The sequence below is a fragment of the Megalops cyprinoides genome, chromosome 24, assembly GCF_013368585.1.
Source record: "Megalops cyprinoides isolate fMegCyp1 chromosome 24, fMegCyp1.pri, whole genome shotgun sequence".
Classification (NCBI taxonomy): Eukaryota; Metazoa; Chordata; class Actinopteri; order Elopiformes; family Megalopidae; genus Megalops; species Megalops cyprinoides.
Genome location: NC_050606.1, coordinates 8,594,338 through 8,665,585, shown reverse-complemented (window position 1 = coordinate 8,665,585; position 71,248 = coordinate 8,594,338). Strand labels below are relative to the sequence as shown.

The window sequence follows — 71,248 nt, the reverse complement described above, 5'->3', positions numbered from 1 at the left end:
CCAGAGGGAACAGTGCCCTCTTCTGGCCAATGACCCCTGTTTTTCCAGCATCAAGATGATTTTCCCAGGAGGTCTACCATCCTAGGATTAACCAAGACCTGCCTCATTTAGTTTCAGACAGACAGGAGAAAGTTACAGGGTGGTGTAGCAGCTGGCAGCCTAGCAATCTTGTGTTGTATAAAGCTGCTTGTTAATATAGTATTGATGTTTTTGGGTTGCTTACAGTGGGTAACAAAGTTTTATACCAGCATCTGTACACTAGAGGGCAGTATGCATCGACAAACCATGTGTCAGTGAGTTGGAGATCTGAGCTGAGCACCAGGTTGTGCAATAACATCTATGTTGTGAGTCCAGCTCTGTTCTTCTGTGCCCACCAGCTGACCAACTGAGAGAATATCTCTCTGATTTATTTCCTGTCTGACTTTGGTCCCCCTCCAGATTTAACGGGTGGGATATTATGCTCCGTTTCAATGGGCAGGGCTCTCTCACAGACCCTCTTTGACTGAGGCCTGATTCTCTTTTCCAGGCCCTCTTTTGTAGCTCAGGCAGCTGTGTACATTTTCCCCTCTCTTTAATTCACTATCACAGTACACTTGTAAGAGAAAGTGCTGGGCTGGTTTATGCCACCTGCACAGAAGTTGCATTCAGATAACACTGTGTGTGTGTGTGTGTGTGTGCGTGTGCGTGTTTGTGTGTGTGTGTGTGTGCGCGTGCGTGTTTGTGTGTGTGTTTGTGTGTGTGCGTGTGTGTGTGCGTGTGTGTGTGTGTTTGCCTGTGCGTTTTGGGAAGGGAAATTGCTTTTGGAATTATGGTTGCTGCTATAACATTCTCACAATTGTACTGTAAAACTGTGTTCGACATTCCCTCCACAGTGCTGGTGCATTAGCTTACTGGGTGTATTATTGAAGAAGTAGAGTCGCTGCAGGGGCCAAGCAGAACTTCGTTTGCAAAAAAGCATCGCATAAAAAAGGAAACGCCATGCATTGCTGTGCCGTGGGCTGTCAATAATACCAAATAACTTATTGTACATAAAAAACAGCTCATGATCATCTGTTGAGGTTATCCCTCCAAAACATTTTTCATGAAGGAACAAAGCACCAGTTTCACCAGTGAAATTCATCCCAAATTCATTTTAACGATGTGTTTCCAGTGAAAAACTCTTCCACATTAAATACATAGGAGATAATTCTCTTGCGCTCTGCCCAATTCTCAGAATCCACACAGCATTCCAATATTATATTATTATTCATACTAATGTAAGTGCACATTCTGTTTCTCCCATTGCTGTTGTCTCCCCTGCTGTCACAGAAAGGGTACAGCACTTTATATGCATTGTTTAAGTGCATGTAATATAGCGTAATGTAATGTAATGCAGAAGCTGCTGTATTGTGGAAATGCATGGCACTTCCTTGTGTCCGATCAGTACCGCGTTTCTCTCCCCTCCCGCTGCCGGACATATGCGGGCAGCAGGAAAAGCCTGTGCGTGACCGCGTGACGTCAGGGGCACGAGCGAAACCGGCCCGGCCCCACTTCCCCCCCAAACCCCCCCCCCCCCCCCCCCCCTTTCTTTTATGTTGGCCGAAGCATTTGTTTTGACCCTGCTGCCTATAAATATTTACCCCGAACGTGAGGGCGCCCTAGCCTCCACACGTGAAATCGCACCCTGGGCGAACAGCACTATATTTGATATATGTCGTATGTGCCCCGTATATTTATATCAGTGATTGAATGCTGCTATTCTTACCCATCGTTCGTAAATGAGTGTGGAAGACATGTTTGTTGTTTTATGAACTCTTATTTTATTATTTATATAACATTGTGTTATTGGCATTTAGCAGAAGCTCTTATCCAGAGCAACTTACAGAGGGTACAGTTTTTACATGTTACCCATTTATACAGCTGGATACTGACTGAGGCAATTCTGGGTTAAGTACCTTGTGAAAGGATGCAACAGCAGTGCCCTAGTGGGGAATCACACCGGTAGCAAGTCCTACTCCTTACCACTATGCTACGCTGCCACACCATTTAACTTTTGTTTGGCTTCTCTGAAAAAAATGTAGAGTTTATTGAACTAGCATGATCCCTCCTTTTGACAAAACTGGAGGATTGTGCTTAGAATTATTGTCTGTTTTTGTCTTTGAGTTTGCGTGCCGCACGCATCTGAAGCGACCTCCGCACCCTGCAGTAACTGGCAGAGTCCTGAGGAAAAGTGGCCCCTGGCAGATTGTTGTTCTCACAGCTGATTCGATCCCTCCCGAGTTTCACGAGCTATTTATGGCAGGTTTGTTGCCACGAAGGCTCCCCTCTTCGGCCCATACATGGCTGCCGCTCTGAGAGGCTGCCGTGCAGCGTTTGGCCTGCCCTGCCGTTCTCCACAAGCGCGAGGGAGCCTCTAGCGAGAGCCGTCAGAGTCGCCCTGAAGGATGGGGCGTTAGGAGTTTTGAGGGGCGTGCAGTTGTGCGGTCGTTGGACTGTTTGATTTTCCACGAGAGCTGATCCGTACAACTTGACAGAAAAAGTAGTTTGAAGGACACCTGGACTACAGCTTTTACTTCCCCCCTACTTTGAGTCTCTCTCTCTCTCTCTCTCTCTGTCTCTCTCTCTCTCTCTCTCCCTCTCTTTCTCTCTCTCTCTCTCTCTCGCTCCCTCTCTCTTTCTCTTCTCTCTCACCTCTTGATTTATCTTACTCACGGGTAACGGGTGGGAAAGCACCGTTCTATATTTGTAAGGTCCTGAATCATCGCGATTGCGAGGTCTGGCTGCCACACGTCGCTCCCTGAGAGAGACAGACCTGGTGGCAGTGTGGTGTCACTCGTGTCCTTTTCGCCTCCTCAGAGGTGACCCCCCCCCCCCCCCCCTCCGAAAAGGCCAAGAGAAGTACGGAACTCCGCCTTTATCGACTCAAATTCAGGCTCACGTTCCACGGCCAGTCATCCCTCGACAGGTGGACTCCCTGACGCTGCGGCAGGCACAGCCTTTCAGACAGTTTAATGTAGCCGCCAGAAAGGGAACCAACCGCAAAGTAAGTGCTCCTTTTATCCTGTTGGGCTGGTAAAAGTCTCGCATGCATTAATAATACGTTGCAGTAATATATCTCTCATAGCCTCGCCTGATGTTGTCAGGAGGGAATTGTGTGGTATGAGATTGTTTTGCTCTTTGAAATAGAGATGCAGAAGTATCCCATCTTGAATGACCCAAACTTGACCTGGGTGCTTTTTTTTTGTGTGTGCTTTCATGAATTTTTGCTTTTTGTATTTTGGTGTATCCTTTGAATTTGTGGTAGAAGAATGAAGGTTACTTTGGAAACAGAAGGTGCTCTGTTGAGGCTGAAAGTTCAGAGACAGTGATTAGTTCTGAGTGTTGGACTTGAAGGTGTGTGTAATGCAAAGACGAGAATACAAAAAAAATGATGCACTAATTAGACTTTGGCAGGCAGGTTGCATGCATGATTTCAGTAGCAGTGCATTTTCGCTTAATCTGTGCTCCGGGTTGCTCAAGGCGCAAACATCTGTTAAAGCCAGACAGGTGATCGGATTGCACCATTTGGTTTCATAAAGAAAGACTTCTTTTCCATGCTGCATTTTTTAAATCCTGCCACAAGCTGATTGCTGTCAAGCTGGACGACCACAGTGAAAATGTTATTTACGCAGCGTCCAGTTGGTCTGGAGCTGTCGTAATTCTAATTTGTCATTGTTGGAGATGGATGTTGCAGACCTCCAGAATTCTGTTGCAGAAGGCTGCAGAATATTCCTCTCTCTTCCTGTGAATGTTAGAACAGAGCAAGTTTGTGGACAGTCTGTAGACTGGTAATTAAGTGAACCTATACCATGGGCCATGCTGCAAAGACTGATATCTGATTGCTAATGAGGTGCTAAAGGGATGAGTTACCAGCGGGTCAAGAACCTCACTGTTTAACCCTGTCTTTCACTCTCTCATTCTCTCTCTCTGTTTCACTCTCTTTTTATCTCTCTCTTCCATCCTGTGTGCATCATTTAACTGAAGTCGTGCTTAAGTGTCTACTTTTAAGCTTTCTTCATAAATACTCCCCAGTTAAGCGTGCCTTAACAGGGTGGTGTTGCTCTAGTCATTGGCTTGGTTGGAAATGGGCAGAAGTGTTTTCCTCATGTACAGTATATGTGTGCTACACAACAGTCCAACACTATGACCTGTGCTGCTCCAAAGAAAACAGGACCCTAAAGGAGGTAAAAATGCCAATACAGTGTTACTGCCCTTTTTCAAAACAATTTGGCACTGATTAGCAGCTCAGCTCATAAGCCATGAGCAAAAAGACTGTGTTCAAATAATTCTTTGACTGTCAGAATTAAATGGAGGGAAAGAAGGGGAGTGTGTGAAGTGACGTCACAGTGAACTCTCTGGCATTAAGTGTGTGCTTTATGATGTCACAAACACTTGGCAGACTCAAAGACACAGGCCACAGTAAAGGCGTGGCATGGTATTTGCAGGGGTCAAATTTCATGTCAACATTACAGGACAGTAGCCTATTACAAGGCATTTCTCTCCCCTTTAACTGAGAAGTAGATCAGGAATCCCATTCCAAACTCACTGCAACAATTGCAAAAATAAAACCACATAGGCTATTTGGTCTTGAAGCATCAGCTATTTGGAATCAAATCTACTCCCAGCTGATATGGGCAGATTTAATTCGCAATGTCCAGATTGCTCCTTTTTATTCTTTGCTTATTGATTTCCTTCACAGGGGAGAGACTGTGTGTGTGTGAAGAGGGTGGACTTTTGGACATTATCTCGAGTCATTTTCTGGTGTAAAAAGACTATGTTGACTCCGGTCGGGCAAGCATCATTACATTACATTTTTTCTCTGCTGCTGAAGTACCTGCTGACTGTTAAAAAGGCACCAAGCTGATGGGGAGAACTGAAGCAATAAGTAGAGCAGCTGCACTGAGCCGGGTGCAGTCATTCTAATGAGGGAGAGCCGCAGACAGGGAGGCGGGCTCTGTGGGTCTGGAGTAAGCATTTTCACCAGTGCAGCTGATGTCTTTCCAGGAAGATTTATGCGACCTTTGCTGCTTACTGGACATCAGTGTCAGCGCATTGGGTAAACTAAGTGTGGTGTGTCAAAGCCAATTTCTTGACTTGTGAAAAACTGGAGAAATTCACCGGTTTCACAAAACTCCCTTGCTACGGTCTGACTTCAGCAGCCTGCAGACTTTCTTGCTTTGCTGTTCTCCGTTTAGATTTGGGAGCGTTTTGGACCACTGCCTCTGGCTGCTGCTGTGTACTTTTCTGTTAGGGTGTTTAAAAGGTAAAAAATACCTGGCTGGTTTATAATGCTTGAGAGCCAGTTTTTAATCTGGCTAGTCGGAAAGGGGCAGTTTGAGGAGGTCAAAGTGTCGGGAAGTGTGGCGAGGACTCCGTCTGGCGACCTCAGCGGGTTCTGCTCAGGGCTGCTTTCGACCCCACGGTCAGGAGTCCGGGCCTCGCCTTGGAGAACGCCCAGCGTGCGCCCACCGGTCAGGTGACTTCGCCCCCCCCCCACCTCCGCACCTGCAACCTGATCCGCACCACGTGAAAGGTGTGTGCTCGGGGGGTGCTGCTTCACCGAGCCAACGTCGGGAGATCAGAGCCCCTGCTGTGAGGAGTGCCAGTCAGATGGACTTGACGCTGCACTTTCAGAGTGCTCAGTTCAAGCACTGGTCATTAGCAGGGAACAAGTCGCAGGTCATGCCAGGTTCTGAGAGTTCTGGCCCTGCCAGTCTGTTGAGCCTCTCTCAGTTTAATCCCATCACTTTTTGGACTCATAGTCCCAAAGGGCCTGTAAGAAGAAGCTAACAGGCCGATTTTAGTTTCTGGGAGAAAGTCTGGTATTGTCAGTTAGTTATAGCCCCTTGGGAAGATAAAGAGGCAGAGACTATCCCTTAAAAGTAATTGATTTAAATGTATTGAGCGAATTAGTGTTTGATTCCTCTCCTGGATTCACCAATTTGGCACTTCAAGAAAGTGCCATCCAGCTCATCTGTTTTATGCTTAATTGTTGCTTAATTTTGTGCCATTACAGTACGTTTATTCATTTCAGATTAAATACACTTACTTAGAACAAAGGGGTTGCTTTGCATTAAATTGTTTTTTTTTTTTTTCATAATGGAGTGATTGGTTTTAACTTCAGACTAACTCTCCCCTATTCATAAGTCATCATCAGCTGTCACTATAGTAATTTATGGATGGAATTTTGTTTCCAGTTCTGCAGTGAAATGTGAGTAGTGAGGTTACAGACTGGACAAAGCCCTGGCTTTCATTGTTCCTGAAACAGGAATATTAGTTAGGTGCCAGGGGTGAACTGATTTGTGTCCAGCAGTTTTAAAAGTTTAGTGTTCTGTCTGCGGTGTGTAACAGTTCCCCGCGCTGTATTTTGACCTGGGTTGTGTGAGCTCGTATGATTTTGGTGCATGTGTTTGCATACTGCAGGCATGCCCGCTCGCACGTTGTGGAGAACAATTTTGCGAACGGCAGTATTTGCATTGCACCCGTAATTTATGAAGTGGCCTCCCCATCTGTGGCTCAGACATGCTGAGAAAAAAGGTATTCCTGCCTGATTTATGCCGTACTTGCGCCAAAATGGAGGGCACAGCTCAGCTTCCGTGGCTTTTGTTTACACTGGAGAATATGCTCTAGAATGTGCCTTTCCCCTTGGTGGGAAAAGGTAGCGTTCATGATGTCCATATACCGGACCCTCCTCTGAAGCTGTTCAGAGAGATGGAGTAATACCCACATAACCCTGGGCACATAACCCCTTGCCTTGTGTATCATCTGGAACTGTTCCTCCTAAACAGGGCAGGGGTTCCTGGGTGCCCCCCATGCCTGTAAGTGCTTCACCAAATGCATACTGTAAAATGAACTGCCGGTCACTCTGCTCACAGTACATGCAAGGTGAAGTCCTCTGACCAGGGATCTGCCTCTCTGCAATTGCAGATTCTCTCTATTTGTCAACAATTCCTCTAGAGTTACAGGACAATGCCTGAAAGACAGTCTCCCTAAAAGTGGTGTCGGTTAATAATGGGTATGTTTGTTACAGAAGAGTTTCAGTAAAGCATACATAAAAGTACTAAATTCATTTGAAAAAAGTAAGTGTAAATAAATGAAAGCTATTTTTCCACAGTGTATAGGGAGGAGGTCTAACTATTGAAAATGGTAGTTTTGGATCTCCCTGACAAAAAGTGAAAATTTAAAAATATGACATTACCCTGTGTAACCCTGGTTATTTACACATTCACCTTATTGCAACACAATTTAGTGGGAGGGGATACATATCTGTGGAAGCTAGTTAAGGCTCTTAGGCTCTTGGACTTCTTAGAATATCATTCTCGCACTTTGCAGTTGATATTTGATATTCATTTCCTGTCTGGAGCTTGAAATTAATTTGAAATTTTTTGAGGAAAAAAAATCACAATTTGAAAATGAACCCTATTACTTGGGCCAGTAGCACTGTGCTAAGTGCACCAAGTCTGCCAAGGTCAATTTAGACATGCTGGGTATGTATACACCTTCCCTGAGATGGTATAACTTTCAGGTGGACTTTTAAAATGAGAGTGTTGCTATATCTCTGCCACCTGATTGAGTTTACCCTCAGTCACCTGTCCTGCCTTTTCACTGACACATCCGACCAAGTCCCCGTGACCTAAGATTCCTCCAGTTCTCCTCAGATGTCTCTGGCTGGGAGGATAATGTAAGCAAAGGCCAGCTTTGCTCCAGACTGTGGAGTTTTTCTCCTAATAAAGCCAGGTCTCGGGCTCTACGAGAGAGGTCTGCTCAACCTCCAGCTGTCTCTGCCTCTGAGCCCAATCTCAGGAGGCGGTGTCCGCTGCCGGCAGCCTCCCGAAAACTCATCGGAGGGGAGATGTACACATCCTCCCTGGCAGGGTTTCCTGACAGTTTATATTAGTCCTCCTGCATGTGGAGGGTTGCGTAATGAAGAAATGTTGACACGGATCATGAGACTGGCGTAGTGTCGTCTTACGGCTTTAATATGACAATAAAAGATCAGCTGCTCTCAATGAGAGATGATATGAAATGGAAAGGTTTGGCTGCTTCTGCTCTAATACAAATAAATAAAGTCCATTTGCATGGAATTATTTGCACTGGTAGATGGACAGTGTCTCTGTCTCTGGCGTTCTTCCTTTTTGGGAGGGTGGTTTTTTTCAAACTCTTCTAATTCCCTCAGTTTGAAGACCAGCTACAAAAAGTAGTTTTGCTGGTGCCTTTATGCAAGGACTACCTCAGCCTTGATTTGGCAAGATCTGATGGGACGTCTTGGTGCTTTGATTTATTTCTGTGTACGATAAATGACTGGATACGGAACAATAATGTTTTAATTGTGATTATATCCCTTTAAGGGATATATTATAAGCTTTAATACAACTGAGGCATGTACATTAGTCAAGGTCATGTAGTTTTAGTATAGCATAGCATAAGAACGCCTAGCACTTACATATTACTCGCTGTAAGAACATCTTGAGCTTGGCATCTGAAGCTTCAGTGAACTGTCCGCTGAAATCTAGCGTGACCTGTTGGGCAATCAGTGGCGTCGCAAAGCTGAAGAGTCACGCTTTTAAATATGGCAGCAGTGTGAGTGAGGAGGGCCTTGCTGTGGGGGTGCTGTCAGGGGGCTCTGTGCACCGCAGGCTGAAGGCCTTGTCCTTGGCGGGTTTCATTGTCATTCTCCGCACTTCCTGTTCACTGCTTCACCTGCCCAGGTGTGGCGGAATGCGACAGGAAGGGAAGTGAGCGTGCGAGGGCACTGACTGTCTGTGACAGTCTCTCTTTGGCTTTGGTGACAAACCTGCTGCCGAAACAGCAATATAATCAATGGCTCCGATTTCAGCCACAGTCTGGCTGTGATTTTGGTCAGATTTTAGCTTTTGAATCCCTTCATTGACAGCAATATTATTTATTGTTTAATGGAATGTCACCCATACGTCTGTTTGCCTGTTGAGAGAGGGTTTCTCTGGTCACTGAAGGTCACAAGGTTTGCTAGTTTTGTTTTATGTCATTACTGAATTGTTTAATCAGCACCATTGCTTTGACAGGAGGTCATTCGACCTCGTTCTAAATGTCAGAACTGAATGCTCGATGAAAGTGGATGTTCTTAATAATTTGCAGAACTGTTGCCCTGGAGCTCTTGTCCCAGAGTGCCACAGTGTTTGCAGACTCACCCACCTCAATCAGCCGAACCTCATTATTATTTTAATTGAATCAATTTGTCTCGCTGGAGCCCGTTTCAAACCTCAGCGTTGAGTGTCTTAAAGACCGAGGTCATGCCGGTGTGCTGTAACAAGACTGCTCTAATTCCAGGGTGTCAGGGGGCAGTCCTGGAGATCCACAGCAGAATCTCGTTCTCATTCTCACCCTTGAATCCTTGATTGGAGCCACGGGGTTGGACAGGAAGTTGAGTCACACCTGTTGCACCAGGTGTTAATCAGCTGCTGGTAGAGGCAGCGAGGCGTTTTACTCAACTCCATTGCCTTTGGCCTTCAGGCTTGGCTTTTGCCTGTAGTTCCAGCACTGCTACTTGTATTTCTTCCCTAATCTTTCTTGAGAATGGGCCTCAGACTCACACAGGATTCCAGCTTTTCAGGTCAATACATCTGCTTTCCTGCTGTGCATTGTGTCATTTCTGGGTTTGTGATTGTTACTGGAGGAGCAGATCATGACATGTAGGTGATTTTGAGGGAGTTCTGCACAAACCTTCAAAATTACTGCGTTATTTCTCTCACCCAAACCGAACTGTTTGCTGAGTCATTCGGTGCACAGTCTTAGCTACATATAACAGCGCGTGTCCATCATTTTATTTTTTTTGTGCACTGATTTTCCTTAAAGTGCAGGTATGTAAGCTTGCATCAATGTGTTAGGTGCATTCACACTGACCCATTGACACACTCTTGGCTCCACACACTGCAGGTCTTATCACTTCTGTCCTCAGCACCCAACCTTCTCCCCCTTGCTGCAAAGCGTTTACATTTTGAGTTTCATAGTTTAACATCTTTCAATGCGTTTCCTCTCATATTTTGCCTTCATTAATCTGTAGATTGTTTGCCAAGTGGATTGAAGGTTATGGATGAGCTGTATCTATACTTGTGGGTTTTTCTTCATTATTTGCAGGCTGCTAGAGGTGTTACTGAAACTGTTATCAGTTTGCTGTGTTGGACATGTGACATGTGGAAGGAACATGCCATAACAGGTTGTTGTGGCTCTTGTACGGCATCCCCCTGCAGCGCAGCTTTGCACTGACCGCTTGCACAAAGTGGGACAATGGTTGCATTCCAGCCCGCTCTCTTGTTACAGAGTACCCCCAACAGCTCTGATCTGGGATCAGTGCTGTGTGAACAAATGCTTCGTGTGGGAATGCTGAGCCCTGGTCAGAGATCAGTGCTTCTGCGGGGAGTGGATAGGGGGGTATGGATAGAGTTTGGAATGTGACCATCGACCGTCCCGCTCTGGTTTATTTTGGGTTTGGGGTGATGGGGGGTGGGGGGTTGGCTCAGCGGGTAGGGGTTGTATCGGTTTACCTCTATGTAAAAACAATATTTAAAACCCCCGAATCCAAAACGAAGGAGTGTGTTGAAACTAAAATTTCTGCGCATCAGGGCGGGCTGTCTCCAGCACCTCTCGAACTGTTGACAGGGATTATGCATGTGGCCAGTGCCTGCCAGAATGGGGGGGTGGGGGTGAGGGTGAGTGGGTGAACGAGCGAGCGAGAGAGAGAGAGAGAGCACGCTGTCAGCTAGTGGAGGTAAAACTGCCCCTCACAGGCAGCCACTCAGCTTGCATGTTGCCTTATTAGGGTCGTCTACCGGAGAGGAGGAAGGGGGATGCAGCTTGCTCATGGACGCTGGTTTAGAGAAGGCGCTGCTCAGATTCACTGATCTTTGCGTGGATGCCTCACAAAAGTTAACCATAATGCATTACCGTCCTTTACTTAGCTGATCGGGGCACGATGTATATTTTGCTCTGAAATGTCCTCCTGATGACTGGATTAATTTAATTATTTAATCAATAAAATTTAATCAAGTGGTCTGTATTTTTATCGGAAGCTTACAGAAATATAGTTCTGGCCTGTATGAATTACTCCGGTCTCTAAGTGTCTGCAACAATGTATGTGTCATATTTTACACCACCTTTACACCATATTTTACACCACCAATTTATTGGTCCGGAGTGAAGGCCAGAGTGGTTTGAGGTGGCCGAGGTGAAGGTGTTATGGGGCAGGTTCATTACGTTTCAAGAGAGAGATGTTTTCTGCTGGGACGATAGACTATAAATCTCATCTCTCCCTTTGGAAGAGCTGCCTCACGCCTCAGTGTTGAGGACTAACCTTCAAACCATATCATACAAAAATATCCTCTGTCTGTTATTTTGCATTGACAAAGATGATGGTGCAGTAATTGTACTTGTGAAGCGTGTCCATGCTTTTCTTGATATGTATAAGGAGCTGTTGTATTGCTTATTCAGTGTGCTTAGCAGGTTGATGCTAAGGGATTCGTGTTTTGAACTACCTATCAAAGTCTTAGTTTTGCAGTTTTAAAACATTAGTAACTAGTGGAAAAATGTGGTCCTACCTTTAGTCCCACTGTGCTGGATTTAAAATCCTGTTGCAAATCTTTTCATACTCAGCTGGAATTTAAAATGTCCTAAGAAGGCAGGCCAGGAGATTTTTTCCCCAGTGTGCTTTCTTGGTGCAGCATTTAAAAAGGGAGAATGAAACTGCCCTGTTCACGAAACAGAATTTGCTCGAGCCTTTAAAAAGCCGCTGGTCAGAGGTGCCACCTCGGTATCCACCCCGTCTCCACATCCAGATCCCTGTCCCACCACAGTGCCTTGGCACCTCGGTGCTGCACCAGCCACCAGCCACCAGCCAGCTGCTCTGCTGTTGTGTACCCACGGTAGGTCACGGCATAGGGGCATTAGCATATTGAAATGGTTCAGTGAAACTAAATCTAGACCCCTGTGGAAGTGTTGATGTATTGAGTCTGCTTTTGTAGGAATGTCTGGCTTTTTTGTGGCTTTGGTTTGGTTTGAAGAGCAGAACAATTTGTGTTTCTCAGAGGAAAGCAGAATCGAGCATCCAGAATAACATGGGAAGTGTCATTTTGAATTATCTGATAGTCTGAAGTAAGATGATCTCAATAACATCTAAGCTGTGCAGTATTTGGCTTTGGAATTCAGTATGGTTTCCTGCATGAATGACTCGTGCATTCTGCCAGATCTGAACACCTTTTGTGAAATTGGGCACTAATTCTCATTAATTTCTATTTGCAGGGCTTCACAGCATGTCTGTCAGCAGGCCATTAGGGCTTGACTCATTTGATTACAGTAAACCATTTCAAACACTGGATGTAGAAGGAGAGACAAAGAACAGTTCTTAGAGGTGTCTCCACTGTTTTTCCTCTGAGTGACATTGTAGACTAACCTTGTTACTGTGGGTTACGTGTATATTAGACACTGGGAATTGATTTCATATAGTTGATATTTGTCTGAGTTGTCTTTGTGAAGATTCCACATCTGTTCACTGGCTGTAATCAGATGCAATGTTGTCCTGTGCAGTAAAATCACAAAAATGTTCTTTAGGCAGATAGCACTTGTGGAACCATTTGAAGCATGTGGCTTCAGGCAGAACAACCTTTTGGAAGGTTCTGCTTTTAACCTGTACATGATATCATCTTCTGAGCCCTGTGTATGGTACAAAGTTGGCAATAGAGATACAATATTCTATTCCAGCCTTACCAAAAGTGTTCTGTGATAGCTTGATGCCTTTTGAATATTTATGGGTTTGGAATTTTCAGTACAGGATAGAAAGTTTACTGGACTGCCTAGGTTTAGACATGGCATTAGTTAATTGCAGAATCACTGTACGTATTAGCCACTTGTGGATAGCGAGGATGTCTAGACAGAGTGTAGGGTAGTATTGAGATTCTTTGAGCACTTGAACATGTATCCATAAGTGATTTATATTATGAAAGTAAAGCTGCCATATTGATATGTCATAATAGCAATTCTTGAGAGCCTTTAGGCACAGGACTGACAGCATGACACCATTTCTCTGTGTAGTTGCCATCCCAAGCATTGTTCTTCTGGTGTTATGCTGTATGTTAGTTCCTGTTGGAAATGCGCCAGCACATTGAAGTTCCTCTTAATTTCATGTCAAATAATAATGTAATATTATAATGATTTTAATTGGTGTAAGAAATAGTTGAATCTCAGTGGGAGGTGATCTAATGCATTCACAGTGGGGTTATTCGTAGCCTGACTAACTGCCCTGAAAGTGTGTGAGTGGCAGTTACAGCAGAGTGTGTGTGTGTGTGTGTGTGTGTGTGTGTGTGTGTGTGTGTGTGTGTGTGTGTGCGCGCGCGTGCATGTGTGTGACGGAGCAAGATGTGGTGTGTTTTGGTTCTATTAGGTTTGAATGTCTCTCTGACCTCTGTGTCAGGGACTGAGTACAGGGGTTTAACTCAAAGCAGACGGCCTCCTATACTAAATCATAACATCATCTATGAAGTGGTTTCAATTGTTTTGAGAATCTATTTTGAAATATGTGCGCATAGTGTAAGACAAACACTGCTTTGGCTGAACTAAAAACTGTAATTAAAAACACCATAATGGTTAAATGATATTTTTCCTCTCTGCTGACCAAATGCGTTCCCTTGCCTTTCATATTTTCACATTCAAAACTGCTTTAAACATTTTAAAACAATAAAAACAATGTTTACTCAACTGTTATAGTATGTTCCTGGAGACTTGGTGGATGCAGTGCAATGTGCAGAAAATGTTCCAGTCCCTGGTCTAGTTGACATTACTGATAATTCTGAATGTTCTCATTGGGAATATTTACTTGTGTGATATGAAGTGCGAAGTCATTGTTAAAGTATGAAGTTTTGCGTTCCAGTCATTGACATTAGAGCTGAGTTGGAACAGAGGAGGGGAGAGGGGAACTCCAGCGGTGTTATCAAAATAATAGCCACATTGAGTGGGTGTGTGTGTTTTTTTTTTTTTTTTAATTGATGTTGAGGGCTTTGAAAGGTTTAAATTCTGTCATGGTGCAAGCCTGCAGGTCTGAACATGGCCGCGATGTGTCTGGACTCGACAGGGTAGCACCCGGGTTTTTTTGGGGAGGGGGCAGGAGTTGTGTTCGCTTTCCCTTTGTGCGCCCGTGAAATTTTGCTCACATGTTGCCCATAAATCAGGGCTGTTTAGCCGCGCTCCTGCCCGACCTCGTCGGGGATGGCCGAAGCGTTCAGCATAATGACGCGATTAGTCAGAGCGGGTCTCCTGGCAGACGAGGAGCTGATCTCGCGTTCTCTCCCTCTGAGCACCTCTCCTCGCTCCCCCTCTCCCCTTCTTTTTTTCCCTGATGAGTGGAATTTCTCGTCCATTAGAGAAGATTGCCTCCCCTCGTTCCGAGCAGCATCTCCGGCGCACGCCGCGGTCCAGGAGAGCGTCCGAGGGCAGCCCTGCTCTGCAACGACACCACCGCTGCCGCTTCAAGCCCGTGTCTCTCCTCCCTGCCGCCCCCAAGCCCCCCCCCCCCCCCCCCCCCCAGCCGAGCGCTCTCCTCCTCCTCCTCTTCGTCCAATCTGTTTTAGTACTTTATAGTGTCTAATTTTTGCCTGTAATCTGATTAGGGTCGTGAGCTGCTTTAGTCTGGCAGGCTGTTGTGATGCTCGGAGCGTGCCGAAGGACCGCGGCGACAGCCTGACTGCTCTGCTGTGAGTGGGGGGCCTGGCCGGAGAGGGGGGGGGAGAAACTGCTCGCACCCTGCCGAACGTAGCGGAGCCCCCAGGACCGTGTGCGCATCTGGATCGCCTCCTACTTGGCTGCTGCTTCTGCCATCTCTGGATTTTTGTTTTCTTCCAACACTCTGACATCCTCCTCCTTCCTGAAACTCCCCTGCAATCATGTTCCGGAACCCCTGGATCACAAACTACCTGAGCCACACCGGCCACTGCAGGCACGGTAAGTGCAGCTGCCGCGGGACTATCAGGGTGGTGGAGCCGTTTCCAGCGTCCTTGCATCACACCGCCTGGCATTCCAAGGACGGGAGTTTAGATACCGTGGGTGCTCAGCGACGAGGAGAGCTTTTCTTTACCCTGTGTGTGAGAAACTCAGAGCTGCTGGTGTGTTTCGGCGATGCACAGAGTCATCGGAGTCTGACTGTGTGCTCTTTCTCTCTCCGTCTCTCGCTCTGACTCATTTGTCAGCACAGTTGGGCTCTGGTATGCTTCCCGGCTGGGTAGTCTCAACAGGTGTCAGTGCACTGTCCGTGTGTTCGTAAATCCGTGTCCTCTCAAACTCTTGCACTCTGCAGAGTGGTGAGGAAAAAGCCTGTTTCCTGATTGCTAAGATCCAGCCACGCCAATATCTTTTTTGTACCTTTTAATCGCACAGTGTGTGTGCGTGTGGGGTGGGGGGGGGTAAATTGCCCCCAGCTCCTTCACGTGTAAATTCTGATTTGCAAGCCAAGATGGTGAGGGAGTTTTGTTTCCGGACGGGCCCCTGTGACTGCTCCAATTGGGGGATGTTGGGGGGTAGGGGGGGGGGGGGGTGTCATCTCCAGTAGGGGCTATTTTCACCTTGTTGTTCCTCAGTATTTTTAGAAAACCCCTTGCTTTGGATTGTTGACTCCTCTTCATGCCCCTTTTGATTAGCCTGTGCCTGTGAGGCATAGAGACCTGGTGCATTCTGTGCATGAAAGGAGTCAATCTAACGAGCCAATAATATCTTCCTAAGAGGATGTGACAGAGACCCCCTTTCGGGCCATTCTGAATCCCTCTCGGGATAAGCTTGTTCCAGCAGAAACGTGCTGGCTTCTGGGGCCAAAATGGTTTGAATTTCTCTACTCTGGGAAGATTCTCTTATAGGGGAAAGTGGGAATGCCTCCAATAGGAGTGTCATGCACAGTCACTTGTTCTGTTTTCTGTATTAGGTCGTATTTGCAACAGCTTCACATTGCTGGAGCAGAAATGTCAACTATGAGAATACGGAGGATGGTAGCTCTGCGTTATTTTTAAATGCTTTTATATTTGGTTCGTGTTGGTGGACTGTTTTTACAGACACCAACATATTGCAAATGTCTAACGAATAAATCAGGAAATGGAATCGGGCAACAAGCTAATTCAGATTGTTTTTTTAAGCGTTGGGGCTCCTTGTATGTCCAGCTTGTCAAAGGTTTTTACACACCAGGGAAAGGTCTCTAATTGCAGTTCACACACCCCCATATGGTATGTTTAATGTATGTGACAGGTCTAAAGTTCTGAAATTGCTTGCATGCCATTCGTTGGGCTATAAATTTAGCCCTGGTTTTTCTGATTAGTTGCTCATGCCCTTAACTTGTGTGTGCACACAGTACCGCCCTGTGGGGGGGTTTGCCATAAAATTGGTTCATTCAAAATGGCAGATACTTGGATATCTATAACAGTACACTTCATTCCACTTTATTAACCGGTTTAATTGTTCATAAAACCTTGCCTTTCACAGTATTGCATTCTCACTCCCATCAATTAAGGTTGCTCTCTTAGTTGCCAGGGACTTGTCAGGGTGAAGCATTTCTCCCTAGTGAGCGATGTTTACACAGGATAATCTCTACAGCTGGGATAATACTCCATATACCAAACATGTATTCGAGAACATTTTTTTCCAAGCTTTTGTTTTTCCTGTGAGGCTGTCAGCATCAATCCACACATTTTAAGGGCCAGACGGAAGAGAGGGTCTGGTGTTTCTGTAGGTGGCGTTCCCAAAAAGGGCGGGGGGGGGCTGCAGTGACCACTTGAACTGCAGTGTTCATAAGCTGAAGCACATGTTTTTTTCTGTATTCAAAAAAATCAGCACTTTGTGACTTATGCAATTCATGCTTCACTTTTGGTTTAACAGGTTTCCTTCAGTCTTTTTGCCCCTCCCATCAGCTTGGATTGAAAACATGTTCTCCTGCTTCCTCCACCGTCAAAAATATATAAATGTAAACACACACAGAATATACTTCTGTACTCGCTGTAGTTTGGGAGATGGTCAGAGCATCTGCCTGAATGGGGTCGGACCACCGGTGACCCCTGCTGGTGTTCCATCCTCTGACCTGTGCGTAAACAGAGGTTAAGGAGGATGGACTTTTTGAAAAATGACCCTAACACCTTGACAGCAAGATTTGCTAAAAATGTGCATTCTGTTTCTCCTGCTCTTTCCCTATTGTTTTTACTTTGTCTGTCTCATTCTGAACAAGTTGCAACTGTGTACTAAGACAATGTGTTGACTTGCAATGGTTTGCAGTTAGTCTGCAGTTAGGACTGTACATAAGAGTACTGATTTGTTTCAGCCAGGGAAATGCATTAGTGCAGAAAGGCAAAAATGGTTTCCTAATTTGTGGCTTAAAATGTGGCAATAAAGGAGATGCGACTGCAGTTCATCATTTTAGCTGACACATAGAATGCTGTTGGTAATCAAAGATTAATTTAATGAGGTCAAGAAGTATCACTGATTGGGAGCATAATACTTGATGGTTTCCTTTCACAGTTTAATTTTTTATGCTTTGTGGTCATAAGTTAAGCCATTTTGTTGAGTACCTCGGCGTGTGAGAGAGAGATGGATTGCCGCAGCACTTCTGTCCTGGCCCGGACACCCTTGGAGTGTGACTGGACTCTCAAGCGTTATTAAAGTAAAATGGAAAATAAGTCAATCCCATGGTGCTCTGCTGCAGCCTGGCACTGACGGACTGCTCCAATCAAAGGAGAGGAAGTCTGTAGAATATTCTACACTGCATGGAGGAGAGAGGCTGTCTTAGGTGAAAGCAGGGCACATAACCCAAAGGTTACTAGTTTTATTCCCCGGTGGGCCATTGCAGTTGTACCTCAGGGCAGTTAACCGTATCCAGCTGTGTATTTGGATAGCATAAGAATTGTGAGCTATGTAAGCTAAGTCGCCCTAGATTAGAACATCTACTGAGCAAAAGTGATGTGATTTCTGTAGCAGATCCCTGCCAAAACATCCCGTTATGAACTTGCTTGGGTCACTTGGTTTTACTGCAACCTTGATGCGATTGTATTGAGAATTTTGATTTGCGTGCATTGATTTGTATCATTTCCGTCTTGTGCTGTGCAAGAGCCGTTGTGCTGACTGCGGGCTCTTTCCTTTTTGCAGGCTTTGGAGTTGAATCTCCGGTCAAGCCTGGCAGTCCGAGACTCTTACAGAAGAGGGCTTTGAGGTAGGTGTCCAGTCTAAGACGGCGTCCCCCTTACTGCAACTGTTCCTAATCAGCCCGATTCACGATGATGTCCTCTCTCCTGTCTGACGCAAGGGATTGTGGGTGACTGTGCAAGTGAAGGCTCAGTGGTAATTCCGTAGAAACTGAAATTCTCCCCTTGCAGTGCTTTTAACCCTTTATATAGTCCTTGGGTCACAGCTTATGTAAGCTTGTTGCACTTGGGTAAGAAGCTTATGTCTATGTGATTAAGTGCAGTGGAGAAGTGGACAGTGTCAAATACCTGCAGTCACTTGTCTCTGTGTCACAGCTTTGCACTTTGCCTTACATCTGACCGGTCTGTGTCAGATTCAGACTTGGATAGATTCATTTGTCAGGCTTTAAGCCTCCAGTCTGAAAGTGCTTGGTGCTGCTTGTTGAGTTGGTGTTCACTCTGTCACTTGGAAGGGGACTCTCTCTTTGTCACTGTGTGCTAGACGCTTGTTCTCATTTATAATGTCATCACTCAGTCACTCTCGGGTTTGCCGCCCAGCTGGTATTGTAAAAGCATGGCCAACATTTCTGTATGCTGTGTCCCACCTGCCAGTGTGTTGAGAGCAGGTTGCTGTTAAGATGTCACAACATTGAATCTAATTGGTCTAAATTTATAAGTATTTAAAAACTGAACAAACTGGTTATTTGGTTTCAAGTGTAGAAGGGCCAAAGTATACTACTTAGCAACTTGTGTTATAGCATTTTCTTCTTTGGAATAAGACACAAACTTCTGCACACAGACTTTGTAACCATTGTTTCTTTTAGGTTTTAACAAATCAGTGCCCACTATCTTGTGTATGAGCTGAAATGTAATACTAATACAAGATGTTTTTAATATGTTACAGTATATGTTTTAATGGAGTTACAGGTGTCAGCCCTACACAGCTGAGATCTCTTTTCAGTCATTTGCAGTGCAACTGTGTGCTATAGCAAACATCTGTGGCATTTATAATGAAGCCTTTTATGAAAAAGTGCTGATTATCTGGTAATATGACTTCAGTTACCAGATTTGTCAAGATCACCTCAGCCTTAGAATGTTTTATTTTCTTTACAAAGTCAGACCCTTTTAGGGGTCGTCCCTCTTTCAAAATGTAAAATGCGCCAACTCTCTGAGTGTCATATTTATACCAGCAACCCAAATATATCAAAGAATGCTAGAATGGTCCCTGGCCCTTTCTATCTGGAATGCTGCTTTGTTTGTAGTTGTGAGGTGGTCACTGCAGGTTTGGTACGGTTTCAGGGAGCCAAATTCCAATGAAAATATACTGAGTTTTGAAAGAATGCCAACCCCTCACCCATCTATATCTATATACTTAATGAATTTGGATGTTGATTTAAATATTTTGCAATCACTCTAATTGATCGTTCATGGCCAGCTGTAATACACTTGAGTGGCTGATTGTCCAATAAGCAGTAGGTGACATCATCAGTCAAGGGGGTAATTGGGCAGAGGTGGTGAGGTTACTTCAGCTGTCCGATAACAACCTAATGAAAATCTGAGCAAATCCAAAACTGAAACCATTATACCCCACTTACATAAACACAATTTCCCTAAAGAGGCGAATGCGACATTTGCCGTAGATGCCATGCTTGCGATATCTGAGCTCTGTTGAGCGTTCGTGGGACAAACTTGGGCATCAAGTGTGATCTGCAGCTTGGAGACCAGGAGACTGCTAATGAGTCCCATCTGCAACAGGGTGCGAAGCTTTGGCCGAAGCCATAATGTTTTCAGCCTTTGTTGGTGAGCAGCTGAATTCCTGTGGCTCAGAGCAAATGTAATGAATTTTAGTGTCAGTCTCTCTGGTAGGTTTATTTTCCTTGGCCTTGTCTTGTATGTGTAGTTTGTTTTTTTTATTCTTAACCAAAGTCTTGCACTGAAGGGCAGAACAGTGTGTGTGTGTGTGTGTGTGGGAGAGAGGCAAGGCAGGCTGTAAGTGTTGTGGTGGCTAGGAAAGTAAAAGTTAAGGTCACATGCCTGATTTGCCCTTTTAATCTGTAGAGTTAAAGCTTTCAGATCATGGTCCTGGCTGTTGAATAGGAGTTTGTGACTTATGGGATGTGGGAATCTTGTTTCTGATAAGATTCTTTCCTCTAAGAGTAGTGTCGGCTCGCTGAAATGCCTGGTCACTGTATCTGGAGTTTGCTGTTACCTCCAGAGTCAAGAAACAAATGAGGCTAAATCTGCAAAAATGTTTGTCTGGTCACCACAGTTCACTGAGAGACTAGAGAATACCTGTGCATGCAGTACAATATACAAGTCGTAAATACATATAAGGTTATAATAATTACTATTATCAGTGGCCTCACCTCAAGGTTCCCCGTGTACTCTTTTTTTTTTTTTTTCTTTATCTCTACAACTTCTGGAAAAAGGCTAGTTCCTACTGCTCAATCAGATTTGATTCCCTTACTCCTGAATTACAGATGCTGCTCTTGAAGTTTTGTATGTGAAATGTTATGGCTGCCATCAAATTGCACATACCGTATACTCAGTAGGGTATATGCCCTTTCTCCCTTTGGCACACACTTACGTGAGTCACAAGTAAGTCTCAGATCCTAACCCATGAGTCTGGACTTGAGTCCAAAGTAACAATGGTCAGACCTCAAGTAGCAAGTTGGAGCGGTCAGGTGAGGTTACTAGTTTCCAGACATCTCAGTTCAGAGTCTATGGCAATGTTTCATCAGTTGTAATGTAATGATGATGTTAAAATCCAGTACAGTACAGTAGTTGGCAGAGTGATAGTTTTATCATGTTAGAATGATATATTTAAGAGTTGTACACAGTCAACAAATGCCATGCCAGTGTGTCATATTGCTTAGCAGCCAAACAGAATTACACAAGTTACCTCATGTGAAAATGAGTGCTTTTCTCTTTCTCAATTTCAGACTCAAATTGGAGATGATGACCTCATATTTATTACAAGTGCATATAAATGGCCATTAAAGAAACCGATTTGGTGGTTTTGCTGCTGTTTGTATCTTGACTCTCCAAGTCATGTTGCCCTTGAGAAGCTGCTGGATGCTTGACCCGTGGGATTGGTGCTTGCAGCCATGTTTGTTTCTGTTGTTAGGGGTTTGTTTATGTTGGATTGTAAGCGCTTGTGTCCAGGGTCACCAGCTGTGATCCCACTCTTGTCATCAGTTTTGACATGATCTGTATATGATCATGAACCTACTGCTCCCATGAAAATATGTGCAGGGCCCTGCGCAAGACCTGAAGTAATGTGAGGCTATGCCGTCGTCTCATTGTGGACTGGAGTTGATATCACATTTTCTCAAGGGCATGTTTTCAAGGATCTTTGCTGTCTCAACTCTCACAGTGATTTTGCGACTTACAGAAAATACCGTTGCTACTCGTTTTGTTTCAGCCTTCAGAAAGAGTTTTCGTTCGAGGACAAGGACGAGTCGGCCGGGAGCACCAAGGATATCGATGCCAACCTTTTGGCAGTCCTACCCAAAGGTGAGTTTAGCTTTTTAAGCAGATGTGGTTTGACTGTCTCCAAGTGGTTTAGTAGGTCTTTAGCAAAAAAGCACACTTTCTCACAACTGCAAGGAGCCCTTGAGAGAAATGTTTTAAACACAGGCCATGGTTTGTACACTGACTGGTTTGTACATTATTGCATTATCTGCTTACCAGACTAACATTATTTGCTTACCCTCTATCCACAGAAAAAGCTTGCATTTTGTCCCTTTATACAGCTGTGTATTTACCGAATCTGTTCAGGTTAAGTACCATTCACAGATGAGAAAGCAACAGGCTTTAGACACATGTGAAATGGTAGCAGTTAGGGTGTGGGTGTGTGGTCCGGGGTGCTGCGGGTGTGACAGGGCCCCACAAGAGCCTCCCGGGGTGCCAGCATGACGGGTCTATTTAAAGCCCCCAGCCGGCCCTGCTCGGCAGCCATGGATACCCACTGTGTACTGGGCTCACGGCGAGTTTACACCTCAGCGAGGGGGTCAGTCAGGGCACTGCCTTGCAGTCTGAGGAAGGCCGTAAACTGAGCAGGTGCTGTGTACGGCTGGAGCAGATGTGTGCTGTGCTCCTCCTGCAGGGCTGTTTACCCATAGGCTTCTGTGACTGTCACAGACTAACCAAAGTGATGCAGATGTTTGTGGGGAAATGATATAATCAATGATTTAATCTGTCTGAGTGTCCAGTAGGTAAATGGCAAAATGCTTATTTGGTAATGTGTTAAACTTCAAAAAATACATTTTTCAGGTTTCAAGTACATACATACTTTTGGTTTGCCACAGTGCTGTGGAGAAGTCAGTTACCGAACTTCCCCAAAAACAGTTCCTTAAGCATTGTGCGTAACGCCATGATAAACTCGTCCTGAAGACAACTTTATCTTCTACCCACAATCCAGTTTAATCCTCTTGGCCAGGAAACAGTGGGTCTCTGCCTTAATTCTCAGGTTGTCTCTGATCGGGGTCTTCAATTTAAAGTAGTGACATGGAAAATTCAGGATGAATTCCCCTGATGATTTTCCCCATGTTAAGCCTACTTGCAGAAATGTTCTCAGGGAAAACTCTTCATGGGCTTCTCAATGTAGCCTGAAACACAAACTGTAGATGTCTTCTTGGCTGTTCAGAGCTGCTCATTGGAAAGTATCAAAACATCAAGTGACCTACGCCATCTGGGTTTTGTGTTTTTAATCTGTTTTTACTTTGAAAGAATGATTTGGATCGACTCATTTGAGCAGTTGCTGGAATGCTTATCCTGTTAAGAGTGTGTTGAGGAAATCAGTAATGTTAAGAGAAATTGGATAGAAATATAATAGAATATAATATATAATAGAAATCAATGTTAAACCTATACACTATCTTTCATAATTGCCAGTTCAACCAGTCCATCAAATTTTGGTATAGTGCATTTTTATAGCTGGTGATAGTCAGCTCATTTCCAGTGCAGTCATCCTGTAGATCTATATGGTGGATTGACAGCGATTAGCTGTCCATCTCCCTGTCATTCTAAATTAATGTGATTTCTGATTCATGTTTATGACCCAGTGGTTGGAGTGGTTAGTGGTTGCGGGGGAATGTTGTGGTCTAATAATGTAAAAAGTTGTGTGGGTACTAAATGCTGAAGTTTGGTACATGTGTTTGAACAATTCATTCCCTCAAGTTTTAATTGGCAGCACATATTCTCAAACAGGAAAACAATTTCAGCTGCACAGACCAAGAGCTTCCACCAGCTTTGAGTCACCTCAGCTGTTGTGCAGGATCTCTTTCTCATAGCATTTTAGGTGTCTTGATTACTGACTGGACTTAGCTGAGTTTGTATCTGTTTTTTTTTTTTCCTTCCCCAGTTTCAGAATTAAAGAAACGCTTTGAAGGTGTCGTCTCCAGTGATCTGGAAATGAACAGGTATGGTTGCCAGAAAAAAAATACAGCTAGCACACCCTAACTACCATATAAACCTAAATTCTCCATATACTTTGCGTTGATCAGTAGCTTTTCCTGAACATCCATTTTGTTAGTGTCGGTGAGTTTATTTTTTCTTGTGCACACAACTGTATATAGGGTGGTGGAGTGCATGCATTGCAGGTACTACCAATTTATGCTGCTGGATATGTGCATAAGCCATTGGGAAATAAACCTGCAACCTCCTGATTGCCCACCCCGTCTTAACCCTTTCGCACGTAACTTATTTTATACTATGTAGCATGCGTGTTATGTTATATGGTTTGTTATGTTTTCATTAGCGTTAAGCTTCTCATAGTTTTCACCACCACATTTACTTTATTTTTTGTTAAATTGCCGTTTCCTCAAAGCTAAAATTAGCTAGAATTTTTTGAATCTCGTGTTCTAATCGCACCAGTGTTGGCATACGCGCTAAATGGCTAATCACACCGGTGTGACCGTACGCGGGAAAGGGTTCAAATCAATGGTGCGCAAGGAGTCGGGTCTCTAACTGCTGCTGTGTTGGTACACTGCTGTGTAGGAAAGAGAGGATCGCCCGGCGTCTGGAGGGCATCGAGACGGACACACAACCCGTCCTCCTGCCGAGCTGTGCCGGCCTGGTGACCAACCGGCTGCTGGAGGAGGACACGCCGCGCTACACCCGGGCCTCTGACCCCTGCGACCCCTGCATCGTGGGTAAGACCGGCAGCATGCTAACGGGGCAGGGGTGCTTTGCTGCGGCGGACCTCCGCTGAAACGCGTCTCTCCTCTCCGCCCGCAGTCAGACGCTACAGCCGGGAGGAGCTGGAGGCCCCTGACGTCCCCTCTCCGGAGCGGCAGTCGAGGGCGCGGAGTCGGGCGGAGCCTCAGCCAGCGCACGCGGACTCCACCCTCGGCCCCGCCCCCCCGAGCTCGGCAGGCCTGGACTCCAAGGCGGAGAGAATAGCCCGGTATAAAGCGGAGCGGCGGCGGCAGCTGGCAGAGAGGTACGGCCTCTCCCTGGACCAGGAGCCCGAGGTGGACTTCACGCCCCGCTACACCCGCCTGCGCAAGGAGTCCGACACGGAGAGGCACGCCCCGTCTGAGAGACACGCCCATTCAGAGAGGCACATCCCTCAGGAGAGACACACCCCATCGGAGAGGCACGGCCCTGCAGATAGGCACACCCCCTCGGAGCGGCACATCCTTTTAGAGCGCCGTCGGAGCAGGGATGAGGAGGAGGGCCGGGGGGATCGGGGCGTCCCGTACAGCAGCAGCTCGGGTGTGGGGCGGGCCGTCATTCAGGCCTACTCCGAGCCCAGCCCCACCCGCGAGAGGCAGGGCAGCTTCTCGGAGCGCGAGAGGATGATGAACATGGAGAACTACAAGCGGGCCCAAGACCGGGGCGGCAGGGCGCAGACCCAGGACCAGCCCAACTATATGGAAGTGTCCACTCCCGCCAAGTCGCCCGCCAAAGACGCCTCCATCACCGGGGTGCCCAACTCCCCGAAAACCGGCCGGCGCTCGTCCCTGCCCTCGGCGCGGTACGGCATCTCCCCCGGCGACCTGTTCATCGAGCAGCAGGCCCAGAACATCCTCAGCAGACAAGGGTGAGTGTGGTGTCCTCTGTCCTCAGTGCAGTGCGCATCTCACCTTTATAAACCACCTTTGTAACAAGCCTCCAGAGCAGCGCCATAGGTGCCCCATTAACTGTCTGTCCATTTTTAAAGATGGACTGAGTAAATGGTCTGATGCATCACCAGCTCACCTGAATAGGCTTGCAAGGCTGACCTTCAGTTCAGCGCCTGGTCTTTTTTCCAGGGTCTGTATGCTATGCTCAAAGAAGGCCACTTTGAAATGACTCCCTTTCCAATGAATGAGTAGGGATAAATGGCTGATCGTGCATGTCTAATTCACCGCTCTAACAGCACAGCAGGTCTAATCCAGTGAATTTCATTTCATTAAGAAATGCGAAGGGAATATGCCAGATTCATATAGTGTGACTACCGTTGACTGACTTTAAGCCTTCAAGTGATTTCCTGTTGACAGGTTGTCCCTCCCAGTGGCTCTGTCACTGAATCCAAAAAAAGCATTTCCCCTTGTATTTATTCCTTTGTTCTGACTCCATTAGCGGTTTATAACTGTAGTCTAACTAGACGTCTCCATCTAGTTTTATATTTTATTTGTGAACATAGAGCTCATTTTATACTTTGATATTACCCATGATCCAATGCAACCTTTTATACAGAGTGCATGTGGCCTTATTTTCATTGACAGAATGCAGGCTCGTCTTGTGGAACATTTAGTCCTAGCATCGTTTTGCCTTTGAAGTTTTATTTTTTCCTCTGGGGTGAGGGTGGGGGTGATGTGGGGGGGTTCAGAATGTTAATGAGGCCGCATGGATTACAAACAATTCTAATGGATAAACATTGCAGTCTCACCTTTCATCCACTCCCTGCTGACCCTGATCTAACACCGGGGTGATAGAGGCACGGGCTCAAGAGCGCAGTGAGAAATGTGTGTTTGTCAGGAGCACATTCGGGAAGGGGGCAGGCTCCCGCCGGTGTCATGCCGAGGTGGAGCTGGGCTCAGGTTTCAGAACCCCCGCCCACACCTCATCAGAGATCAGACGGGCGTCAGGTTTCATGGCACGCTATCAGAGCCGAGACTCAGGCGGGAGTGACACGCCAAGAACCTGCACTGAGGTGGTCACCACAAGCTTAGTGTCTGTGGACCTACTTAAATGTTCACTTTGTCTGATTTTACTCAGATCTGCCCTGGTTAAAGTGGCATATTGCATGAACTTTTTTGAGATGGTTGAATACGGTGCAGTGATTCGTTTAAATCATGTAAGTTTATAAACGCGGCATGCACGCCTAAATGTAGTGTGATTCGTATGAGGCGAGCATGTCAGCTGCTGTTTCCTGTAGCAGCTGACGTGCTCTGTCTGAGGTGGGAACACAGAGCGATGCCCTGCAAACTCTGAGTTGAATTGAAGGGAATCGTCAGGCAGCCTCTTCATATCTCAAGCAGTTCAGCGCTGTCATCTCAGATTCCTTTGCAAAGATCAGATGTGCTGCACACTCTTTGTTTTGCACTTTTTCCATCTTCGAATTTCCTTGAACTGTAGAGGGCGGATATTGAGTGCTTTTTGAGTAGCAGGCTACATGTTTGGCATTAAGTGTGGTTTTACAGTACTACCTTTTTAGTGAATTGAGTATAACTAGCATTAAACAGCAGCATAAATCTTGGCAGTACTATATAAATTGGTCTTTCAGCTGGGTCTGCTTACTGTCAGATTTACTGTCTGTAAAGATGTTTGTCCTCAGCCCACACCCACCTCCTGCAGTAGTTCAGATGAGTTTCCATGGTTTATCAGGGCTGCCATGTTTGGTTAGGCTGTGGTCAAACCCACACTAACCCTTACTCAGTCCTTCACTCTGTGGTTTGACCTTAGTGTCAATGTTACATTTTTCACCCCCAGTGAAATTCATGAAAAATTCTAAGGGGCAAAATAAAGTACAGAAGTGTCAGTATGATGAATTATGTGGATGGGTTCAAACTTCACAAGGGCCCCCATTCCTTCATCCAGCATGATCCATTTCACCTTTAACCCCAGTAACCGTCTGCCTTTCTGGTGGTGTTTAGGGAAATGTACCAGATGTTTGAAGGAGACCTCGGACAGATATGTGGTCCAGTGTAGTGAGGGCATAACTTTTAAATTTTCAGTTCATTAAAAAGCCAAGCTAGAGGCCTGAACTGGGCCTAGTCACACAGTTCATTTCTACATTTATTTACATGTGCCATCCCCACCAGTGAAAATGTATGAATATTTAGTAGTTAATATTCAATAGTTAAAAATAACAAACACCATTAAAATCCTTGTGCTGTTAATGTTTTTGTCCATGTTGCTGTGTAGCCTGGTCTTTGCACCACAGAATGATTGGCTCCGCGCAGATTTGGACGATATCGACTGGCCCTCCAGGTACTCTGGGATATGGGGTTGTGTGTGTGATACTCCACCCTTTCTTAACAAAGGACCCGTCTGACCCCCAACCACCTATCCCATAATGACTGCAGACCCCTGTGATCCCAATCTGGTATATCCTTAACTCCTCTCACAGCAAGGAGTTACTCTGCGGTATGAGCTGACAGAATCTCCCTCTCTAAATGCATTCCGGACACTTCCTCCAGAGGATTTCACTCACACCCATTCCTATATTCACTAATAACTGTAAATCTAAATAACTACATTTGACTATGTTTTGCTAAGCTAAGTTTAGGGAAGATTCCACAGGCTACAATGGCAGAGGTAGGGAGGAGTGGTCTGGGTGGATTAATGAGGTCTCAGTAGCTTCCCTCAGTGAAGGTGGGGTGCTGACCTCTGCTGAGGGCGCAGTGTGGTCAGTCTGCACCGTACTGATTAGGCCTGGCTCCCTCAGGCAGAGTGGGGGGGGGTCTCAGATGGGTTCGGGCGCAAACGGCTCGGGTCTCATCCCACTCACACTCTACGTCAGCACCTGGCTCTTGCACGCTCCGATTTTGCAAACTCGCACCAAAAAAAAAAAGTGCCCTCAAATCACTGGCGGTGAGTTTGCTGCTTTTGTGAAAATTGAGTTCACCATATCTCTTCTGGAGGGTTTTGTAAAGAGCTCACACAATATTTATATGTTAATATTCTTTTTTTTGTCTTTAAGAAAGAAAAACCACTTCCTTGGCATTTTAATCAGAGCAGACCATGTGTGTGGCCTGTCTGGCTCTGTATGCTACATGGCTGTGTTTATGCAGGTAGTTAGTGTCGTGACAGGCAGATTTCTAAACCAATTAGCAGCTTTTTGTTCTGCTTTGGGCCTAATGAAGTGCCTCTTAACTCAGCAGGCTGGTTAGTCCTCATAATCTCTGATCTGCACACTCCGCTCGAAATAGAACGGTAGGAGGTAAGGTTCAGCTGTACCGGCTCTACCACATTTTAATGAGACCTCCAAAAAGGCAATGAACAGCACGTCTCAGCATACGGATAGATGGGTAGTTTGTTTACTGAGCCAAAAAGGAAATTGCCCTGCCAACAGGCAAGCATGTTGGGAACAGAGGTACACAACATAAAATAAACATATAATAATAGCACAATAAATACTGCAACTGCACCATTAAAGTAACAAGTTGCAGAATACTGGAGAGTTCTGGAGTTTTTGACCCAGGGGATTCTGGGAAATGGAAGGCTGGGGTAAATATCTCTCCTGACAGCTCAGTAGGGGAGAGCAGCAGCAGTTGCCTTTTGAGAAGGCTATTTATGGAGCGGGGTCTGGCCCAGATGCTCTCCCTGGTCGGAGGGAAGTCATTCAGCACTGAGCCAGGCATTGAGTGCTGTGGACAGGTGAAACCTAACCATTCTGCCAGCTGCTCAGTAAGCCTGTAAAAACCTGCCCGCTGGAGACGCTGCTGTTTTAAAAAGCAGTGGCTCTGGGCAGCCCTAAAATCGAATCATTTCTGCTGTGCCCCAAAGCACAGTCCAGGAGCCACACGTGATGGTTTTAGTCATCCTGTTCAGAGATGCAGCTCAAGCTGATCAAATGACCTCTGCTTCACCCACCCATATCTTGTTCTAGGAGGTCACACTGGGGATGAGTTGAGCTTCTTTATGAACCAGCTTGCAGCATCGGAGGAGCTAACGTCTATTTGCACCGATTATCCTACTTGAGAATGCGGTTAAGAACAGCACGGTGCAACTGGCATGGTTCCTGCCAGTGCAGGATTTCCTAGTAAAAGGATCTGTCCATTCAACCCACAGTATTGTCCCTCTAGCTTTCCCACTTCCTCAGACACAACAATGACATTTTCTGTAGAGCATTTCTACCTGTGAGAGACGCTGTCTCAATGTAGCTGTTTTGGTGGATCTTAATGTAATTTTAAGCTGATGCGTCCATTTTTATGTGAGTTTGGCTATGCCGCCATGCAAGTTGCTCCCTTGTTGGCCTGTGTGTATGGGATTGATGCTTTAACCTGTGCTGTAGGGTGAAGAATAGATGATGGTGGTGGTACAGTTAACTGGGCCAATGAGCCATTTGTGAGGCTCCTACAGATAACTGCTTGTGCACTCTTGTGGAGGATCATAACTCACTACGGGCATTAATAATCACTAGTACTTACTTTGTAACCCCTTTACTGCTTGAGAGTGTCCCAGTATTAACTACTCTCGTAGGAGTTGTATTTCTTTCCTGCTGGTCTCTGTCATATTTCTCAATGCCATTACAGGAATTTCTGTCAGGGAATCTAATTTTTTCAAAGCTCATCGTTCTGAGCTTTCGCAGACTAAATCTGAAGGAACAAATTGTACCGCACAAAGAGAAAGTTCTCGGTGTCCGTGATGTTTTTGAGATCTGGTTCTAAAGAGGTGTTAATCCCTTCTTTTTCCCGGAAGGATTAGAGTTAGAGACAGGCTGGGGAAAGAGGAAGTTGTGCAGAGGCGCCCCGAGCAGATGCCCGAAGCTGCAAACCTAGCGTCCAGGAGGCACCCGCTGGTGTGGGCGCACTACATGGGCTCTCGCCCCAACTCCTCCGCCCAGAACACAACTCCCCCTATCCCTTCACACCCCAGCACGGGGCAGCCACAGTCACCCAGCTATGCCCAGCCCACCGGCCCGCCCCCACTTGCCAGGCCGATAGGAGAGCACAGCGTCCGTCAGGGGTACCTCTCGATGCCGGTCACCCCCCCGGCACAGGAGAAGGAGACGGAAAGAAGGGGGAGCGTCGACCACGTCCAGACCCAAGGCCCAGCCCAGGACGGCACGGGGGAGGTCCGGACCGAGGGCCTGCTGAGGAGCAGGAAGGCGGTCCTGCCGTCGGAGGTGCGCCGCAGGGAGAGGAGCGTGGAGGACTTGCACCGGCTCCACAGGGAGGGGCCGCGGGAGGGGTACAGGGGGCGCCGGCACGGCAACGAGGCGGAGGCGGAGCCCACCAGGCCGCCGGAGCACGGGCCCCGGCACCAGGCTGCAGAGGAGGCGCTGACCCCGCCAAGGGAGGCCCAGCAGCGGAGCGAGGCCACCGCCCACCTCCAGAGGAGCCCCGCCCTGGCCCGGCAGAGGAGTGTGGAGACGCCCCCCACCAAGCACAAGGTCCGCATGCGCTCCATGTCCGACATCGGGGTGGCCCAGCGCTCTGCCGTGTTCAGGAGCCTGGAGCGGGCTGCCAGCAAGGAGAGGGTGTTCCACAGCAGGGATGGGGGCGTACCCAACGGGGACATCGGCACGCTCGACACCCGGGTCTCGGTGGCCCAGCTCCGACACTCCTACCTGGAGAGCACCACTGCCGTCAGGAAGCCAGAACTGTGGGTGGTACCGAGTTCGGACCGCCGACCCCTCCGTGTCTAATCCTCAGTAATCGGTGTGGTGATTACCTGCATGATTCCTAACGCGTAGGCCGTCCCTCGGCAACCGTCAGCCAGCGGAGCTCTGCCTGGTCTGTGTGTGACACCTTCAGAGGGAAGTGGCCAGTGTCTGTTTCCTGGGGAAGGGGCTGTTGTGTCCTAATCCTGCTGCATGGGGCTCGTTACTCTGTTACCTCTGTACAGCTAACGCGTGTTATCCGTCCTTGCATGGAGTGAGTGTGGCAGATGCCACGCAGTGTCACCGCCCCGTTTAAAAACTGGGTTGCAGCTGAAAAGCATCTCTTTTCTCAAAATGGTTCATCTCTGCGCTTTCCCTTTCTTGTCCTGTCTTTTTCTCCCCCCCTCTTGGCTTTGCGGACCGGCTCTCCTCCCCCCCTGCACTAAAAGAGAGCCTAAGGGAGAGCTGGACGGTGAATCGGCAGGGAAAGGCGAGTGGGAGAGGAGCACTCGGAGGCCGAGGCTTTATATCACTCCCGGGGACGGGAGAAAGACCTCAGAGAGGTTTAGGACTCAGCCAATCACCTCTGCAGAGCGTCTGGAGACCGATAGGTAGGCTACAGGCAGGACAGGTGCTCGGAGAGCTCTGCCCCCAAGATGGAAGTGGTGGCCAATGCATGACGTTGGAAAGAGTGTTTCCAGGAATCTGCCTTTTTCCTAAGGGGCTTGCACGTTAATGAGGGCTGTTTGTTTGCAGAAAACGGCACGGTTTGTAAGTGAATGTGAGGTTTACATAAAGTAAACCTTAGGTGGCTGCTTCTAACCAGTCCCTGATCAGTACTGAAAACTGGTATATGAGCAAATGACTGATTGCACCAGAGTCCTTCCAATGATCCTCTCTGAAAATCTGTGCCTGTGTCGGCGTGAGGATGTATATGCACACAATGGTGTGTGTGTGTTTGCGTATGTCTGGGTATAACTGTGGGGGTAATGTATGCTTGGACCCTCAACAATGATTCTGGATCAGATTCTGTTCATTTTGACACATTGTTTGGGAAGAAAATCCGCTCTAATATCATTGTTTAACTCTTTGTGCTGGTCTACCTTACCCAAAGACACAACTTCTGTCAACGCTGTAACCTGTGCTGCTGCTGACGTCATCTAACTGAAGCTTTTCACCTGCGGTGTAATAGTCCAAATACTGTTTTCTGTCTCCCTTGTAATCCAGTGATGATGACTTTGTGTGTTTTTTTTTTTTTTTTTGCACACCAGGTCCTGCTTGAGTCCCACAGAACTACAAAACACTGAAGGCAAGTATCGGCTCCATTCCATGCTGAATCTGGCAACCCTTCCACGATTTCCTTAACAGACTGCAAACTATCATTTCTGGAAAAATCGTACAGCAAAATCAGCAACGTAATTCTACACAACGAGGAAAATGCAGGTTAAATGGAGTTGTTTACTCTGACATGCCATTAGTGCCACCACTTAGTTCCTAGGTCTCAGTTCTAAGTTAAATTTATTGAGTTGTACTGATGTTGACACGCCTCCCCTTTGTGAGGGACTGAAAGCCGAGGGCAGCTGGGATGATAACGCTGCCTTTGATGGTATCACGTAGCTGGCTTTAACAGAGCGCCACATGTTGAAGGGAAAGGAAGCAGACTAGAATGGGCCATGTGGCATTACTTACCCCGCGGATTCTATCCAGATTGTTCCGTGACACTTGAGGCTTTGACTGTTTTTTATTTCAGGAATTTCCATGTTGGATTCGAGTCTTTGCACTCCATTTAATGTGTTTAATTTTTTTGTTTTGTGTCATTTCTTTGGTGAGAGAGTGTGCTCTGTCATCCTTCTGCACCAGTGATGGTTATATATATATTTTTTTCATCTTCCTTTGCAGTGGATGAGGAGAAACTGGATGAGAGAGCCAAGCTCAGCGTGGCGGCCAAGAGGTCCCTCTTCCGGGTACCAGGCTTGTCCTGCATTTTCCCTTATCCGCACGAGCCTTTGCAGCACATCTGTTGCGCTACGCCAGTAGGACTGTCTGTTACGCACCCCCTGTCTCCACAAGAACCTTTGCAGCACACCTGAAGTACTACGAGAATAAAGCTGTCCCTTACACTCCCCACGTTTCCACACAGGCTACACTTGAAGCACTGTGCCAGCGGAGCTGTCTGTCATACGCTCCCCCCATCTCTGCATTCCTGCTTCCTGACTCACTCTGAGCAGTACAGGGAGAGTGCTCTGCAAGCGTGCCGTCAGGGCTGTGGGGAAGCACTGCCGCTGCTGTGACTCGCATTCCTAACCCCCTCTTTTTTCCACAGTGTTCACCCCCTTTTCACCTTCCACTCAAATTCCAGCACATCCCTTTAAACATATGATGTGCACTTGCGTGGTCCTGGTACCCCGTGAAAGAATGCAGTTTATTAGTCGGAACTTAGATCAGATGAATCTTAAAAGTCGTTCTGACTAAGATGAACATTAGAAACAAAACCGTTCCCCCACCAACCTTTCTATGTTTTAACTTGGTTTTCAGAATTTTAAAATTAGTTTGTTCTGCAGAATAATATTAGGTTGATAAAAAGTGATGTTTCTAGTGCCTGGGAAGTATTATTCTAAAGGGTCTTATGTTTTAATGCCCACTTATTGAGTTGTTATATAAGAGATGTATTGATATATAATAATATTTGATGTTTGACATTACTAAATTTACTGAGTATTGAGAATATTGACAATTGGAAGTGGGTCACCATTCTGTTCCTCTCCTTAAGTAGAAGGTTGTCACTCAGTAGGTTTCAGTATATCAGATTTAGCAGGGTGTACTTAGTGTTCTGGTAACCTGTGAAACGAGGATGGGGAAACTCTACTTTAGAGGCACAGCCATTTGAAAGGTCAAGGGTTTGCATGCATTTACAGTAAATGCTGAAAATATGCAATATGTTATAGGCCTCATGTTCAGCCAGTAGACGCAGTACTGTCGGACACGGGCCCCCCTCACCTCCCGCTGAGTTCTGTTAGCCTAGCCTGCCTGTTCGCGCGACTCGGTGCTGATTTGTGCTGTGTCTCCCCGCCCCTCCTTCAGGAGCTGGAGAGGACCACCGAGGGCGGTGTGCCCAAGCCCCGGTCCCGCAACGCGGCCGTGGAGAGGCGGCTGAGGCGGGTTCAGGACCGCGCCCGCACCCAGCCGGTCACCAGCGAGGAGGTGGTCATCGCCGCCACGTACGTCAGTCTCTCAGACACCGCTGTCAGGGTGGGGGTGGGAAGTGGGGGTGGGAGGTGGAGAGGCCAGGTTACAGATTTTGGTCCCTCAGACTTGCCGAGCTGAAACCCGACTAAGTTATCCAGTGTACAATACCAGTTGAACCAGCTGAAGGTTGAAGGTTGAACACACCTACTCAAAAGGGTTTTTCCTTTTATTTTTACTATTCATTATGCAGTGACCACAAATTAATTCAAAGGTGGTGGTGGTGGGGGGGGCATTTTTCATCAGTTGAGAAATGCCTGTGATGAGAGTCGATCAGAGTAGCTGCCTGGTCACTCCTGTCAAACTTTGTTAGGCGTGTGTAGCCTGAGCCAAACCAGTGGTCCAGGATCAAAGCAATCATATACTGCGCTCCATATTGCATAGCATTCTATAGGGAAGGCTATAAACCAGTTAACTTCGACTGACCACGGGGGCTTGGTACGGTTAGTATTTATATCCATACTGTGGCACACTTACTTGCTAATTGTTTTTGTTTGTACTCGGATGTACTTTATATGCCACTTTTAAACTTGAGCCGTCCCGAAATGACCCAGTGGTACTGACCTTTCCTCTTCCTTTGTCATGTGACACTCTGTGCCCTGTCTCTGTCCTTGTGAAGTGTCCCCGCCCCCTCGTCCCACACGGTGACGGTGTACCCCACTGTAGCGCGCGTCCCTAGCCCCACTGTAGTCAGCAGCACAATGACACACTTCAGGTACCGGGATACAAGTATGCGCATGAGCACGAGAGGCCGGCCTGACTCTGACTAACCCATACGTCTGCATGACCGCTTCCTGTTTCCCGTTTCCTGTGCACTGCAGTCTTCATGGCTCTTCTGTTGCCGAGCGGATTTCTAGTTTCCCTAGATCTCTAAGTGCTTAGAGGATGTAATAAGGGCTGATTTCTCAGAAGTGTGGTTTGCAGAGTCATGATGTTCTATTGAGCATTACGGCCAAAATATTTGGTAAATCTTGGCAAGTGATGCTTCATTTTGTAGCTCTGAATCTGTACTTTATTATCTTGTGATAAAACAAAAATGGCAATTTTGCGAATGTGCCCCTAAATCATGCGTGCAGTCACATATGTTCAGAGGTGCTGTAAGTTTGCTTTAATATTACCCTGTTCACCTGTCCTGCACAGTAATATGGATAGATGGATTTTGGTTTATGACATTTCCATGTAAGCTTAGGGGCAGTTTTTGGCTCAACAGTACCCTCTGCTGTCTGAGGAAAAGGTGTGCACTCTGATTTCAGTGCTATGCTTGTTCGATACGTACATGCCACTTATTTTTCATTAATCTGCATAAACAGTATGCTTCAAATTCACTTCAGTGACAGCCATTGTTCTAAGTTTTTACTATTGCTTGAAATGGCTTTTCAGTTTCCCCATAGCCCAGAGCTTTAATAGGAAAGTTTTGCTGGCTGACAGCATTGCGCATTTAATGGAGAGGCTGTTAAATGTCAAAGGTGGGACCTGCTAAAGCACTCGAGGTTCACGTGTCAGCCTGAGGGTAAACTCACACGCAGTTTGCCTGCCGCGTTCGCTGAGAGACCGAGCTCATAAACCTAAAACTCCAAACCTGAAGTGGGCTGAAACTGAAGCCGTTCAACTACCGTTAGCCCCGGGTTTTGCTCGGAGCAGCAGGGTCGCCCTGAAAAACGAGACGTCTCGACTGCCTCCAAACCTCGTTAGTCAGAGCCTTAATGAGGCTGCTGCTTAATGTGTGAAATTGTAGCACAGTGCACAACAGCAGTGTCAGGTTTTTATAACGCCCACTTGAGAGCCAAAAACCACTTCTGAGGCTAATGGTTGTAACTTCTGACTAATGTTGTTAAATGTTTTGAGTGTCATGCGGTGCTATCACATGCATGGTCAGACAGTCACATCTGCAGAACACCAACACTACAGAGATTAATGCTCAAGGGAAGGCAGAAAATATAAAGTCTGTTTATTCAAACTAGCCACAAGATTAAAAACCTTGAAAGGCCATTTTACTTCTATTATTTTAGAGGTGATTTAGGTTTTGTGTTTTGAATTTAGCAAGAGATTTCTTTTGAGTTAATTGACAACCTGTGCATTTTTCGAGTGTTTGTGTGATGCAAAAAGGCAGTGCATCTGTTTTCCTTTCAGGCATGCTGGGACCTGCATGTCTTTGAAAGTGCTGTATTGTGTCATTTTTATAAGCTTGCCCAGTGTCTAATCCCAAGATAATGTGAAGGCTGAAACGTACTGTCTACCTTAATACAGCTCTATACATTTCCACCTGTGTATCGTGGGTAGTACTGGAATGCAGCATGTCCTTAGTGAACGTCTGCGGTCTGTTTTCATTGGGTGATGCTGCTCTCCTGGCCCCTCCCACAGTCTGCAGGCCTCCTCTCAGCACGGCTCGGCGGCCCGGGAGTCCCATCAGGCGAAGGAGGTGGAGGAGAACCGCTCGTCTGGGACCGCGCCGACCGTGGAGGGCCCGGAGGAACCCGACCTATCCACTCTCAGCCTGGCTGAAAAGATGGCGCTCTTCAACCGGCTCTCCCAGCCCGCCTTGCGGGCGTCAGACGGCACCAGGACCGACATCCGGCAGCGCCGAGCTAACGCCCGCTTCCAGACCCAGCCCATAACCCTGGGGGAGGTGGAGCAGGTGTGTATGGAGGCCCTGGAATTGTCTTTCTCTCTGCCAGCCAGGCAGTTTTCTACATCTTGACCCGGTGCCCCAATCTTGTCCATAGGCAAGATCAGAGAACTTCACAAAGCCCCTGGCCTTGTGATATTTCAAAATTGCCTGTTCCATGTTAGATCCCCCCAATACACACGCACACGCACACGCACACGCACACGCACACGCACACGCACATTAAGACCAACAAAAGTTTACTTAAGTTTTTTATTTTGAAGAGACAACAGTTTTGCTGACCAGTGAATGTACATAAGGACCCGTAAGACACATCACATATCAGTATATTTAGGTAGTGGATTTTAGCTTGGAAATTTAGGAACTGGCAGAATAGCTGTCAGGATTTCATTCCATTACATTACATTCATTTAGCAGATGCTCTTATCCAGCTATCTCTTATCCAGACAGAGAAGGGAAAGGTAAACACTATTTTTTCCATTAATTCCATTAAACAACTTTTTCCACATTCATTTTCTTCACTAGTTCACATTCCAAAATTTGAACTCCTTAAAGGCACAGGCATTTACCTTTAATTTTTTTGGGAAAATGTTTGAAATGGCACACATACAGAAGTGTTTCTCTGGAAAGCACAATGCTAGAAAATAGCCTTTAAATGTATCAACTTAAACCTAGTATTTAATCACAAATGTTTCTCCCCCATTGAAATACTATAGGTACCTAAAAATATTCTTATTAGCTCTTTTAAGTTAACACAAAGTGAAGCAGCGCCTCTGAGGGGGGAAAAAAAATTGAGGTTGAGGGGTGCTTACTTGATACGCCTCATGATACCGGTGCTGTCGGAGGATTGTAGATTGTAAGTGAAACGCAGCCTATCTCTGGTACAGGAAGTAGTACCAGCAGGTCCTACCCAGTTGACAAACGGCACTGTAGACCAGCCGCAGGGAGACCTTAACAGTGAGCAAGTAAGGAGACCCCACTGAATGCTGCTTTGCATTGGGTATCTGTGCACCCAGGCTTGCTGCATACTGAAGTCTGCCCCAGGAAATGGCATTCGCAGCGCGTAGCAGTTTGAGCCATTCTGTGTCTCAGTCGAAGAAAGTCAGGTTACAGACTGGAAGCTGTCAAGACGGCAGCTTCTCCATACACGTGTATTCTATTCAGTACCCTAACCGCATTCCTGTATGTCCTGTAATGGGTCAAAGTGCTATTCACTGGAAATGCCATTTTATCTCTCACTCCTCCAACGCCAGGTGGAGCTATAGGTTATGTGATCTTCCATGTGTCTGTCTGTCTGTCTGAATGTTGATTGGATCACTTAAAACGCTAAGGCTGGGTTTGACTGTGCAAAATTATTGCTATTGATTTGACAAAAAAGAAACAGGTTTCATGGCAGCCATGTTGACTTCGTAGTGGTGGTGGTTGCACACGCTCTAGCGAGTGGCTCTGTGTCCAACCTTACTACACCTTATCACACTGGTAAAAACATGTATCTAAAGGTGATGCTCATCCTTCACACAGGTTATGGTTAGCCTTTGTAAGCAGATTTCACTTCAGTTATTTTTTTATGGGAAACTATATGCTTCCCTTAAATTCCTGTGAACAGACTAAGATATGAAACACATCTTTGCACACTGCCCTTCAGACCTGTGTTTTCTAGATTGTCTCTGAAACAAGTAAATGCTCACATTAGCATTCCCAGCCACTGTCTGAACGGCGGTTGCACCAGAAGAGCAAATACAGATGATTAACTAACACAAGGATTTTATTACCGCAAGCCAGAGGTGATCTAAGAATGATTTGGAGGCATTGCTTTGGACACTAAAGGCATTACAAAATGAACTGACACGTCTAGACAGCCACAGCACAAAGCTCTTTACTCCAGAGATGGAATTGAGTATGCAGGTGTGTGTCTGATGCAGAGGCTGTCTCCTCTGCTCTGAAAGATGCCAGATGAATGCAAAATGGGGGGCTTTCTGTCTGAAAGGACTGAAGCACTGTGTGAATGTGGAGGTTTGCGGAGGAGAGAGAACGCGCTTTCTGAGGGGTAGAGTGCAGCGGTCGCGTTCAGGAGCGGTCTTGAATGATCACGACCGTCAGCGCTTTGTGATTATGGCCCCAGGGCTGTGACAGGTTTGGACGGGGGTGTGTAAATCCTTGAAAATGCTCTCTGCCTGATGATGGAGCTGTGATCCGTCTCTGTCAGGTAATGGTAAAGTGAAAGGCATCACTTTCAGTGAGCCGGTCTGCCAGGGACACAAGGACAAACCTTTGAGTGGAATTTCTCATTTCACTAAGTGTTCCCTTGGCAAGCTGGTGGACTTGAATAGGAAATGGAGCAACACCAAAATATGGTCCTCTTCTGGGACTGGCTGGTCATTGTCTCCAAGTTACTGATGGATCAAAGGCTGCTCCATTATCACAGTGCTGTACAACATTGCTTATTTAATTTTTTTTATTAAATTGCTCCATAAATGTCTTTATACAAATATTTAAAATTGAATATTGTTTGAAGTGCTCTGAAAGTGATACCTGCTTTTTCCATTCAGATCTGCTTTGGAGAACAGTGGCAATGCCTTTGTGGGAATGATTGTTACTGCATAATTTGTCAATCTGTATGGCCTGACCACTTGCTTTTTATCGTGAAATTCCAACCAGAGTTGTCCTTATGAGGCACCACTGTCGAGTTGACATTGTATCTTTGTGCTCTTAGACATAGGTAGTTGTGTTGGCAGCTGCAGTAGTGTAGTCGTGCATTGTTACATGTCTGAAGAGATGCTCTGCATGGGTTGTGATGGAACTTGATCAGTAGGACGCGCAGTAGGTCAGTGTGCTTTGAATATTTGGCATGGTCTGTTGCCACTGTGTCTGCTCTGTGTCCCTGGCTTTACGGTGTGCTGTTCTCTGTCTCTGCCTCTTCGTCTCTCCAACCCACAGCTTCAGAATGGAGGAGGGGGCAGGATAGGGCCGCTGTCGGCCACGGTGGTCAGGTCCGCCACGGCCACCACACTCTCCACCGCCCAGGCAGGCGACGTCCACCTCGGCAAGTCGACGGCCGTCATCTGCGGCCCCCAGCTGTCCGGGCGAGGGACCTACGACAGGGCCGCCGCCAGGCAGCAAGCCTCGCCCCAGAGCACTGACATCAGCATCAGAGGCGTGGCTGTGTCAGAGCCCCACCCTCCACCCACCGCAGAGCCACGCTCTCCGCCTGCCGTGGAGACACGTTACCCGCCCTTTATGGAACCACACCCCCTGTCTGTCCCGGAGTCCCGCCTCCCAACCGCCAAAGAGCTCCGCCCCCCAGCCCTCGCAGAGCAACAGCAGAGGTCAGCCGAGGTCAGGGGTGCGTTTCACGGGTCAGCATCTCCAGGGCGGAGACGAGAGGAGTCGCCAAGGCTGACGAGAGAGGAGAGGAGGGTCCTCTCGCCCGACAGGGACACACGACAGCCACTGGCCCCCCTGCAGGACAGAGCTGGCGATCGGCATGCCGACCTAACCAGGCGGGGCGAAGCCGACCGACACAGTCTGCATGAACCTGAGGTCGTAGTCCTCCAGGAGAGACGTGAGCACAGGGACTACCTGAGGGAGGCGCAGTCCTCGCGGGAGCTCCACCAGACAGAGATCATCCTCAGATCCAGGGCGGGCATCTCAGGTAGGGAGCAGGAAGGCGAGATCACTCAAAGGGGAGTATTTGCCTCTCCCTCATCTGCATCAACCCTAATTATCACTCTTAGATTATACGACAGTGGCTGGGGCCCACCCCATGGAAACTAAGTCTTGCATTCAGTGCAGACTCTCAGATAGCATTTGCTGAATTTAATTTGCATATTTTTCCATATATTTACTTTGTTCTCTTTACAAAGTAATGTTTTGCCGCCACTGTCACCATTCAGGGCTTGCATTAAAAAATTAATCAAAATGAAATTGAGGACGAAGGGACACAAATCAATAGAATAGCGTGTTTCATAAAAAATCTATTGCCTGTTTGGTCTAAGTACATTTCCTGTAGAGCTGGTTTATTTTCATGTTCCTTCCAGTGACAGTATACACAGCAGAAAGCCTTTTTTCCCTTGAGGCTGAGTCTGTGAATGACCCTCTCTCGTCTGAAGGTTTTTCTACTCTCATAAGCATGCAAGTACACAACAGACAAGGAAACCGTTCAACACAGGCAAGCAGGGCACAATGGCTGTGGAATCTACTTTAAAGGAGCTGGAGCGGAGGAGAGGCACAATAGCCATCTAAAGCTTGTCCCCGTGTCCCCGCTCATGCAGAGTGAATCCTTACAGTTAGTGAGCGTGACACGGTGCGCATGGGTAGTGATTCTGTGAGCGCCTCACTGCAGCTCAGTACAAAGGATTTTCTGCAATCTCTCCAGCTGCTTTTCCCCTCCCCTGTGAAGTACGTGTGTGTGTGTGTGTGTGTGTGTGAGAGAGAGAGAGACAGAGTGCAGCGTGCAGCCTGGTGTAGCGGGGCTGCTGGTGCTTGACAGTTATTGATTGCTGTGGGGCTCTCCTAACACCGTCCTCTGTGCGTGTGTGTGTGTGTGTGTGTGTGTGCGTGCGCGCGTGTGTGTGTGCCTGTCCGCTCGGCAGCGCTGCCGGAGCCCACTCTCCCAGCGACTGCGGCGACGTCGAGGAGCACCTCCCAGACCCCGCACACGCCGCCCGCCATGCCGCAGCCCCGAGACACCAGCGGGGACCCCGATCTCCGGGACGGACAGGACCCTGACGCCGTGTCCGCGCGGCAGATGTCCATCAAAGAGAGGTGAGCCCCCCGCGCTTTGCCCCCTCAGACCGCGATTCGGCAGGGGCGAGAGCCAGAGAGCAGCCTCCTGAAGCCGTCGCCCTCGCTGCCTCCCAAGGTGTGCGAATGGACCATTCATAAACAGTGCCGGGCAGGGAGAGATTGAACAATGCAGAGGCAGGGAGTGTTAGCGGTGCGCTCTGCACAGCGGACCACACCTCGCAGCTGCAGAATTCTGCTGGAACGCAGATACCGAGACTTGCGTTTTTTTTTTTTTTTTTTTTTAATTATTATGATGCTTTCAGAATGTAGCTCTAGCTCATTATCCTTAATTGCTATTTCCCCCAAGTATTATTTAGCATATGACATTAGCATAACTGATTGTTAAATGGGGAGGGGTGAGAGAGGAGATTCTTCCCACAGGCGCTGACCCTAGATCAGGTTTATTCTTTTCTTCCTCAGTGCTTCGGGTTTGGATTAATGTTAGGTAAAATAATCCTGGATTGGCTGTTGGGGACAGAAGATACCTGTAGAGGGGGGTTGGTGGTGGTTTTTAGAGGGGTGTTGATGGTGGGGGTAGATTGTATCTGCTGATTGTATGCGAAGCAGCAGGACTCACCTTGATTCTCATTGTGGAATGTAGGTTGCAGCCGGGCTTTTGACATGCGGGAAGGGAATTTATTTTTGGCCGCGGTGCTGTGATTCGCCCCTGAGTGCTCAAGGCGTCGAGCGCTCTAACCTCATTCCCTTTAATGCCTGGAGGAAATTGGGTTGTCTCCCTGCTGCTGGTATATTAAATCAACCTGTAGGTTCCCTGCGTTTATTCATCCATACATACAACATTGGAATATACAAGATGTTCCTCTGTCAGATGCTGCGTTTCATGGAGGGCAATAATATATAACTCTCTGGTGTATTCATGGTCATATATCTCATATCTGATTTTCATGCAGACATCTCTGGGAGGTTCAATGCAGATGCAGGCCCATACTGTAGAAACCTGGGGTCTTACTCAGGCGTTCAGGCTGTCCACAGAAAATTGCCCCTCTTTTATCGGAAGAAACATAGTGTATTTTAGTCTCATCTGTGTAATTGGCGGTTTTTTCAGTCACATCGTAGTCCTCCTTCACTAAAAGCTTGATTGTTTTCCCGTGGAAAAAGATACTTTTAGGTTGATTGTTGATTAATGTTTTGGATTTGTGTGTGTCTGTGTGTTCGGTAGTCCTGTCCAATAGAATGTCGAGGTCCTTATCACCGTTACAGGATGCAAACGCCGCACACGACACAGGCATGTTTCGGACAGGGGTGTTGTCACGTGTACCCCACTGCTTTGTGCGTGGGGAGGGGTTGGGGAAACGGCTGCCATCCCTTTCCCCCCCATGTCCTGTTTTTCAAAGAATGTTGCTCTGGAATCTGTCGCGAAGCGGTCACACTCCGGACTCATGTTGAAATCGGGCGTTCCCATGAGGATGCACGGTGCCTCTTCGTGTCATGGACAAGCTCTTGAAGTAACACCTTTCGCAGCGGTGGGTAAATCTCAAATGGCCCTTAATGGCACGCCTCAGAATCCTTCCTGGAGCACATGTGATATTTTTCTGGGATTGTGTAAATATAGATCACTTCAATGTTCCTGCTTTTGGCATCATCAGAGAGCTGAAATGACCTTGTTTTTTCCTCAGGAATATTAAGTTTATTCTGGTGTGTTAATCCAGTCAGAGAGGAGGTGTCTGGGTGGCAGGATTGCATATGTGACCTTGTTTCTGTGTTTGGTTTGACTCCAGCTGATTGAGGAAATGAAGCTTCTTTTGAGCCCCCTTCCCTGTAATTGACAGGCAGTTTAGGCACTCAGTCATTCATTGCTGCAGGTCTGTCATCTCAGGCACCTAGGACAGCAGCAGTACTGAATCCACAGCCATGAAGAGCTGTGTGAAATGTCAAATGCTTCATGAAGGTACTACTCAATCTCATCTGCTCCTGTAAGGTTTGTTTTGTGTGCAGAGACGAAAAAAAAAATTACTTTCACGCTACAAAAAATGCTGAACTGGGGCCAGTGACCAATGCAAAATGATAAAAGCCCTGATCCATGCCAGCCAGTTGTAAGCTCTTATCAACTGAGGCTGTTTTTTGACCCGTGGGGGAAAAATGTGTAAATGTTGGACCTCGAAAAAGTGTCCTGTACAGCAGTAACATGGCACCGAGGCACACTAATAGGATCCTGTCATATCTCGTGTTTGTTTAGTGTGCACTGAGCAGTGTGAGACGCTGTGGGTTGTTCTGCCATGCCCCATGTCTCCTGCGCTCTGGGACTCAGCTGGGTGAAAGCACAGTCCCCCAGAACAGCTGAGCCAGGGCTCCGCTTGTGAGCAGATGTTCACTCGATTCTCACTCACTGGAATGGAAGTGGCATTTCTGCGTGTACTCTATCAGCACTGCCCTGGAGCACTGAAGCGGGAGAGATTTGGCTGATTGGTCAGTTTGGGGGATGTGCCGTTGTGTGTCTCTAACCTAGTGTCATCATAGCTCCTGGAGTTAGTCTACCTTGACGTGACCTCAACGGTGGATGGAGATTACATAAATGACTGTTATTGTTGTGGAGTCGTACATATCCCACTGCAGTGGTTTGGACAGTGCTTTGGATGGTGAAACCTTTGAAGCGGTAAAGTGTTACTCATCCACACAGTTAAGAAAGCTGTGTGTGTGTGTGTGTATGGTTCAGCTATTAAACTGATTCATGGCATTGATAATTAGGATTATTTGGTGATTTGTGCATGTTCCAATGGCGATAAACACAGTGAATTGTTGGACACGTTGGTGACCATTCACATTGACCGTTCAAGGTACTCTGAAGAATGTGCTGCTGGTGGAGATGGTGCTGCTGCTGGTGATGGTGATAATGATGATGGTGGTGATGATGATGGCAGCGGTAGTGGTGGGGGTGAACACTGAGTGCTGAGTAACGGCTCACTGAGATGCCTGTGTCCTCCTCTCAGACTGGCCCTGCTGAGGAAGAGCGGGGAGGAAGACTGGAAGAACCGGATCAATAAGAAACAGGAAGTGGTGAAGGTGGCTGTGAACGAGGGGCACACCCAGCTGTGGGAGGTAGAGCAGAGCTACAAGAAAAAGGTAATCCTGCCGTTACAAGACCAACTCGCATCAACCAATCAACGCCAAGCACAGTGTTCCAGGATGTCATTTACTGCTGTGAGAACATAATCACTAATTGAATTCTGTGTCTTGGTGTCATGCAGATACTTGTTTGCACCTCATTTTATAGTAGCTTTTTTTCTTACATTTTTCTTGTCTTTGACTACTACCTCATATAATGCTTCATTGTCATGTAACAGGCATGTAACTCCTGTCCCTTGTTTAAAATCATATTTTACATGTGAATTGTGTTAGGATATGACAAGAGTAATGAAGTAAATATTTAACGTGAATATTAATGGGTTCTTCATTTGATTGTACTGTATGAATCAGCACTCTTGTGTAGAAAGAGCCCTTTTGAAAGCAAAACTGTCTGCCCACATTACAAATGTAATCATCATTTGGAATCATTGTGTAGAATATGCACTGTTATTATCACTGAACCATGCTGCTTAGCTGTTCATTCATATATTCAGACAATGGATGTGTGTGTTGTGCAGCCCGTTCCTAATGCTGTTGAAATCAGCTCCCCCCCTGCCTATCACTCGAAAGTGGTATGGCCCAAATGAGGGAAAGCTGAGAGCATTCCATCTCCTTTTGAGGCAGTGGGAGTTATGGTGGCTTCTGACTCTTAACCCCACCGTGCAACATGTCCCATTTGTTTCAACTTGTAGGAGGAAGGGGTGATAATTGATGACAATGCTGTGTCTGATCAGCTCTGGGTAAGCTCAGACTGTGTGCTAATTGCACAGCTCACATGGGCTGTGACATTTGTGGTGCCTTTTTCTTTTTTTTTTTGAGAAAGAAACTGTAACCTTTAGAGGAGGCCAGATTTGTGTGACATAATACTTTTGCTTTGATTGCTTTGATTTTTTAAAAAAACTTCAAATACCATCTTGGCCTATTCTCTGAAATCGTCACTTCGCAGTTACAAGTTTACAAGTTTCTGACCAGTTTTCTGGACCGAGCCACAAGTACTTGAATAAGATTTCCAGGCAAAGTGAGATGTGCCATATACACACCCAAATCACATGGCCCCCACAGATTTGTAAATCCCTTCTACTTCTAGTGGAACACTGGTATATATTAAGGCTGATGGTATTATTTGTCATTTAAAACCAAAATATATATTTAGTATGAATCTTTTAGCATGGGTGTATTTCTAGACTGTGCCCTTCCTGTCTTTGCTTATGCGAATATGGGTTGCACCTGTCCTGTTGAATGCCACTGCTTGTCCTTCCTGTTTACTGTGTACCTGAAATTCTGACGTAGTACACAGCAGGGCAGTGATAATGGAGCTGGTGGATCACATTAGGAGAAAAACGGGAAGGGCCAAAATGTTGTGGATTTTAAACAGAACCATGGCTGACTTGGCTAAACCACTCCTGAGAAAAGAGAAGATTGTAACTTGTTACCAAATTCATTTTCATGCCCCATGCTCCTAGTTGGCCAGGTAGATGTGTGCAGCTGTTTTAAAGCAGGTAGCTATTGAAGTTAAAGCATTGGGCAAGTTAGCAGGCTAATTTATACAAGGCCCTACTTGAGGTTTTAACGTTCTTTGCAAGTAATTTCCTAGCTTGCTAATCGAGTCTTTATCTAAATAGGTTGCGAGCTACCAAATTGACTTGTGTACTGGACATCAAACTGAAAGTGCTGTAAAAAATAACTTGTGGAATTGCTTGGATTTTGATTTATGGCATTAATGTGACTTATTTTAAAGACTAGGTCCCAACCCTAGTGCACACAGCCAAACTGACCCACACTCATCACTGACATTAAGCAGATTAACAGCATGCCTTCATGGTTATCTTATTGGGGTGTGTGGATGTGTGCCACGCTGGGGCAGATCTTATCCTTCATAACCTTTAGGAAAAGTTGCCATTCAGTGAATGCGACAAGCATTCTCAGTGTTAGGCTTCCATTGAAAGAATTTGGGATTTCAGTCTACTCTGTGTATGTGTGTGTGTGTGTGTGTGTGTGTGTCTTCTCCACCCCTCTCCTCTCCATCAACCCCTCTAATTCTAGCTCTCTCCGCTCCTGCCTGTGTGTCTGTCCGTCCGTCTGTCCCGTCGGGCTTTGCTTTCTGTAGGAACCTGTCTTTGCTTCCACTTACTCTCCACCTCCTCCCATTGGCCATAAATGTCAGTATGTTGACCCTTATAACCAGGTGAGAACACGCATGGACCGCCAGGTTTGGCTTGGTCAGCTGCCTGCTCTGGCCGTGTCTGGCTGTCTCTGATGCAATCTGCTTTTGGGGTCTCTGTGCAACAGACCCCCATGCTTAACAACTGCATGCAACGTGATGCAGGGGCTAACCGATATGTGCATGCATAGATATGTATGCACACTGGTGAGAAGGCCTTACCCTATTAAAGCATTAACACATTCCTGACATCTCATCTAAACTCTTTGTGAAAATCTCCTTGCCCTGCAATGGATAATGATACCTAATTACTCCTCCTTGTTCTCTAGTGAAGCATTACTTATTGACTTATTGTGTTGCTTGATTTAATGGATTGATCACAGGGGAGATGGACCCTAACAACACCAGTCTTGGTACTGTTTGGGTATTTCTAAAATTGCACCTGCTTATACTTTGCTTAGAGATGCTTGCCCAAGTAAATTGCCTTTAAATTGTATAAAGTGGGACAGATATTGAGAACAAAATTCCATACAATCCTTGACTGTAAAGGCAAACATAGTCAGCCTATGAAAAGGAATTGATTTAAAGGCAAAAAAGATGTTATGTTTTGTGGAGATAATGGAAATGGCACGTTTGGGTTTGTCTGACGGGTGAAGTGGGGAATTACTGCAATGTCCTCTCCACCTTGTGTGTGTGTGTGTACGCGTGCGTGTGCGTGCGTGTGTGCCTGCGTGTGTGAGCACATGTCTGCCTGTGAGTATACTGTCTTGAGGAGAGAAAATGAAAAAAACATCCAAAGAGTTGCATCAAGGACACAAATGTGTCTAGACAGCTTGCAGAATTAATCCATGAAGATTACAAGCCCTGGATGATTGGTTTTGAGCATGTTGTGGCTTTTGGATTTTTTTTTCTGGTTTTGTTTTGTTCACCTGTTTGAGTACACTGTTGGTCACAGAAATAAAGACTTAACTGGATTCTGACACCAGTTTAGCACTTTTCATGCACTCTGTGGTTGCACTCAAACTCACCATTATAAATCCCTGAAAAGCACCCTGCCTCTCACCTGTAAACCTGCTCACCGTGAATAATAACTGAGCTGATTGAACAGTTGAATAGATTGACCTGCTAAGTGTCTTTTGCTAAAATGGAAAACGCACCTTCCTTTGATTCCGGGCCTGTTTCCTTAGCGTGGTTGTTTGCAGTTCTGTCAAGATTGTCGAGAGACCCGTGCAGGTGTCCCCTGTAACCCCTGACCTTTCCATCCAGAGAATGGGAGAGGAGACGGAGGCTCAGATGACAATCGAGGAGAGGAAGCAGCTGATCACCACCAGGGAGGAGGCCTGGAAGGCCAAGGGCAAGGGGGCCGCCAATGACTCCACTCAGTTCACCGTGGCTGCACGCATGGTCAAGAAAGGTCAGGGGATGCTACGTTCTCACCCCAATATTCTGTTACACCCCCGTCTCACACTGCTGCCTTCAAGGCAGTCTGGATCTCTAAAAAAGAAAAACAAATTTTTAAATCCACTCGATTCCACTTCGATTTGCACTCCAACACGCTTTCTCCAAAACATTCCAGATTAAACCAGCCACAATTCAACTGACGCAGTAAAATTTGTACGTTGCACCATCTGTCGGTCAGACACAGTGAAGGTGTTAACCTGGCTTATCCCTAACATACTGTAGCTGCCCAAACCATCCCCTATACCCCCAGTCTTATGGAGCCCTAACCAGCCACCCCCCCCCCCCCCCCACTTCCATTTAGATGGTAGAGTCCACTCACCTATTTTGTCCAGTCAAATGGTTCCAACCATACACTCTCACCTTGATCTTAATGGCAGTCTGACAGGCTCCTCACTGTCACCAGTATAATGGCTCACACCCTATTACTCACTACCTTAATAACACAGACCATTCACACCCTGTCATTCCCAGTCTTATTATCTCTTTGGAGCCGCACAGAACTCGGAGGTAGTTAGACTTGTTATAGTCTGCCCCTTAACCTGACTGCTATCTTTACTTCTGCTCTTTGTCTTGGTAATACCCTGAAGAGAGCTGAGCCATCCCCTGGTGTGTAGCCACCTGCAATCTACTTTCATGTTTTCTGTGTCTGCAAACACAGGGACAATAATACAACCTGTATATATAATTTTTTTCCACTTAATGTCACTCAGTGTCACAAGGGCATGTACGCTTGGTAAATTTTGGAAGATTAAAAGAGGAAAATATCATTTTTGTACCAAAATTTCATGCCCTTTCAAGACTTTTTCATCCTCTTCCTTAATGCTATATCTCAGATGTTTGTCTACCTCATACCTGCACATGCCTCCTTTAAGAGATATTGCGCACCTGTGTTAATCCCAGTTCGTGAGCTCTGTGTTCTGACCTCGGTCCCATTTTTCATTTTGCAGGTTTGACGACCTCTACCGTCAGCAGCCCCGCGCTGTCCCCTGTCCCCCCCAAATCCAAGAGCAGCACGCCCACCGTCACTAAGCCCCCAGAAGGTCAGAGCGACGCACGCAGCCCCACCGCACCCCCCTGTCTCCTCCTAATTTTTCCACGGGGTTTTGTGAAGCCGCTTATACGATTCAAACACGCTTAATAAGCAGACAAGTGGATGGAGTGGTTTGAACCCCATGCGCTGGCTCTCAGGGGCCTTCGAAAGGCTTGATTGCTATTTTTGGTAATTGGTGTGACTGGATGAAACCCTTAGTGGTCACCAAGTGCATGCCTGACAAGTATGCGCAAACAGGATAGCTCCCTTTTCAATCAGCCAGAGTGCTGAGTAAGGCCTGCTCCTGTTGTCAAAACACTGATTTTGAGCTGTTTTACTGTGGTGTCATTATTCTGTGTTCTGTTTATATAGTTTCATGCATTATTTTTATGGAGATAATGATCACTTCACATGAGGGTATTTTTATTAACACTCTGAAAGAGTTAGCCCTCTCATCCTGTCCCAGATTCAAAGGCAATTTCTGCACTCCCTGGCTGTGACTGTCAGTCTCTCTGGTTTTTTTCCCCCCACACTGATTAATGCAAGGGACACCTGCAATGCAGACTGCCCTTTGCATGCTGATGTTTTAGATGACTCTAGAGAAAGGCTCTGTTTCTGAGTAGACAAAATCAGGGGCACCAAACAGAAAAGCAGTATTGAGTTTCTTCAAAAAAAAAGACATACTTTTTTTACCTTTGAATTTAGTGTTGAAAGGGTCCTCAGACACCTCAAAAAAAGACATACTTTTTTTACCTTTGAATTTAGTGTTGAAAGGGTAGAATTTCACTACAGTGTGTCTCATTTAACTGTAGTTTTCTCTTGTTTGTTTCTCTTTGCGGCAAAATTGGTGGAGATGCCTAATATGATTGTTTTTAACTTTGCACAATATGTGTTATTTGTGTTTGGTGGCTGTGTTTCATTTTGCCCGATCTAAGCTCGCAATAGAAGCATTTGTAAAATATTTTTTGTGTGTCCTCCAGAAATTGAAGCTAGACCAGAGATGAACCTGGAGTCTGACAGAAAGCTGGATAAGCTGGAGACCTTTTTGGGTCGGTTGAACAGTAAAGGTGAGTGTGCTGGGCTGTGCTGTCAGTGGAATTGTGCTGGTTACCCCTGTTGTCTGTGGTTTGCTGAGGTTTTCCGCTTTCCTGCTTTTTCCCCCTGTGTTTCAGTAACAGGAAGTCAGGAGACGACGATAACGGTGACAGAGAAGGCTGTGAAGGAAGTGATGAAGCTGGACGATGAGATCTTCTCCAAATTCTACCGGCACACGCCCGACCTCCCCCAGGTGACTGGCGGAGTGGAGATTGACGATGACTTTGACGCCATCTTCGGTCCTCAGACACCAAAGTAAGCAACTACCATTCTAAATGTGCCCGTTTTACATTTACATTTATTCATTTAGCAGACGCTTTTATCCAAAGCGACTTACATAGGTTACAGTTCTTTACAATGTTATCCATTTATACAGCTGGATATTTACTGAGGCAACTGTGGGTTAAGTACCTTGCCCAAGGGTACAGCAGCAGTGTCCCAGCGGGGATTGAACCAGCAGCCTTTCGGTTACGAGTCCTGCTCCTTAACCACTATGCTACACTGCCGCCGTTTTCAGACCACGCACATCACACTGGGGGGGGGGGGGTTGTGGTTTTTCCAGAGGAATAATAAAAGAATGATATTCTGTATGCACCTTACAAATGGCGTGATTGAGATCTCATATGCAATCACAACCATGTCCACCATCTGCATGTTGAAGACAGAGGGCAACCGCAACACGATTACAGATTCACACAGAGCATTACGGTTACTGCTCGTTTCACAAAGAACAGTTAAAGGAAGCAATAGTGTCAGTGCATACAGTCATGGCCCAGGCATACGTTTTGATTGGCCGTCAGACGACATGCTGGTCATGTGATGACAGCTCCTCCCCCCTCCCTCCAGGCTGACCTCTGCCATGGTGCAGCACCGGCGGGCAGTGCGGCCACTCCGGAAGGTCCAGTCATCCAGGAACCCTCTGAAGATGCTGGCAGCCAGAGAGGACATCCGGCACGAGTACACCGAGCAGCGGCTCAACGTGGCCGTGCTGGAGTCCAAGAGGATGAAGGCTGAGAAGAGTGAGCAGGAGCATATAAATAATACATGTTCAATAAGAAGCACAACCCAGAAAATAATTGCCTGGGTGATACAGGCATCAATAGGGCCATTGCTGTTATGTGCATTATATGTGCATTGCTTGTGTACTGTAGCGTTATTGTTTTACACATGAATGGCAATATGTCATCTGACATGGGGAACATCAAAAATGTGAATTATTGAATTTAGTTTAAATACATCATGTGTTTCAGCAGCTTGTCTTGAGGTGTAACACCAAAAACCTTGAACAGAAATGCTCCTTGTACCAAAGACTGCTGCTACCGAAGGGCTTTGTTATGAATGGACAGTACTGAGCGTATACATCTGCTGTAGTCTCCATATAGAAGTGACATGCACATGTGCATCATGCTTTTAAAGAAAGAAAGAAAAAGTGTATTAAAATATGAATAAGCTCTGCGTATGGCATAAACATCGCAATTCCAGCTGTTGGCAGCTGCAAACGTGCAATGTATTGTGCTGCTGTATGTGTATTGTACTTGTTTTGCGGCTCTCCTGTGATGTTGTATGGAGAGTGAGAGTGTATGGATGTGATGTGTGTGCGCGCCTCTTTCTGCTGTGCATGTGTTGTAAACGCACCCGTGTGTATTGCAGTGACTAAGAGCACCAGCCTGTCGGAGGTGGCTCTGGCGGGCCTGGCCAGCAAGGAGAACTTCAGCAGCGTCAATCTGCGCAGCGTCAGCATCTCGGAGCAGATGTCCAACAACAGCGCCGTGCCCTACAAGAAGCTGATGCTCATGCAGATCAAAGGTATGCCCCACCCCCCACCCTCAACCCCCGACAGCCAATCTCAGTGCAGCGGGGTTCAGAGGTCATCCTTGTCATATGTCTAGCAGCAGTTGTATCCATCCTTGAGAGGGCATCAGTCCATCCTGTTATGTCAGTGTCTCTTTGTAATGCTCTGCTCCAAGCTTACATGCTTTCCAAACAAATGGCAAATTTTCATAGTTATAAAACACATAATCGCATTTTGTTATAAGCGGTGTTCCCTCTACCACCTCACTGTAGCTCAGTGCAGTTACCCAGCTTGGTGGATCTTCTGTCTTATTGCTTGTCAATTTTGACCTACCTGGGCTGAAGTCAGTTTAGTAGTATCGCAGCCTTATGTGTGCCGCCTTAAATGGTAGTCTTGAGGCAGATATTGATGAGGAAATTAGAATATGAATAAAGGATTATGAATTGTGGAAAGCAAAATGTATTCTACTGATCTGTAGTATTACCTATGAGATTTTTACTTGGAATCCCTGCAATTAGCCATTGCATGTCCAAGGAACAAGCTCTTTTTTTGAAATTTCAGAGTTTCTGCCATTTCTGTTCTGTTTTGTGCTTGAGGGGCCAGGACAGTGCAGGGTGGGGTCACATGCAAGAGGCCCTTATTTTAGCGAGCCTCTGGCCCTTTCCTGCCTCCTGCATTAGCCGCTGGCATCATGCCCCGCAGGAAGATGAGAAGGTCAGGTATTTCGGGCCAGGCTTCCATGTGACGTGAGTGGGGGCTCTCTCCTCCACGGCAGCTGCATGCTGAAAGAGTCCTGCTGCTCGGTTACCCTGTCTGGGCTGGACCTGGAGGTCCTTGTCCTACTGTGAGAACCCCCTTGCAAATGAATCTGCCTGGAATAAGAACAAAGTGGCAGAGGCGCAAAGGATCGGGTCTCTTCAATCTAACCGCAAATGTGTTTTTTCCTAAATGTTTGGTAGTAAGATTTTGGCTCCCCCCCCCCCCCCCCCCCCACATTGAGCTCCTCAGCAGCTTTAAAGATTGTGTGCAGGAAATAAAAATGTCACACTGTTTGATTCAGTGAAGGTGAATGGTGAATTACAGTGATTGAATGTAGGCCTTAGTCTCACTGTGTCAGAGAGAAAGCTATGTGTTTTTTAGCCGTCTTCCGTTTGGCAAAAGAAGTGAGAGTCCAAGGTGAGGGCAGGAGAATGTGAGGCTTTGTAAAAGTGGCTCCCTCATTAAAGGGACCTGTTGCTGTGCCGTTTCAATCAGGCCGGCGGCACGTCCAGACCAGGCTAGTCGAGCCCAGAGCATCGTCCCTGAACAGCGGAGACTGCTTCCTCCTGGTCACGCCCCAGCACTGTTTCATCTGGAACGGGGAGTTTGCCAACGTCATCGAGAAAGCCAAAGTGAGTTCACAGAGACGGCCCGACTTCCAGGAGTCAGCGTCGTGTGGTCTGATGTATGGATCTGACTGATTTGCCTTTGTATGCCTGGAAAAGCTGGGGCAACTAACAGGAAGCTGAACAGAATGCCTGGCCCATTTCCTTTCCCACTGAGAGCAAGGCATCTGTCCTCATTCCAGCCATCAAAGAAAAGTGTGCAGGGCCATCTGCTTCCATGCACATAAAATATGCACTAAAGGACCACACCGCTTCCAGTTTTCCTTGGAAAGTGTTACATTTGTGTATGAAGTTTGAAACATTTGATCTGGATGTCTTCGTTTTTCTACATTTCATTATGTTATTTAGCACACACTCTTAAAAAGATTGACTTACATAGGTTACAACTTTATTCATTCATACCGCTGGATACTTACTGAGGCAATTCTGGGATAAATACCTTGCCCAAGGGTACAACAGCATTGCTCCAGTGGGGAATTGAACCAGCAACCTTATAGTTACGAGCCCTGCTCCTTACCACTGTGCCACACTGTTGCCTTCTACCCTGATAAAGCACCTTACCTTATCTTTGCACTTTGCAGCATTTGGTAAATGGCATTTTTGTATTGTTTCCAAAGTTTTCTGGTTAACCCTTTGCTTTCTGCTTGTCTCTGCCAGGCCTCTGAGCTCGCTACGTTCATCCAGACGAAGCGAGACCTGGGCTGCCGCGCCAATGACGTGCAGACCATCGAGGAAGGGGCCAACCCCAGCAGCCCCGTGGCCACCGAGTTCTGGAAGATTCTCGGCGGACAGGCCAGCTACCAACGTATGTGCAGCTCAGCACATTGGCTTTATAGCAGTGTATAAATGTCACAGATGTAGTCTGGATGCATAGGCAGGCATCTGTCTGTTGGGGCCCTGGTGCCTTCTAAACTGTCAGTGCTGTCCCAGTGCTCTCATGCAAAGCTGCTGGTGTGATCTATTTGATAACACTACCGTCCCCATACAGACAGATGCCATACTTGCAGGTCTATAAATATCTTATTACCTTAGACAAGCTCAGCAGCGATCAGAATTACCTTTTACAGTTAAAACATGGACTGCTCTGTCTGTCATAAAGACTAATTATGGTTCACGGTGGTTCACACCATGTATTTGTCAAATATTTTGTAAGAAACCCACCAGGACACCGTACCGCTGTGGGGAAAGAGTTACACGTTTTCTTTTTTTTTTTTTGTGTGCATCTGCAGCTGCTGGAAAGCCAGAAGAAGATGAGCAGTACGAAACCGCCATTGTGGAGACCAACTGCATCTACCGCCTGGTGGACGACAAGCTGGTCCCTGACGACGACTACTGGGGAAAGGTCCCTCGCAGTGCTCTCTTAGACTCCAAAGAGGTCAGAGGCCGCCCTGAATCCATTTTTAAGACCACTCTGGCTAATAGCAGTATGAGATGCATGTTGTTTTTAGTGGTGCCTGGAAAAGAATGGAAGTTGACACAAGGTTTGTTGGCTCTTGAGCTGCTTGGATTTACAGGTGCTTTTAATACCGGTTTGTCTGTCAGTCACAGAAGAGAATGTGTGTTAGTGTTTGATGCACAGATCATCTTACAGCTACTTCCAGAGTTTAACCCCTTTTCATCAACCGTATGATATTACAATACATAGTACTCTGCATGGTACAGGGAACATTCCCTCCTCTTACACATTAAGGTACACTGCATTCTGAACTTATTTGCGCAGAACAGTATGTACCAAATATCACCTCAGACTTTGGCTCCTGCACATTCTTCTGCTGTTTGTGTGCTTCTCAACCTCCAGGCATTCATGCTTTGAGTTTATAACAACAAAACAGTGGTGAGGTTGTACAGGACATGTGAGTGTGTTTTTATTCAGTCTCCAAGTAAGCGCTGATTGGACATTCCAGTATGACACATTAGTACAATTGTATATCAACATGCATGCACATTGTCCTTGGATTTCCCTGTAAACTGTTGTGTTTTTTTTTAGAGGGAGCAGTAATTTGAACACATCTGTGGCTACCCATGCAACTTTAGTGTCACTTTGGGTCCAAGCGTTACCCCCTGTGTCTCCCCGCAGGTGCTGGTGTTTGACTTCGGCAGCGAGGTGTACGTGTGGCATGGGAAGGAGGTGACGCTGGCGCAGAGGAAGGTGGCCTTCCAGCTGGCCAAGCACCTGTGGAACGGCACCTTTGACTACACAAACTGCGACATCAACCCACTGGACCCGGGAGAGTGCAACGCACTCATACCCAGGTAGGCCCAAGTGAGGCATCCTACGTGACTCCTCCCCTTCCGGTCATTCTGCATGACTCTGCCCATTATGGTTATTCTGCATGGCCCCGCCCCCCTTGGGGGTTATCCTACATGGCTCCGCCCACCCTGGGTCATCCTATATGGCTCCGCCCCTCCGGTCATGAGCATGGCCTCTGGGTTGTGACTGAGAGGTCTGGTCATTCTGCTGTGTTTGTCTGGGCAGGAAAGGGCAGGGACGGCCTGACTGGGCCATCTTCGGCAGGCTGACGGAGCACAACGAGACCAGCTTGTTCAAGGAGAAGTTCGTAGACTGGACAGAGAAGACGAAACCGTCACTGAAGAATGAAAATGAGCAAGTGTTTGAGCAGAGGGTAGGTCCCCAACATGGTGAGGAGCTGGCACTCACAATGGTTTCACATCTATAATCACTAAGAAAATAACTTTAAGGCCTTCAATACTTCTCCATCATGCTTAGATATATCAGTCTTTGTTATTATTTATAACTTTGGTGTCTCTGCTGGTATTCTTTCCGCTACATCAATTGTTCAGTCATAGGAGGGAAACTAAGCATTGGTTATGGAGGGCCACCATGTTTGCAGGCCTTGATCCCACCGAGGCACCTGACTGAGTCAGTGGGATGTTGGCTTGATTGAACCACTTAAGTGCCCCTCACTGGCTCTGACAGGGTTGATGGGTCGTATAGAAGATTGGCTGTTCCTGCTAGATTTCTGTGCGGTGTTCCCATGTATAAGTCTGGCCCCGCCCTGCCCATGCCTCACCCTCTGCCCCGCCCCCTCCCTGTACCCCAGGAGCAGCAGGCGCAGGAGTGCCGCCCGTACGACGCCACGCTGATGCTGCCGGTGCTGCGCACTCCCGTGGGCATGGTGCTGGACGGGGCGAACGTGGGCCGGGGTTACGGCCTGGTGGAGGGCGAGGACCGCAGGCAGTTCGAGGTCAGCACGCTGTCGGTGGACGTGTGGCACATCCTGGAGTTCGACTACAGCCGGCTGCCCAAGCAGAGCATCGGCCAGTTCCACGAGGGCGACACATACGTGGTGAAGTGGAAGTACATGGTGAGCGCAACAGGTCAGTGCCCCCGCCCGCCCACCTGCCCGCCTCCCCCTCCGCATGCACCTGCCGCACCCCCTTACCCCGCCATTCCACCAGTCATGCCCCCATTTATTCCCCCATTCTCACACACACACACACATATACATACGTACATACATACACACACACACACACACGCATACACACACAGATACACACATGCATACATTTTTTTAAGTATTGAAAGCAAAATGCTAAAAATCCAGCTGAACTAAGGAAGGTTAGAAATGCAAATCGTATATGTACAGAATTGTCCACAATTTAGCAGTACACACAGTACTGATAGTGATAATTATTCCGATATTTAGACTTTTGCAGATTCTAGGTGTTATATGAAAGAATGTGAAGCAAAAAGGAAATTATGGAGTGTAAATGAAGCTGGTTGAAGTTTTTGACGGCTAACAGCTTCTAGGATTCTTAGCAACACTTAAACAATTAAGCTGACGTCACTGGAAACCAAAGTAGAGACATTGTACCTAAGTTAAATAAGGCATCAAAATGAAGGGATATTCAGCACATGGAGGCCCAAGCAGTAGAAAGGCCAACTGCCCTAATTTGTGTAGCCAGCCTGGCCCCTGGCAGTCTCACCTCTGTTCAAATGTCTCCTGACACTGGAGCAGCTTTAGCTGGGCATATCTCCAAGCACTCTACCAACTTACAAAGCAAGTACTTACAGAATGCTCACCTGCATAGCATTCAGAAAACGAATGACACACTGAGAGCCATTGGGGATGCGTGCAGTTGGTGAAACAAAGCTTGGTAAAAGGGTGTTTTTGAAAGGGCAGGATATGGCACCAAAAATATGCAAAAGACAAAGGTGCATGATCATTACTGGAGCGTAAGTGCTTCAAGCCCTCTTTAATACTGAATGTGTCTCCTTCGCGAGGGAGCACAGTACAATTAGCTACAAAAAAGGTTTGCGTTTACTGAAAGATCGTTGGGGTTATGCTGCAGGGCATATCATCGAGAATGCTGTAATGGTCACCAACCCTGAGCCGCATGAAGCAGCATGTCTTCACATAACACCACGAAAAGGAAGAAAGGCAGTGTATTCTTAAGTGGGTTTACTACAGTGAAATTTACTGCCGGTGTGATGTCATTACAATAAGGTCTGTCTCTCTCTATCTCTCTGTCTCTCTCTCTCTGTCTCTCTCTCTCTCTCTCTCTGTCTCTCTCTCTCTCTGTCTCTGTCTCTCTCTGTCTGTCTCTCTCTCTGTCTCTCCCTCTCCCTGTCTCTCTCTCTGTCTCTCTCTGTCTCTCTGTCTCTGTCTCTCTCTGTGTCTCTCCCTCTCCCTGTCTCTCTCTCTCTGTCTCTGTCTCTGTCTCTCTCTCTGTCTCTGTCTCTCTCTCTGTCTCTGTCTGTGCATGCACAGTTGGGAAGAGGCAGAACCCGGAGCAGGCTCGGACTGCGGGCCCTGGAAAGGAGAAGTGCGCCTATTTCTTCTGGCAGGGCCGCAACTCGACGGTGAGCGAGAAGGGCACGTCGGCGCTGATGACGGTGGAGCTGGACGAGGAGAGGGGGGCTCAGGTAAAACTCGCACGCACCAGTGCCTCCCGCCCGCCGCCTGTGGAGAGGGCCCGGCCCTCCTGCGCTGTGTGTAACCTGCGCTCCTCCTACCCCCTGACCCCTGCAGGTCCAGGTGCAGCAGGGAAAGGAGCCCCCGTGTTTCCTGCAGTGCTTCAATGGAGGGATGATCGTGCACTCGGGGAAGAGGGAGGAGGAAGAGGAGAACATACAGAGTAAGCGCTGCTCTGGCCCAGCACTCACCCCCCCCCTCCTGCCAGTAGCAGCCCCCACCCCCCAGATTCCCTCTCCTTCCCTCTGACCCCCCTGCGACCCCCCCCCCCCCCCCCCCCCCCCCACCATCAGTATGTAAATAGTGTGAATTTGTGGAAGTTCAGGACAGGAAGGTATATGTTTCTCACGGTATGGCTGGTGGACATTACCCATGCTTGACACATAGTACATTGTGTTCAGATGGAATAGTTTGTGCCAGTTTTTTCCTGTCTGGACTGAACAGTGGTCCTGTTTTGAGGCGGTTGAATAGCACTGACTGTTGCTGTTTGCAATTTTGTGCAGTTTTTCTTTGTCTCCTGCAACATAGAAGAATAATTTAATAATTTGGTGTAAAAGGATTAGGCTCACAATGTTCCAAGTGGAAGTGTACCCAGCATAAATGGAATGAAACAGATATTGTAGTGGGGTAGTAGTATCTACTGTTCTGTGGTGAAATTTCTTCAAAATGGTCACATAAAGAATTTTGCTAATAACTAGCATAGATGGATGTGGATGGTGGTGGAAAGTGTTGCCTTCTCTGCATACGGGACTGCATCTTCAGTGCTGTGACTTCTTCCCCTCCTCAGTGTAGATGTGCAGTGGAGTCAGTGTGATCCTTAATAGCTTAAACCATTTAAATCAACCTATCAGGGGTTGCTTGCTGCTCCGGTGTCAGGCTTCAGCTTTACTTTCATGATGATTCTTTCCTCCGCAGATGACTGGCGCCTGTATTGTGTGCGCGGGGAGGTGCCGGTGGAGGGCCACCTGCTGGAGGTGGCGTGTCACTGCAGCAGCCTGCGGTCCCGCGGATCCATGATCCTCCTCAACATCAACCGGGCCGTGATCTACCTGTGGCACGGCTGCAAGACCCAGCAGCACACGCGCCAAGTGGGCCTCACCGCTGCCAACAGGATCAAAGAGCAGTGAGTCCAACACCGCCAGGCTCATCACGGGACACCAAAGGCTAGCTTCAGGACTCAAGGCCAATGTTTACAGTTGGAAGCCTGTTATAGGAATCTGCTATCTTCTTTCTCCTATCCTGTAGTCTGACGGTTGTCTGTTAAAGATCATTAGGGGATGAAATAAGCTTCAGGACTTTAGGCCAATGTTTAGCTTGCAGGCTTTATAGGAATCTGTCTTACCCTGTAGTCTGATGGTAGTGTTATAAAGTTCATTAAGGGATGAAACAGTATGCAGCAATTTTGTTTTGATTTCTGTTTTATTTTTTTGCGAGTTACTCTACTCAGAGAGCTGGGAAACTTTTGTTTTTCTTAAAAATGTATTTCTTGTATCATGGTGGCACAGCTTTGGTCCTTTAGGTCCACTGTGCACTTATTTTTCCAGATATTTAAACTACTAATAGTCAGAGATCTGGTTGGAGTGGTTCAACTAGCATGATCAAACCAATAGTGTTCTTAATGAAATACCTATGTGCCCAGGAGAAAAATATGCTTCCTGTACTGTGACCCTCTGGGAGTAGGACCGGAAACCTCCATTTACATTATGGGCGCCTTCAGTTCAGATTGTGTTCGGTTCTGAAAAGTCGTTATCTTGAGTTGCCTCTGAGCACAACCGTGACACCTGTCTGTGTGTTCTCAGGTGTCCATTGGAGGCGGGGCTACACAGCAGCAGTAAGGTCACCATTCATGAGTGTGATGAGGGGGCGGAGCCTGTAGGCTTCTGGGAGGCCTTGGGAAGGAGAGACCGGAAGGCCTACGACTGCATGCTCCAAGGTACTGACCTCAGATCAGTGGTCCAGTGTAGTCCCACCTTGTTGAGGCAGAAGACAGAGACAGCATGTATAAACAGTACTACTGATAGCTCTGTCAGAAGATCACCCATTTTAAATTCAGTGTTGTCCTTCAGGCTAAAATGAGTTGTTGTTTTAGGAAACTGCTGCTTAAGAATCACATTAAAACATGACCTGCCTTCAAATGAATTATTTTCAGTTTCCTTGCGAATACATTAGAGCAAAACAGTGTGAGTATATGACTTGTAATTGTTGACAAATTAACACCTACTTACAACTAAACAACATCAGATATGGGTCAATCTTAAGGTTAATCTTAAACAGTGAAGTGACTGCAGTGTTTTGCTATGTATTTTAATAAAGCTTTGTCTGATTTCAGATCCAGGAAAATTCAACTTCACCCCGCGGCTCTTCCAGCTAAGTAGTTCGTCTGGGGAATTTGTGGCCACAGAATTCTTTTACCCTGCCAGGGACCCTGAGCTGGTCAGCTCACTGCCCTTCCTGCAAGAGGATCTGTACACAGCCTCCCAACCAGGTATGCTGAAATGAGCACTGACCCCAGGTCAGCTTCATGACTTTTTTTTTAGGACTTCAGGACTTTTCATACAACGTCAGGGGATTACAGTTAAGCTTGGATAAGCTGATCAGGGATCAGCTAGAAGATAACTACCCGGGACCTCTGAGAACACCCTAAGAATACATCCTGTGTATTCTTACAGTTTACGGGTATCAGGATAAAAATAATCACAAAGCATACCATAAGCTGTCTTTAGAGTGCCAGCATGAATTCTCAGTCAAACTGGTGAGTAACTCAATACCTGGGCATCAGTGGGTCAGCTGCCCACTTTCCTTAATTAGTGCGTGCATTTTCCTTCAGCCTCAGCTTTCTAACTTTTGTGGCAAACAAAGTTTAAAATATAGCCCCAGTTCCATTTAGATAAGCATGATGTTAATGGATATTGAAGGAAACATTATATTACATACATTTAGCAGGTGCTCTTGTCCAGAGCGACTCCCAGCACAATAGAACATAAGTGTATCCATTCGTGTTAAATGAGCAACAGTGTCAGACCAGGCTAACAACTCCAGTGAGCGTGAGCATAACACCATTCAAGCCCTACCACAAGTTAACTTGTGCAATCTGACTAGGCAGTGGAAGCCTGGAAGGAGGTGGAGATTGAGGTGCAGTTATGCACTTAACTGCGAGATCCCGTCTCACACAACTGACCCTGTATTTCTGTCCCTGAAGCAACTATCTGTTCGTTGTGCACTTTAGGGTGTCGTGAGTGTATCGCTCTGACGGCAGGCTCTGATGTCACTTCCTATTCCTGTGTCGCAGCCCTGTTCCTGGTGGACAACCTGCACGAGGCGTACTTGTGGCAGGGCTGGTGGCCCCCCGACAGCGAGAGCACCGGCTCCGCCCGCATCCGCTGGGACTCGGACAGGAAGTGCGCCATGGAAACGGTGCTGCAGTACTGCAGAGGTGACGGAGCCTGTCCTTCAATGTCCACTTCTCGTTTCAATATGCATCATACCCAGAAATGCAATCTTTCTTAGGATGGTCAAAGTATCCAAGTATGCAAGTCAGTACATTGATCACAAGGACATTTTGTCATTTCATTTTGCATTTGAGTTTTACAGCAGTGTAAAACTGTGTACTATCTCCTGGGTTGGGAGGGTGTGGGATGTGTTAAGTGGTTCTTGTAGGGGGACCGTGTCTGGATCTGTGGTCGTGGGAAGGGACCGTGTCTGGATCTGTGGTCGTGGGAAGGGACCGTGTCTGGATCTGTGGTCGTGGGAGGGGACCGTGTCTGGATCTGTGGTCGTGGGGAGGGGACCGTGTCTGGATCTGTGGTCGTGGGGAGGGGACCGTGTCTGGGTCTGTGGTCGTGGGAGGGGCTGTGTCTGGGTCTGTGGTCGTGGGAGGGGACCGTGTCTGGATCTGTGGTCGTGGGAGGGGACCGTGTCTGGATCTGTGGTCGTGGGGAGGGGACCGTGTCTGGGTCTGTGGTCGTGGGAGGGGCTGTGTCTGGGTCTGTGGTCGTGGGAGGGGACCGTGTCTGGGTCTGTGGTCGTGGGAGGGGACCGTGTCTGGGTCTGTGGTCGTGGGAAGGGACCGTGTCTGGATCTGTGGTCGTGGGAAGGGACCGTGTCTGGATCTGTGGTCGTGGGAAGGGACCGTGTCTGGATCTGTGGTCGTGGGAGGGGACCGTGTCTGGATCTGTGGTCGTGGGAGGGGACCGTGTCTGGATCTGTGGTCGTGGGAGGGGACCGTGTCTGGGTCACTGGTACTGGGAGGGCATGTCTGAATCTCTTGTCTTCTCTATCTCAGAGAAAAATGAAAAGAGACCCCAGAAGTCGTACCTGATCCATGCTGGCCTGGAGCCGCTCACCTTCACCAACATGTTCCCCAGCTGGGAGCACCGTGAGGACATTGCCGAGATCACCGAGAGGGTGAGCATTGACCGCTGCCCTGAATGCATGACAACCAAACACTGATGTTGGTTCACATCTGTTCCATGTTAGATGGACTGTTGGATCGGTGGGCAGCATGGATATTTCGGTTATTCTGGGCTCTACAGGCCTCAACAATTCAGCTGTTCTCCCATGCTCATTATTTCCCTACTGTACAGCAGTCAGATATACAATTACTCTGAACAGCAAGGATGTTGATCAATACATGTGCATCCATGACAAATGTGACAATTTACAGTTCTGCAACATACTTGAGTTTTTAATGAAACTGTGGTAGCTTTTGATAGTTTTCATGTTCAATAGTTGTTCTAAAGTGTTTATAAGGTATTGAGGTGAAGTAAGAAAACCTCTTGTCCTGTCATGTTTGGATGTTCTCTGCGCCAAACAACTGAGCCAGGATCAGCTTTCCTTCCTGCTAATTCTGCCCTCGTCCATTTTGTGTACCAGGTGCACTGATCTAGGATCAGCGCTCAGGGAAGAATCTACCTATTCTTTTTCTGTGCTTTCAGGAGGCAGAGGTGTGCAACCAGATCATCCTGGTGGAGGACGTGCTGGCCCGGCTGTGCAAGAACACCTACCCGCTGGCCGAGCTGCTAGCACGGCCCCTCCCGGAGGGCGTGGACCCCCTGCACCTGGAGCTCTACCTGTCAGATGAGGACTTTGAGGTGAGGCCTCCACTTGCAGTTACATTACATTACATTACGTCATTTAGCAGGCGCTCTTGCCCAGAGCGACTTCCAAATAAGTGCATCACAATGCTAAGAGCAGCTATCGAAAAGTACCAAGTTAAGTGCTAAGACAGTGTAGAGTGCTTTTTTGAATAGAAAATAGGGATAGAGAGAGAGGAAGGTACACTAGAGATTGTTATGCAGGACCCACGCTCTACTGCCTCTCACTTCTGTGCTCCAGCTCCATGCTCAGAGATAGTGAATTTAATCCATCTCAGTCAGGGTAACACGTGACCATAAAAACTACAAGACGACATGTTTCATATGTGTTCATTATGTATTCAGTGTAGCTTCATTTTGTTTGGATGTACTGTCCAGGCGCTTGTAGCGTTTTGAGCTGTATCCTAACAGTGATGTGCTGTTCGGCACTTCCTCATAGGCCTCTTTTTCCGTAATGCCATGCTAGGATCATGTGTATATAGGTGAAGGCAAAATAACTTCTGTTGCAGTCCGAGTGAAATCCTATCTGTTTGAAACGAAGTTTCCTCTGTAGGTTAGTTTCCGTTACTGGGGTGTTTGTCCAGGCAAGCACTGATGACACTGATTCAGGAACATGAAGGTGTTTGTCCAGAACAGTGCTGTGCTGATCTTTGCCATTCCTCTGGATGGTCCCTTTCCTTTTTGGTGGTGTGGGCCGTGGGTTCTGACATGTTCTGCTCACCAAAAACTGCACAACATTAGTTCCAAAACTAGGGGATGAGGCCCCCTAGGGGACTGTACCGTAAGTGCAGCCCTTCCATCTGCTCTTCCAGAACTTCCACACTGTGCTAGGACCTCTCTGATTGGATGCAGCTGCATCAGCTTTCCTGAACCCAATTACACTGTGCTGTTTATTCACCTGCTCTCTGTGCAGGTCTGTAAGGCCAGGTTTATTTTAGCAGACCCTTTTAGCAGGGTAATTAAGAGCAATCACAACTTCAGAAAATAAATCGGCCAATTAGAATGTGCATCACAAAGTATTGATTACGCTCCTTTTTGCATAACTGTCAGGGCAAACATAGTTCTTGAGAAATGGCTGGGAAAATAAACCAGCACGCAAAAAGCCCCCTGATAACATCAGCTCTTTTCACAGCTGGACAAGAACATTGCGTGAGTGCAGGCAGTTAAAAGACCTGTTTAACTGTGAGAAAAGAGAACTCACGGATTCAGTGTTTGTTTTTCCGAACACACCTTTCACTTGAACATCAGCCTTTCAGGGGCTATTTACTGGTCATGTGCTCGGAACATGGTGTTTCACTGTGAATCCAGCGTAACATTCCTTTAAATGAGGTCGGTCACTGACCTCTGATCAGTCGAAGCAGGACCTGTGCAGGGGAGTGCAGTAAATGAAAAGTGGAGAATTCCGTTAATAATGCATATTCTATTCTCATCTCTTCTGACTGCTTACCTGACTGAAATTCCAAGTGGAAGCATGACATCTTAATCACCCTTGGTAGGCCACACTGTTGGTTTAGCGTGCGGCTGCCATTTTGAATATGACAACTGAGGGAGAGCTGAACGTGTCACACAGTCCTGTGGGTCTTTCATGTGTCATGGGGATCAGCGCCCATATGAGGAAATAAGGCTCTCATTAGATCACTGCTGAAGGTGTGTTGCCATGGTTGCAGTTGACCAGAGAGAAGTAGCTATCATGAAATGTCTCTGGGGGGGGGGGGGGGGGGGGGGGTGTTGGGGGTTGGGGGTTGAAAGATGTGCAAGCTGACATGCCCCATCACCTTGAAGGCTACTGTTGTATGTTCTGAAAACCCAGTTAACCTTTGACTTCACCTTCCAGGATGTAGGGGCTTCTGGGAAGGTGAGTTCTGTGAAGTGTGTAGTGGTTGCCGCACAGGGCATCACCCTTTAACCTCTGATTGGACTGTTCTTCCTCACCCACAGAGCTGTTCTGCCTGCCTCACACCTCAACATCGTCTCTCTCTCTCTCTCTCTCTTTAACCGAGCACCACAAACAGCTGTCACTTTTCAGGAACCTGTTGCATGGGTTTAAAACTGCTTTCACAACAATCTGTTTGGGTTTATATTAATGTGATTTGTGTGTTTTTATTATTTGTTAGTGACCTTTCTGTTTGTAGCCATCAGTGTTAATTATGGCTGTAATTTGATAAGACCCCTCTGATTTTCAGCATACGCATGGCAATGATTGACCTCTCACCATACAAATATATCACTACAGTTGTATTTTACATATACAAACTTCCAACACTGGTTTTGAGGTATTCTTAGTTCATCGGAGGAGGGTAGAAAGTCAATAGCCTAAAATGTTTCAAGTGATAAATGGTGGTACACAGTCTTACAGATACTTCCACTGAAAGGAATACAGATTTAGAAAGATGGGTAAGATACTCAGTCTCCAAAAAGGTTAAACTCTTCTGCAAGGTTTACAGCAATTAAACCCCCTTTAACGTGACTGTTTGCGTCCACAGAAAGCATTGGAGATGTCCCGGGAAGAATACGAGGGACTCCCGGGCTGGAAGCAAGTGAACCTGAAGAAAGCCAAAGGACTGTTTTAGAGCGAACTGCCAACCCAGCGACTGTTGCCAGGGCGGACGGACTGACCAGATTGGCCACTGAGGTGACTTCAGCCCCCCAGCCCCCCCCCCCCCCGCCAACTGTGGGGGCCAGCTTCTCCTGAGAAGGGGCGATGAGAGGAGGGGCGGGGAAAAAAAGGGTGGAGGATCTCCTGAGGCGCGCAGGCCTCTTGTAGCGTTTTGTAATGTTTCCTGTTAATTTTGTAGGAGAATCCTGAGGAAGTTTGAGTGGCTGTTTTCCAGGTTAAAAAACCAGGCCCTGCCCTTTTTACTATTGATAGATATATCCTTTACATGCACTTATCGTACAGGTCAAATTGCAGACTGCAGAAAGACATCACCTGGCCACGTACTGCCTGTCTTTGTAAGGTTTATTATTTTTTTTTTGTGTGTTTGTGCGTTATAAATTTATATTTATGTAAACACCTTATAGGGAAAAAAAGAGTACTCCAGTCTGTTGTATTTACTCTGAAGGGTTTGCGCCATGTTGACAGATTTATCTGTCTCCTGCTTACTGAAAGGAAAACCGCATGCCACTGGTGTACCTATCAATCCGCATTCAGAAACATCTGTGGTCATTGTTGTGTCCTTCCTCACCTGTCGGGTGCTGAGATGAACGGCGATGTATTTTAAAGGCATGGAATTAAACGACAAAATATAAAATTTAAATGTATAGTGCCTTGCTTTCGTGTACAGTTTATATACAGAAAGATTCTAGTCTGCATTTTGAAGACTGTTTTTTTGTGATAAATGAAATTAGAAAATAAACACATTTTAAAATCCTCGAATTCAGTTTGGACTCTGTGTCGATTGAAGTGTTTTTGTTCCACTGTTTTGTCCAGTTTAGATTTTCTCACTGTACTTCATACACACTCAAGGCTCCTCATATCTCTGCACTGAGACCTGTTGGTTGGACTCGGCAGCTCGTCTTTTGTTCTTGACCAGCCTCCTCAGCGCGACAGTGCCTTCACGCCACACTTAATCACGTGCTTAAACTTCAGCGCACTCGCGGGACAACCTGAGATGTGTATGTAATGGAAAGCACATGAAACCACATAAAGTAAGTGTAATTTGACATTGAGCCAGCTAAGTGGAGAAGAAGAAGGTAGGTTCTGTACATATTCCACTGCATGTGATCTTGTTGTGCTCTTCCTTTTGGCATTCTCTGGTGTGGCACCACTCATTTCACTTGCAATATGCTTGTATGACAAGTGTACATTGTCTCCCCTAGAGCTTACCTTGATTTCCCTTAATTGTGATTATGGTAAAGTATAAGAAGGATATGAGTGAAGACCTTTATATGAACCATTGTTTGGCAGTGTCAGTTGAGGTTTTATTTGATTTCCATTTCTGACAGTTTAATACGTAGATCTGGTTTTGCTTTTCTCTCCACCAGTCATTGCTCAAAGAGATTGAGAATGACAGCTATGATTTCCAAATGTCTCCATGTCGTCTCTTCATGTATGCAGTACTTCATATGTCCAGCAGGGGGTGATGCACGCCCTAAAATTGCTGAAATCCGAGGACTACTGTGCTGAAGTGAGTTTCCTGATGCTTTCTATAAAGTGCTATCACACTCTCTGTACGGTGTTTTTAAAATGACAGTGAGTTGGATCATATGAGGTGGTATGATATAAACACAATTTACCACTCACACAATAATGTGCTTAATAAACATATTGTGACAGTTTACAGAACTGAAGCCAGTGGTAAGTATACACGTTTTATTTTTTTTGTGAATGTTTTTATTTTTCTTTATCGCACCTTGTAGTATACATGTTTTCTGAAGCCTGTAAACTTTTACTTAAACACTGACAGGCTTTTATTGATTTCTACTGTATTCTAATGCCCCTCGGGAATTTTAATCAACTGAAGCAAATAACTTGCGGTGCATTCAATCCTTTCCGATTTTATAGCTGCGGTTCATGATTACTTGGGTGTAAATGTATTCATAGCTGCTTTTGCTTATTCCAAATTCATTAATTTGGTGGTAATATTGTAGTGTAAACGAATGCAACGTCTCCTCCAGTGCTGAAGCATTTTTAACTGTGTGTGTGTGTGTGTGTGTGTGTGTGTGTGTGTGTGTTTGTTTGTGGGGGGGGTGCTGTGTGCGTTGAGCGTGCTGGCAGGTCAGAGTCCCGATGCGAAGGCTGATTACAGGCTGAAATTGCTGATAATTGCAGGCTGTGCGAGTTCAAAGGCGGAGGAGACCGTTCCAGCTCTTCATGTGTGACAGGGAGCCGTGGGCGTCTGCGGACGCGGGGGGGGGAAATCGCTTCAGCCCGCTGCCAGGAGATGCCAGAGAAACAGCTGGGCTGCAGGGAGAAGGCCACATGCGCCCCCCCCCCCCTTTCCAGTTTGCAGAAAGAGAGGGAGAGAAGAAGCTGTTTACTGGGTGAAGCAAACGCCAGAGCTGCTCTACTGGTGACCCTCTCCAGGTTATAAGTACATGGTTTACCTCCTGGTAAACGCTAGGTTCTGTCACTTTTGCTGAGTTTCTTTTGTCTTTGCACTCAAAGCATACTTTATTCTAATTGGCCCAGACATTGTGTGTGACACAACTGGACCAATCACAGGTGACTGCACATTGTGTGTGATGGCTAAAGCAATAGCATCAGTGCTGTTGTTGCTTCACAAGTTGGTGCATACTCATCTCAGTGCTGTGAATGAAATCTCTCATTTTCATACATAACTCTTCAGAGGGTTTCAGGATTTTGAACAGATACATATTTGGATCGTTGTCTTGTTTATTTGATGTTTTTAATGTGTCTATATGTTTTGTGCTGTACCACAAATTGCCTCTTGGAGGATATTAAAGTTTTCTATCTATCATATATATATATATATATATATGCTTCAGGAAGAGGTTTATTCAGAGACATAACCTGCCTTGTATAAGACAAGCTATTCAAATGATTTGTCATCTCAAAGATTTTTTGGTTTATAAAGTTGCCCCAGCGAATGGTTTTCTCTCCTTATGAAGGATCTAGAATGATCTATAATACTGAATATCATTTATACACTTATATTCAGTATTCACAGTTTACTAATATTTTCAATAATGATACTGTTTTCACAATGAGTGGAACACGTCTTTGAATTTTAATGCATGTGTCAAGGGTAACTGATCAATACAATACAACGTAAACTAAGCAATGATTCCCCATTTGCTGTTTCTATTTATTGTCGCTCTCTATCCACTCTCTCAAGCTGTAAAGTTAAACTGACGTGGCCGTAGGCTATAGTGTTGGCTCTGCGTTGCCTTTAATCTGGTCCATGTGGTTGGAGACCTAAAGCCAACTGTGTCAGCGTGACCAGGGATGGTCTGACTGCAAACCTGGGAGCTGAGACACCAAGAGCACGCAGGTCAGACCGTGAAAAGGTGGAGAACACTTGGCAAGGACCTCCGGGGTAGGAGCAGAAAGTCTCTACCAGGGTGTGATGCTCTGTAGCCAATGAAAGCATTTAAAAAAAAAATGCCCCAGGTTACCAAAACCGAAAACTCGGGATGCACGTGTGATAGATAATCAGATTTCTGAGGCCCTGCTGGCTTTTAATATTACGTATGTTATTTAAGAGACATGCAGGATTATGGGAAGCTCTCAGGTTTTGTGCTTTATCTGTAGTCAGCAGTTTTTCTTTTCCCCATTTGCCTTTAATTTCTTATAACTTAACTGCAATAGACATAATATCTTATCGCTCCCAAAACATTTATAATGAAGCTTGTCTGAGAGTTGGAAGAAACCCAGCACAGAGTGAATTGTGTGCAGAATGTTTCTTTGGGCAAGCATTCAGCATCAGGCTTAGAGAAAGGGCACTGCTGCACTTACAAGGTAGAGGGGTAAGCTACTTGAGACATCGCTCTGTCATTTTTTCCCCCAGAAAATTCTGAGTTATAGTCTACAGTTATAAGATATGAAAGATTTAAAAGAGGTAGTCATTCCCCCTATTAGGAGTCCTGACTGAAACCCAGGGTGAACATTCCTACCTGCTTTATTATTCATGGCATTATTCAGAGATCCACCAGTGGGTGGTCAAGTGCTGTCACAGTTAAGCGATCCTTATCTGAGAACTGATTGGAAGGAAGTTAAGAGCTGGGCCTATCAGACGGCTCAGCCGCTGTCTGGGTGCTGCCCACGCTTCTCTAAGCAGGAAGGTCTCCGGTTTCCTCTGCATTCCAGAGGCTGAGGAAGACGCAGCCGCTGAGCTCCTGCCCCAGATTATCTAAAAGGAAGAACCACACCTCCTCTTTTCTTCATCAGGCAAAGGGCAAAATGGACAGATGCGTTTAAAATTTAGACTGGATTTGACCAGATGAAAGTGTGCTGTCATGACCAGGTGCTTGGACAAGGAAAGTTTTGAGATGACTGGTAACTAGGCCCTTCACATAATTCTTGTTGTATCTAGAATAAGAAAAACGCACAGTGATCACTTCTGGCAGTTTTTTTTCCAGAACGTGTTCTTTTGTGATGTATTTATTGAATATTCTGTTAATATTATTTCCCTATTCTTACTGAGGATTTTAATGTTGCTGTAGGACCTTAAGAGCCCACCACCTTACCTCAGAACAACAGGTTGAAATTTGGACAAGAGATATTTGTGCCTAAATCAAGGGGAAAATCTGCAGCCCCTCTTGGTTCTGCTGCGATATCATGTCCCGGTGCATGAATTACGCCCTCTCAAGTGCTTCTCTTGGGTCACGAAGCGCCTGGCATTAACGCATTTAGGGAGAACGGATAGGCCAAGCTGAGATTCTCATCAAGAGCGCTACAGTACAAGTGGATTATGCAATATTCGCTCAGTGGGAGTGGAAAGTGCTGTATGCACTACACCCATACACATTACCAGTGCATCCCACATGTGGAATAGGAGGCACATATATACTGCACTGTGCACACAGCATTGAATGTCCTGTCACTGAATATAGTGCCCTGTTAAAGCCCACACAAGTAGAAGAACTCGTACTTTGGTAGCCAAAATGTGTTAATATTAAACCCAAACTTTATTTAAAATGGTCATT

General features: G+C 46.6%; 1 protein-coding gene across 1 annotated transcript; it reads left to right on the top strand.

Moving 5' to 3' along the window:
* Positions 1–14,648: 14,648 nt before the first annotated feature.
* Positions 14,649–66,995, top strand: LOC118770911 (supervillin-like). Its single transcript, XM_036518680.1, has 42 exons — positions 14,649–14,979; positions 18,151–18,214; positions 21,610–21,701; positions 23,551–23,608; positions 24,186–24,340; positions 24,426–25,233; positions 27,543–27,608; positions 30,042–30,947; positions 31,395–31,556; positions 32,217–32,254; positions 32,845–32,909; positions 34,027–34,163; positions 34,808–34,903; positions 36,550–36,823; positions 37,702–37,779; positions 39,752–40,466; positions 41,404–41,578; positions 44,548–44,680; positions 45,376–45,423; positions 46,791–46,868; positions 48,111–48,258; positions 49,253–49,345; positions 50,316–50,402; positions 50,508–50,685; positions 51,277–51,449; positions 52,081–52,236; positions 53,477–53,613; positions 54,265–54,412; positions 54,837–54,982; positions 55,685–55,860; positions 56,084–56,231; positions 56,670–56,946; positions 58,344–58,498; positions 58,605–58,710; positions 59,463–59,670; positions 60,347–60,480; positions 60,877–61,032; positions 61,837–61,980; positions 62,830–62,951; positions 63,482–63,637; positions 65,475–65,495; positions 66,124–66,995. The coding sequence occupies exons 1-42, from the start codon at positions 14,922–14,924 to the stop codon at positions 66,208–66,210; spliced, it is 7,362 nt and encodes a 2,453-aa protein (XP_036374573.1). The 5' UTR covers positions 14,649–14,921; the 3' UTR covers positions 66,211–66,995.
* Positions 66,996–71,248: the final 4,253 nt, after the last annotated feature.

Bases quoted from the DNA above. Each gene is read 5' to 3' on its own strand.
- LOC118770911 (XM_036518680.1), top strand. From the start codon at position 14,922: ATGTTCCGGAACCCCTGGATCACAAACTACCTGAGCCACACCGGCCAC. The intron at 46,869-48,110 runs GTGAGAACACGC...CTTTCCATCCAG, and splicing joins ATGTTGACCCTTATAACCAG to AGAATGGGAGAGGAGACGGA. The intron at 49,346-50,315 runs GTCAGAGCGACG...TGTGTCCTCCAG, and splicing joins CGTCACTAAGCCCCCAGAAG to AAATTGAAGCTAGACCAGAG.